Source organism: Prosopis cineraria, unplaced genomic scaffold (genome assembly GCF_029017545.1).
Source record: "Prosopis cineraria cultivar Desert tree isolate PC_DT_omini unplaced genomic scaffold, ASM2901754v1 PC3, whole genome shotgun sequence".
NCBI lineage: Eukaryota > Viridiplantae > Streptophyta > Magnoliopsida > Fabales > Fabaceae > Prosopis > Prosopis cineraria.
In genome coordinates, this window is record NW_026555334.1 from 6,955,437 (window position 1) to 7,027,525 (window position 72,089).

At 31.0% G+C, this 72,089-nt stretch overlaps 5 protein-coding genes and 1 long non-coding RNA gene across 9 annotated transcripts in view; 4 read left to right on the forward strand and 2 right to left on the reverse strand.

Moving 5' to 3' along the window:
- Positions 1-512: 512 nt before the first annotated feature.
- On the forward strand, positions 513-13,927 carry LOC129305837 (potassium channel AKT2/3-like). Its single transcript, XM_054945982.1, is given in 12 exon segments — positions 513-1,055; positions 1,622-1,840; positions 3,917-4,075; positions 4,178-4,235; positions 9,970-10,287; positions 10,405-10,644; positions 10,958-11,275; positions 11,356-11,541; positions 11,927-12,002; positions 12,473-12,883; positions 12,886-13,041; positions 13,670-13,927. Coding segments are annotated over 12 exon segments (2,502 nt in total). The 5' UTR covers positions 513-816; the 3' UTR covers positions 13,792-13,927.
- A 3,233-nt stretch (positions 13,928-17,160) lies between these two features.
- Positions 17,161-18,062, reverse strand: LOC129305037 (uncharacterized). Its single transcript, XR_008591856.1, has 2 exons — positions 17,928-18,062; positions 17,161-17,820 (listed from the first exon to the last, which is right to left on the reverse strand). It is a non-coding gene; the product is annotated as an uncharacterized LOC129305037 (long non-coding RNA).
- Positions 17,741-19,413, forward strand: LOC129305036 (uncharacterized). The gene is made up of 2 exons (XM_054944939.1): positions 17,741-18,100; positions 18,667-19,413. Exons 1-2 carry the CDS (start codon positions 17,741-17,743, stop codon positions 19,258-19,260), a joined length of 954 nt encoding a protein of 317 aa, XP_054800914.1. The 3' UTR covers positions 19,261-19,413.
- Positions 19,414-23,504: 4,091 nt separating this feature from the next.
- Positions 23,505-30,476, reverse strand: LOC129305954 (serine hydroxymethyltransferase 6-like). 3 transcript variants are annotated; one of them, XR_008592077.1, is made up of 5 exons: positions 28,963-30,476; positions 26,839-27,244; positions 25,930-26,031; positions 25,361-25,836; positions 23,505-24,013 (listed from the first exon to the last, which is right to left on the reverse strand). XR_008592077.1 is itself a non-coding variant. In XM_054946193.1 (4 exons), exons 1-4 carry the CDS (start codon positions 29,998-30,000, stop codon positions 25,613-25,615), a joined length of 1,770 nt encoding a protein of 589 aa, XP_054802168.1. In that variant the 5' UTR covers positions 30,001-30,476; the 3' UTR covers positions 23,505-25,612. The 3 variants fall into 3 exon arrangements, 1 of the variants encoding a protein (XP_054802168.1); XR_008592076.1 differs by having other exon boundaries at positions 23,505-24,172; XM_054946193.1 differs by having other exon boundaries at positions 23,505-25,836.
- A 29,424-nt stretch (positions 30,477-59,900) lies between these two features.
- On the forward strand, positions 59,901-66,587 carry LOC129305929 (uncharacterized). Its single transcript, XM_054946148.1, has 11 exons — positions 59,901-60,403; positions 61,158-61,282; positions 61,714-62,158; positions 62,271-62,386; positions 62,675-63,458; positions 63,607-64,041; positions 64,259-64,447; positions 64,552-64,779; positions 65,078-65,420; positions 65,531-65,714; positions 65,821-66,587. Exons 1-11 carry the CDS (start codon positions 60,197-60,199, stop codon positions 66,320-66,322), a joined length of 3,558 nt encoding a protein of 1,185 aa, XP_054802123.1. The 5' UTR covers positions 59,901-60,196; the 3' UTR covers positions 66,323-66,587.
- Positions 66,588-70,004: 3,417 nt separating this feature from the next.
- Positions 70,005-72,089, forward strand: part of LOC129307176 (thiamine biosynthetic bifunctional enzyme TH1, chloroplastic) — a 6,344-nt gene continuing 4,259 nt past the window's right edge. For both annotated transcript variants that reach the window (XM_054948059.1, XM_054948061.1), the window contains exons 1-5: positions 70,005-70,142; positions 70,646-70,960; positions 71,258-71,332; positions 71,695-71,770; positions 71,855-71,930. In XM_054948059.1, the coding sequence (XP_054804034.1) occupies positions 70,101-70,142; positions 70,646-70,960; positions 71,258-71,332; positions 71,695-71,770; positions 71,855-71,930 (584 nt within the window). In that variant the 5' untranslated portion in view covers positions 70,005-70,100. The remainder of the gene's footprint in view (positions 70,143-70,645; positions 70,961-71,257; positions 71,333-71,694; positions 71,771-71,854; positions 71,931-72,089) is intronic.

Sequence of the window (72,089 nt, forward strand, 5' to 3'; positions counted from 1 at the left end):
TCCCCCCCTCCCGGCGGGAACATTGATGCTGTTATACAACAATGAAGATATATATTCTCCCATTATGTAGAAATACTGTGCCAAGTAAAAACCAACAGTATTCGCAGCAACGCAACAATATTCTTTGCATTATATTCATATGGCCATGTATGGGAGCTGATCCATACCTTGTAATGGAAGGTCAACTTAGGAGCTGATTGATCACCTTTTTTACCAGTTCTTTCTATGTTATGTTTATAATAAGGGGTGCCTTTGGCTAAATTTATAAGTCTGACCTACTTCAAACGAGTTGTATTGGGATTGATTTTTGTTGATAAACACAATAATATTCGGAATGACATATTTGCCTTATAAATCTTTTGTTAATTAAGAAATAAATAGTACTAATGAATGAGCAGTGAGAAATGTAACATCACAAAAATTTATTAGAATTATATGAGAGAGAAAGAAAAAAGGAGGGGGAGGAATGGCCATTGAGCACAAGGATGTCTCAACCACACACGAAAGCCAAGTGTTGAATATACCCCACAATTTAAACTTCAAATTGATCTTATCTCGTTCACCTGAATCTTTTGTTGGGCATCCAATGTGCTATATCCTCACCACATTTTTCAGGTTCATACTACTCAATAGTACAAAATCATCAGAGCACCACCCACAGCTTCCATTGCTCTTCTTCCCATTCAACCTTTTTCTCCTTCCACCAAAGCCTGATATTCTGAAACCTTTTCTAGCCCCACAAACTCTCTCTCTGTCTCTCCATCTGTGGCTTTCCTGCCGGTATAGTTGCATATTTTTCTTCAAAATCTATATAGAATGGAGAGGAATTTCAGTTACAATCTTCACTGGACCTCTATCATGAAGAAAAGTGAGGGGAAACATCAGAGTGATCACTCAGGGAAGCCTGATCATCATGAAGAAGATGATGTGTCTCCATCTTTCAATCTACAAAATGTTTCAAAGCTCATCCTTCCACCACTTGGTGTTTCTAGTTATAACCGGAACCCAGTACAAACTAAAGGGTGGATCATATCTCCAATGGATTCCAGATACAGGTAGCACCTATCCATCTATATATATTATGATTTAGGAAGCATAAGTTCTAAGTGTCAGCAATTAGTTTTGGTTATTTATAGTTGGGTTGTTCTTGGACTTCTCTACTGTAAATTCTACAAAAATTAAGCTGCAAGGTAGCAATTTTAGTTTAGACGACCGCCATCCAAATATACATATTTCCAAGAACTGGGGAGGTTCCTGTATATTAAAAGTTGACATAGCTTTTCTATTTTCTGAATATACATGATGAACACAGACGAACAGCTTGGTACCCGATTTTAGTGCCCACCATAAATTTTTTAATAACCAACCGACCTATAACAGTTTGGGATAAAAGTGATTTTGTACTTCTCCAGGAATTTATGCCTTTTGAATTATTGATTCTTTTTTAGCATTAGAGCTATCTTACCATGATGCTTGCAAGCATGATAAAAAGAAAGAATAAAGTATAATTAAAGTGAAATCATCACTCAGATCAATCATTGTATACGTACATACAAACATATACATACGTACATGAGTGCATACATACATACATATTCTTTATTATGGATCATATGTGCAGGTATTGGCAGAGTTTGATGGTGCTTCTGGTGGCGTATTCGGCATGGGTTTACCCTTTTGAAGTTGCTTTCCTGCACAGCTCTCCAAATAGGGAAGTGTTCTTGGTGGACAATGTTGTTGATATTTTCTTCGCTTTAGACATTGTCCTCACATTTTTTGTAGCTTTTATTGATCCAAGAACTCAACTATTAGTAAGGGACTCAAAAAAGATTGCTATGAGGTATGTTAGTTAATCATTATTCACTGGTATCTGTTTTCCTATGAGTTAATTATTGCTTATGAGATGATTGTTCTCTAACATCCATTTTTTATTTTTATGATTTAATTATTGTATGATTTAATTATTGTACCCGTAAACGGTCGGTAGAGAATGTTAGGTTTGCAATAATTTTATGAATAAATAATTACACTTAATTGTCAAGATCATTATTATTCATTTGTTTCTCTTTAAGACCAGAAATCATATTCAAAAAAAGGGATAAAAAATTCAGCAATCTTGAAAGCTCACCCTGTGAAGGAGCTACATTATGAGGTCGTGAATCTCCCATCAAAAAGAAAGAAATGGACTGGAATGAAATCTCTTTTTAAATAAAATATTTGATACATTCTGCATGGTGGTATGCGCTAGGCATTTTCATCTATATGTATAGGATTTCAATTTTATTTTTTTACAGCAAAAAAAGTTAGCTCTGCTTAGTATTAGTAGTTAATTTTTGTAAGATTGATTTCGTTTTCTTTTGCTGCAACCAAATTAAAGATATAGCGAAGCAAAAAACTGTGTTTATGTGGATAATTTATATTTGATCTTTATTCTCATTATTTTTTATTTTTTGGATACATTATATATTTATAAATAATTGTAAATGAGTGGTATTAAAATGGAACCATTTGATATATAGTATTATTACCTATTAATACATATCTGAGCATTGTCAAATTTAAATACAGATGTTCCTCTAAGATAAAATTTACCATTTACAAAGTTCAAACCCTTAACTTTGATTGCATATTGAGTTATTTTCACTTGTTCCACCTGTAAAAGCAGTTGATAGCCTCTCATTTATAATTTGAGATAAAAGACAATAAAAATTGATGCATTTTTCAATTTTTTTTAATAAAAGAAAGGGTTATGCCCAAATTAACTAAGTATTACATTCAAGTGGAGAGATGAATTTATGAGAGAATCGCATCCAAGAACTTGTGAACAATATTATTCACAGATAATGATCAATAACAAGTCTTCATTTAAAAAAAAATTATTTTTATTTTAATAATAATTTATTTTATATTGATTCTTGTTTATGAATAACATTCTTCATATTTTCCCTAAATTTTTCAACTGAAATTGCTGTGGTGTCAATATCTGAAGGTATTGTCTTCTGGGTCCTTTTCTTTGGTAGAATTCTGGGTCCATTTTTTATGACCAAAGATAGGGTCCATACCCAAATGTCAAAAAAGATAAGTGCGCGTGATGAAAAAAAATGGGCCAAGCCCATTTTAAACTATAATTGCTCCATGGGAAATTAAATTTTCATGAGTTCAAACTTCCAAAAAATAAAATATTAAAAAACAATGATAAACATTAAAATCTCATCTATTTTTACATAATATATTTTTCAATTACTATTCGTTCCTTCTTGTTTTATTTCTAGCCCGTTAGTGTCAGATTAATTGATGATCAATTTTTCCCGTAACTTCAGTTGGTTTTAGTCTGCATCTATTATTGTTTTCTGTTCAAATCTTGTTGATAGCTTTTTATTAGTAAGCATCTCTTTATCCTCTTGCCTCTTTGAAGTTAGGAAAAGTTATGCCTCATAATAAAAAAGGCTTTAATGCTTTTCTAATTTTTATAGGAGTTTTATTTTGATATCCCATTTTAAAAATAGATGATATGGTGTTAATTAAAATAATTACATTTTACTGCTCTCTCTCATAATAAAATTTAACAACAAATTTTAATTTTTTGTTGCATACAAAGTATAAATATCGTGTAATTGAATAAGGGCTATATAATTAGATCAGCTCGTGTTTTAATGCCTTTTTGAGTCAATCTACAATATCAAACTTTAGAGTTGGGGGGGGGGGGGCCTGAAATGAATTTTGTTTGAAGTTAAATTAAGAGGCTCAAACTAAAATTATTTATGAAATCAGATAGATCAAAACTGTATTCAAGCGGAAAATATTTTTTAAATATTTTTTAACAAAAAAGTTGGGGGGGGGGGGTTCTGCATGAACTTATAGTGAAATTTACATGACTTTAATGTCATGAGTGACTTCGTTGGTTATGTCGGGGCAGGTACATGTCAACTTGGTTCGTGATGGATGTAGCATCAACTATTCCTTATGAGGCTTTAAGTTATCTAACCACAGGCAAACGCAAGGTAGGCCTTGTTTGCTACCTTCTGGGCATGCTTAGATTTTGGCGACTCAGAAGAATGAAGCAATTTTTTACCAGGTTTTCCATCTTTCTTTGACCTTTGATATATAAACCCAAGATTTGAGATTCTGTTATTACCATGTGCTTAGAACTGAGCAGACACTCCCTTTCTTTTGTCAGGCTTGAGAAAGACATTAGATTCAGCTACTTTTGGGTCAGATGTACAAGACTTCTTTTGGTATGTCATATTTCATTTCAATCCATTTCTGAAATCTTTATACATGCTATGATTACGTTGTTGATGATGGGCAGAGTCACACAGATGAATAAGCTTGAAAATAATGTGATATGGGTATAGGTTACATTCTTCTATTATGTCGTTTGAAGTACAAAAATGTGAAGGCTCAAATGATAATGTAACAATGCATACAAAGCATATGTTTCTGTAACTAAATTAGGTTCCTTCAAAGAGCTGAGTCATCAAGAGAAAAAGCACATGTAAGATGAGTTAATTTTCATTCCAATTAAATTAATAAATCAATTAATAGAGTTAACAAACTATCCTTGGTACTAAAGGTATGGATAAGATTAAATTTTCCAAGACATTCAAACAGTTCTTTTCCTGTCTTTGTTTACATAAAATCCTCGTTATCACACGCGCGCGCGCGCGCACACATATATATTAATTATATAGTGTTATATGTTATAGCTTTACTTAAAGGCCTTATTGTCTTTTTGTGTTCTGTTATTGTTGCCTTTTCTTATGTTGCTGAATTCTAGGAAGATATTGACAATGTGGGACCCTTCCTGACACTTGTCCAGGTTTAGGGTATATGTATTGTGCCCTACCCATTTCGGATGTTTATGAATGGAATAGTCATTTTCTCTCCTCCTCCTTCTTCTTCTTCCCCTCCCCTCATAACATTAAGGTATCAGAGCTAGGCTCTCCGGCCATGGCTCCGCCAGAGACACGATCCTCAACTGAACGACTCACTGATTTAGAACATCGTCTTGAGATGCAATCTACCCTAGTCCATCAAAACACCGACCACATAGTAGAGATTAAACAAACTTTGACCCAGTTCTCAGACCAACTTTTAAACATCTCAGCCAAGTTCTCCATTCTGACCACTCAACCCCCTCGCCTCCCTACCTTTGAAATAAGTGAACCTTCCCATGCACCTCCTCCTCCTCCACCCCCCAGACCTACAGTTTTCCCATCGTCCCAAGCCATATCTGCCCCTCTTCCACCTCTTTTACCACCCCAGTTATCTAGATCAGTGACACCTTCAGCTTCCGCACCCCCACCACCAATTTTCACCCCACCCCCTCAGTTTGGTTCATTTCAAGGCCTTCTTTCCACTCCACCTTCACACTATTCAATCCCAACAAAACACAGCCGCATCTCATTTCCTAAATTTGATGGTACTGATTTTTTAGGATGGGTTTACCGTTATCGTCAATTATTTGCTGTTGATGACACGCCTAATGAGCACCGCCTGCGACTCCTAAGCGTTCACTTGGAGAAACGAGCTTTGCATTGGCATTTGGCTTTTGTGAAATAGAGGCAGCTGTCTAATATTTCTTGGGATGAGTATTTCAGGGAGATGGAGATTAAGTTCGGTGATATTAAAGATGATCACCCCATGATCGCCATTAAGAAGCTTCAAATGGGGGATTCTATTGAGGAGGAATATGAGGAGAAGTTTGATGAGCTTTTGACAGAGGTGGACTTACCTGATGATGCTGCGATGAATTGCTTCATTGGTGGACTAAGGAGTGATGTCCAACAGAGCATTCTAAGCTTCCAACCCAGGTCCCTCGCCAGCACAATGAAGCTCGCACACCGTCAGGTCACCGCCATTAAAGCCATCCACAACCACGCTCCTGTCCCCGCAGCATCCTCGTCGCATCGTTTCACAGCGTCTTTTGCGTTTCAGGCGGCAAACTCTTCTGGTTCTTCTCAGGTTCCTTTATCATTCCACTCGAGTATGAAGTCGGACCCCAATTCTAAAGGCACAACATCCATAGGCCCATTACTTGAGAAGCCCAAAACTAGACCGCCAGCAACTGCCTTGTTGTTGGCCTCTTCTAAGCCTCACAGAGCCCTTTCCAAACGCGACATGGATGAACGCAGACGTCTGGGCCTTTGCTACTGGTGCGGTGATCAATATAGCAATGGTCATAGGTGCAAGGACTCCCAGCTTTATGCCTTGCTAGTCGAAGATGATCTTGAAGCTTTTGAAGATGCTAGAGATGACATTGAGCCGAAAGAAGCCATGGGCACTATTAACGCCATGGAAGGCAGAGACAGTGTTTCCACCTTATGTCTACGGGAGCGATTTAAGCGTCAATAGGTCCTTATTCTCATTGACACAGGAAGCACTCATAATGTTTTCGATTCTAAGATGGCTAAAAGACTTCGACTACCTATTCATGAAAGGCACGGTTTCCACATCACAGTTGCTGACAATCACCAGCTTTTAATCACGTAATGCTGTTCCAATTTAGAGTGGGAAATAGGTGATTCTGTTTTCTCTTCTGACTTCTTAATCATGAACATTGGGGCGTATGACATGATACTGGGAGCCCAATGGCTAAAATCCTTGGGGCAGTTCACTATGGATATGACTGAACAAGTGTTCGAATTTTACAAGGATGGGGTGCTCATTCAATTTCATGGCATAGAGTGCAAAGCACCAAATCCTGTTGGTCGCTCCCCTATTCCATATGGTAATCTACTACCCACAGACACCCTCTATTTGATTCATGCTTTGCACCAACTCCAGGTTAAATCATCCCCGAATTTATCTCTTTCCCCACATTAGCAACTTCAACTGCAATCTGTTTTAGACTCCTTCCCAAATGTTTTTACTGAACCCACTATCCTGCCCCCACCCCGTGCTTTTGATCACACCATTCCACTCACTGTAAATCATCCAATCTCATGTAGGTATGGACCTGTGCAAAAATCTGAGATTGAGAAATAAGTTCAACAGATGCTTGATAGTGGAATCATTCGAGAAAGCCATAGTTCTTTTGCTGCCCTGGTAGTTTTAGTACAGAAAAAAGATGGCACATGGCGTTTTTGTGTTGATTATAGAAGGCTGAACGAGGTTACTGTCAAGAATAAATTTCCAATTCCAATTATAGAGGAACTCCTAGATGAACTAACAGGAGCTCAATTCTTCTCTAAATTGGATTTACGGGCAGCATATCATCAAATCAGAATGAATGAAGGCGACATTACAAAAACTACTTTTCGCACTCATGATGGCTTGTATGAATTTATGGTAATGCCATTCGGCCTCACGAATGCTCCTGCGACCTTTCAAGGTCTCATGAACTCAGTTTTCCGCCCATTTTTATGAAAATTCATTTTAGTCTTCTTTGATGATATTTTAGTCTACAGCAGCAATTGGGAAACTCATTTGGACCATTTGAAGGCCACATTATCACTTTTATGACACCATCAATTGTTTGCCAAAGCTTCAAAGTGCACTTTTGCTACAAGCCAAATTGATTATCTTGGACATGTCATCACTGCAAATGGTGTTCAGGCAGACCCTAAGAAGTTAGAAGCAATAGCTTCATGGCCTACTCCCTCTTCGGTCAAGGAATTAAGGGGTTTCCTTGGTCTTGCTGGGTATTACCGATGCTTTGTCAAGAGCTATGGTTCTATTTGTAGCCCTCTCACAGCATTGTTGCAGAAGCATGAACGCTTTGTTTGGTCCCCTCAAGCTCAAACAGCTTTTGAGTCCCTTAAAAAGGCTATGATGTCTCCTCCAATCCTCGCTCTCCCAAACTTTAATGAAACCTTTGTCATTGAGACTGATGCTTCGGGGCATGGTTTAGGAGCAATTTTATCTCAACAAGGCCATCCATTAGCTTTTGTTAGCAAAGCCCTTTCTAATCGTAAGAGACAATTATTCGCTTATGAGCATGAACTGCTAGCTATCATCTTTGTCGTCAAGCAATGGCGCTCATACCTTTGGGGAAGGAAATTCATCATCAAAACAGACCACTTGCCCTTGAAACATCTGTTGGAGCAGCGTGATTTAAGTCAGGAACAGTGCAAATGGCTTCATAAACTATGGGGTCTCGACTATGATATGGTCTACCGTAAAGGATGTGATAATACAGCCGCTGATGCTCTTTCTAGACGCTCAAGTGGGGGCTGTTTGGCTATTTCTCTGCCTATATCTCCTTTATATGATCGAGTGCACAACTCTTGGCTTCTTGATGATCAATTACAGCACCTAATTAAGGATGTCGAACACGATCCTTTGTCCAACTCTCACTATACTTGGCAGCACCACTTGTTGAAGCGGAAGGGTAAACTCGTGGTAGGGGCTGATCGTAAGCTTAGAGAGGATTTACTTCAATTCTTTCATGATGATGCTACTAGCGGACACTCAAGTATGACCCCAACTTATAAAAGATTAGCTTCTTTCTTTTATTAGAAGGGAATGGAGAGAGATGTTCGCAATTATGTGTGTCAATGCACCATTTATCAACGCTTTAAGCCAGAGTTGGTAGCTTCACCCGAACTTCTCCAACCATTGCCTATACCTGAACATGTTCGGTCTGAACTCTCCATAAACTTTATTAGCGGCCTTCCTAAGTCTTATTCCAAGACCACTATTTTGGTAATTGTTGATCGCCTATCTAAGGTTGCCCACTTTATGGCCTTGAAGCACCCCTTTACTGTTGCTAACACATTCATGGATAATGTTGTTAAGTTACATGGTTTCCTCAAATCCATTGTTTCAAATCGGGATCTTATTTTCTGTGGTAAGTTTTGGAAGGAATTATCTCGATTGTATGATGTTAAGTTGCATTTTTCTTCCACTTATCATCCTCAAACTGATGGCCAAACAAAAGTACTTAATCATTGTTTGGAGTGCTATTTCCGTTGCATGACAGGTGATTTTCCAAAATAATGGGCTAAGTGGCTTTCTTTAGCTAAGTTGTGGTATAACAATACCTATCATTCCTCCATTGGGATGACTCCTTTTGAAGCGGTCTACAAAATGCCTCCTCCCACCCACTTACCTTATATAGCAGGTGCCTCCCCTAATGAGATGGTTGATAGGACTTGCACAGCTCGAGAGCTAACATTACAGCTGCTGAAGCAATATTTGTTGAAAGCACAGTATCGGATGGTGTAGCAAGCCAATAAGCATCGTTCCAAGCGTCAATTCGATGTGGTTTATATGGTTTTTCTCAAATTGCATCCCTTTCGGAAGAACTTATTGAACAATTCTTCACTACATAGATTGGCTGCCCATTACTTTGGGCCTTTCCCAGTAGTGAGATGCATTGAAGTTGTTGCATATGAGTTAGACTTACCTCCCCACACTCGCATTCATCTAGTGTTTCATGTTTCATTATTAAAAAAATTTGTTAGTCCGGATGTTCCCCTTCACTCCACCTTGCCACCAATTGATGATCAAGCCCAATTTTTGTTGGAACCAGAAGAAATCTTAGGCAGGAAGATAGTTAATTGCCATCATTTGCCCGTCACTCAAGTTCTCATTCGTTGGAAGTTTTCCCATCCAGAAGATGCCACTTGGGAAGATCTTTCAACCATCAAGCAACAATTTCCTCACTTCAATGTTGCTGGTCCTTCCACTGCTCCCATCCTTGTGGACAAGGATGTTTTTTGGGGGGGAGTATTGTTATATGTTATAGCTTTACTTAAGGGCTTTATTGTCTTTTTGTGTTCTGTTATTGTTGCCTTTTCTTATGTTGCTGAATTCTAGGAAGATATTGACAGTGTGGGACCCTTCCTGACACTTGTCCAGGTTTAGGGTATATGTGCTGTGCCCTACCCATTTCGGATGTTTTATGAATGGAATAGTCATTTTCTCTCCTTCTTCTTCTTCCCCCTCCCCTCATAACATATAGTTGCTTACTTTTGATTGAAAATGTGAGAATATGAAAACAAAATTGTAAAATTTGTGGTGCAGGTTACACTATTTTCAGTTCATTGTGCTGGTTGCCTCTACTATCTACTAGCCGACCGATACCCTCACCAAGGAAAGACATGGATTGGGGCAGTGATCCCAAATTTTCGACAGACAAGCCTTTGGATTAGATACATCTCAGCCATGTACTGGTCCATCACCACCATGACCACTGTTGGTTATGGTGACCTCCACGCTGTCAACACTGCTGAAATGATATTCATTATTTTCTACATGCTCTTCAACCTTGGCCTCACTGCTTACTTGATTGGTAATATGACAAATCTTGTTGTTGAAGGAACTTGCCATACTATGGAGTTTGTAAGTATTCATACACATTTTTATCTCTCATATGGTTTATTTTTTTCTTAATAAATGAAGAGCATGTATGTCTACATGTGTTGAATATAAAAAAGCTTGATATTCTTGTGGATGCAGAGAAATAGCATTGAAGCTGCATCAAGTTTTGTGGGCCGAAATCGCTTGCCTGCTAGGTTGAAGGAGCAGATTCTGGCCTATATGTGTTTGAGATTTAAGGCAGAAAGCTTAAATCAGTATCAGCTTATTGAACAATTACCAAAGTCCATTTGCACAAGCATCTGCCAGCATTTGTTTTTCCCAACGGTGGAGAAAGTCTATCTTTTCAAAGATGTCTCTAGAGAAATTCTCTTATCCTTGGTATGAAACTATACTTAGTCCTAAAATGGATTGGATGAACTCGTGAGAGGGGATGACATCTCTCCATTTAGATCATAATTTCTTTTTGGCCTTGAAATAGTGTATGACCAAGTATGAAATCAAATTACATTGCGGTATGTGAATGACAGAAATATCTTATTGGTATTACTCAAGTATTGAAAGTGAACTCTCTTTAAAGATCTGAACATTTCCTGGGAAAGGGATTTGTTTCAACCTACAATTTGGTTGTAATAATTCTTTGGGCATAAATCAATGATTTTTCTAGTTGACTAATGTGTCGAATGATGTTCAGGTTGCGAAAATGAAGGCAGAGTATCTACCACCCAGAGAGGATGTCATCATGCAAAATGAAGCGCCAGATGACATTTACATCATAGTGTCAGGAGAAGTAGAGATCATTGATTGTGTAATGGAGAAAGAGAAAATTATAGGGACATTATTTACAGGGGAAATGTTTGGAGAAGTTGGTGCACTTCGTTGCAAACCTCAATACTTCACCTATAGAACCAAAACTCTCGCACAGCTTTTGAGGATCAAAACCAATGCTCTAATAGAAGCAATGCAAAGTAAAAAGGAAGACAATATACAAATACTCAAAAATTTCCTTCAGGTAGAGCTTTGATTTTGGCTTATTGTAGTCATCATGGGGTTTAATTCAAATGTCTCAATGTTCATGTGATGCAAATGCAGCATTTCAAGCAACTGAAAGATCTAAGTATTAGAGATTTGATGGCAGAGAGTGGAGAAGAGGAGGATCCAAACATGGCTCTGAACTTGTTAACTGTGGCCAGTACAGGCAATGCTGCTTTCCTTGAAGAGCTTCTCAAGGCAGGTTTAGATCCTGACGTGGGAGACTCAAAAGGGAAAACCCCATTGGTAAGTTTCTTTCTGATATCCATACCCTCATTTCTTGCTTTTTATGTGTATGGAGAGAGAGGAAGAGGATAAAAAAAATATACCAATCAAAATTGAGAGTCAATCTATGTTTTCCATTATCAATCAAGGCAAAGGTTAACATAGATCAGCAGCTTCTTGCGCCACAATATAGATCTTCCAAAATTAGTCATTTCATTGTGTTCTCCAATCATTTTGCCACAGGTCAAATCATTAACCTAATTACATTAAACTAGTCCAAATAAGATAGTTTAATGATTAGGTTGATTTATTCATTCACAATAACTCTGGCAATCATCACAATTTTAAACTTAGAAAGAAATTGGCAGAAAATACTTGACAAAGCCGACAATTTTCTTTGACACAGCACATAGCTGCATCAAATGGGCATGAAGAATGTGTAAAAGTCTTGCTTAGGCACGCATGCAACATAAATATAAGAGGTATAGTCTTCTTAACCCCTTTCACATAGTTCCTCCGCAATTTTCTTTCGGTTCTATTTGGTAAGTGAAAATTTTAGTTTCTCAAGCTCCTGAAATCATATGTATAATATGTTTGGAATAATAAAAAATATAAAAAAGGAGGTTATAATCCATGTGTTATATATGTTTTAAGCAATATAGCAATATTCATTTTATATACACTTTTACTGAAAAATAATCCCCCCAAAAAAGAGATAGTTACATACTAAAACAACACTATAATGTATTTCACAACAACAAAAGCCTTATCCCACTAAATGGGATTGTGCTCTGCTTATTGTAATGTATTTCATCAAGGGAAAAAATTAGGTGCATTTTTAAGCTGTTTGTTAATAGAATTATGACATGGAAATATAGCAAGACCTAGAAAACATTACCAAGTCTTGTAAATTGCACATTCATTTGTTGATTTAAGTTCTAATTATTGGCAGACTTCAAGGGCAACACTGCCTTATGGGATGCCATAGCATCAAAGCATCACTCCATATTCAGGATCCTCTACCAACTTGCTTGCCTCTCTGATCCACAAACAGGAGGTGATCTCCTGTGTACAGCAGCAAACAGAAATGACCTAACAATAATGAGTGAGCTTTTGAAACAAGGATTGAATGTGGACTCGAAAGATCGCCATGGTATGACGGCAACAGAAGTAGCCATGGCAGAGAATCATGTGGAAATGGTTCAGCTGCTTGTCATGAATGGGGCAGATGTTTCTGGCATACAAACTCATAATTTCTCTGCTTCTGCATTGAATGAAATGTTGCGAAAGTGCGAGACCGGGCATCGGATCACAATACAGGAGGCCGCACCCAATGAGAACTTAATGTGGGGAGATGAAGGTGAGCAGAGGAGCAAAGTTGGGGAAGATGTAGTAAATCAAGCTTCCCAAGAGTGAGTATATATAGAGGCCACCCCATAAACAGAAGAGACAAAAACTGCAAGGAAGCTGGGAGGCTCATAAGGTTTCCTGATTCACTTGAGGAGCTCAAGAGAATTGCAGGTAAATCTTCAAGTTTCTCGCTAGCAGACAATCTCATTTGTTATTTATTTCTTTCTAAAAGCGCATGCTAGAAATCCATTGATATGCTATCTACTTACACTAATATATAAATTTTTTAGGAAGACATGTTATATGACTTAAATTTGAATTATTTGAAATTAAATCTAAATGAAAATATATCAATATATAAGTCATGAACAACATCATTCACCTTAAACTTTGTGCAATGCACAGGTAAATATATCTAGTTATGATGAAGACTAATCAGGAACTCCTTAATAGTATAAGAAGTCGAACTGCTCATTTATATGTATCTTAGCCTGTCTCACCAAGTGTTAGTGACATTATAGGCACCATCTACGAGAATGGTGTCTTAGTTTCTTTGTCATCTTTGGTTTTTTGTGATTTTGTTCTTCTTTGGCCTCTCCCTTAAAAAACCAAATTCAGTGAAAGATAATGATGGACTTGTATTTTGCCCATACTTATCAGAGAGTATATTGGGAATTATATAAGTACTATGCATTGGTTTTATTTCGATGATTTAAACTTGAGAGATGAATTCATCTCTTACTATAAATTGTTCAATTAAGATATTGACTTTTCTTGTGGATCTCATCATCTTCAACAGGTGAGAAGTTTGGGTTTGAAGCAAAAGATGCAATGGTGACAAATGAAGAAGGAGCAGAAATAGACTCCACTGAAGTGATTAGGGACAATGATAAACTTTTCATTGTTGATAGCAAAAAATAAAAAGTAATGTAAAATGTGAACTGCCTCATATTTGTTGAATGGCTCTGGCCAGGGACTTCTCATCCTTCACTTTCAAACCTGAAGGACATGTCTCTCATTTCGAAAAATGAAAATATATATATATTTGTGAATAGTCTCTCATAATAGCATTATATGGGTTTTCTTTGTCCTGTTTCGATCTTTTCTTGCCTTCCACTTGGGGGAAGAAGTTGTTTTCCTTGAAAAGATTTTTCATTATGAATTATTGTTCATAATTTATCACATTTATTTTGATTTAAAAAAATAGGGTCTGTTTGGAAAAATCTTAGGCCTGTTAAAAAAGTTACAGTTGTGCAGTAGGTGCTATAATAGCATTGCTGTTTTGGAAAAGTAAAACCAGTGTTTGGTAAAAATATTATAAAAAACACTTTTGAAAAGAAAATTGGTTGATTAATTTTTTATAATGTTTTTCTGAAGTTGTGTAAAAAACAATAACGCAAATATCCTAGAACCATTTCTATAAAGCACTCTAAGAGTTGGCATAACAATTTACATTAACCTTTTTTTTATTTCATCTTCTAGTATTTTAAAAAGTTTGAAAATATTATCACTTAAGTTAATTCAATTACCTCACTTAGTTAAATCAAACGTCAACAATTAGGACCGCTTTTGATGCAAAATATGCGATTGATAAGAAATAAACAGGTAAGCCCCATGGTTAAAATTTAGCCCACTATTATGTTTATATGCTTAATTATGTGGACAACATGATGAGAAGATTCAGATGAGGGAGAATGACAACTAAGTGCTACAGGATTAATTAATTCAATTTAAATCCCACTAATTTCAAAATACTTAATTTTTTTTTCTTAGTTCATGTGTTGTAGATAAAAATGCATTATATTTAAAAAATGGAGATAGTTATTTCCTTAAAAAAATTCTTTAATACTTCTTTCTTACCATATTATTGGACAAGGGTATAGGGGGAACTTAAAATAAATAATTAAATGCTTTTTAAATAAGATGGAGGAAGTACTATTAAACTATAACTATTTTAATGAAAAAAATGCTTACTCTTTTGATCTTATTTATAAGATAGAAAGAAGATTAATTTTAATTATATTTATAATGTACTTTGCTAGTTTCTATGGTTATATTTATTTTTTTATCCTTATTAAATGTTAAAAAATTATTTAAAAACAATTCTTTTTATCCATTTTAAGAGTAGAGAAAGAAACTTATTTAATTTTAAAATAAAATTAATAAAATTTAAAAATTTTTTTAATTCGAATAAACATATTAAAAATAATTTATAAATATAAAAAAAAGTATGAAAATAAAGTAGGATGAGATGAGACAGTAAAATATTGACAGAGGGACCAAGTTCCCTGAATAATTTAATTGATATGACTTTGGTTGAAGAGTATATTAGGGCTTGAAATGAGCAAATAATTGAACAAGGTTAATAAAAGTGATGTCATATCATGATAGCTTAGTTTGATTTTGGTTGGGTGCATTGTATTCTCGTTTGAAATTGAGCCCTTCCTCTTCGTATTATTTCAATGATTATGACTCTTAAAAGCTTTAATCAATCTGGGGAATGTAACCAATACACTCTATCTAGGAATTGTAACCAGAAAGCCACTCTTGCTTTTGTTTTATTTATTATACTGCTACCAGCAGGGCATATCAGGACAAATTAGTATTCGATTTTTACATATGTTCAGTTAAATTAGAATGTTATATAAAAAAGAAAAATTTTACGTAAAAGTTGGAATTTTAGCTTTTATTAATGAAAAAATAATCTTGAAAAAATTATTCATAAGTAAAGCTAATAATACTCAAATATAATATAATAATATTAAATATTATATCGATAGAAAAGGCTAATCTTTCGTAACATGATGAAATAAGTTTTAAATTTTTACACGAAAAAGTGTTCACATGTTTCAAATAGAATTTTTTTTTTATAAGAGAACACCTAAATGCAATAATAAATACTCCCTTCATTTTTAAATGTAAACAAATTTTAATCAACTCGCACACAGTTTAAAAAAGATAGTTAAATATAATAATTATATCTTAAATTAAAAATTTTGGACTAAATAATTAATGAAATAAGTTTGTCTCATGAAAATAAATTTTAATTTTGTGAGGTGGAATTTGAAAAAATGTAATAAATGTTGCTTAAATTTTATAGTTTTGTTTAATAATAAAAAATAACAAAGCATATAGTAATTTCTCGTGTAATAAAAAGCGCAGGAAGTATCATATAACCTTATTAAAAAGGATCATATTTATATTTTGATATTCATTTTATTACTCACATCTTAAAAATTACAAGACGAGTTCAACTCTTACTATTGACCAAAGAAACTTGTTGATAAATAATTTATGAATATCACTCTATAAACACCCTTTGAATGTGATACTTGTTTAAACCTTGATAAATCTTTACAGTCCAGCTCATTCCTAGAAAAAGAATTACATTTAGAAATTAATCCCAGCACTTCCTAATTTAAAAAATAAAAAAAATATATTTTTAAAAATTAGAACCAGATCATTCACTTGTCCCAAGCACAGAAAGCCATGGCAAATTTAGCAATGATCCGTAAACTATAAAATTATATGTATGTGGTGACATCTCTCCAAATGCGGTAGAGAAAACATTGTAAATATTATCATAAAATTTGATAGTTTTTAAGAGTACAAATTAATCTATAACGTTAAAATATGATTAAATACTGAAAATATAGTAAAAATAATTACAATAGAAAGAAATCAAATCCATAGCACACGCTCAAACCTTCAATCTAATCTGTGAAGGATGGTCCACACAGGAAATTCCATCCTGTTTTGTGTTCCATAGAATCTTTGGAACATGTCTGACATCATATATGTTAAGGATACCATAATAACTAATTTCATATATTTTTGCATAATCTAATTCATGATCTGTGAACAATATATAATTTTCTATTGTAAATATACCAATATTTCATGCAAATGAACCTTCTTTAATTTAATGCACAGAATAGAATGTTGGAACCTAAAGCAGAAAGAATCTGTACAGTAATGTGTAAAATACTGCCTGCCACTTCGCATAACTCATCATTCTCTTCTCCTTTAATAACAATAAAAGAATAAAGCTGCGTACAACTTTTCTTAGATGTTCCTGTACACGAGTGTTGTTGCTAGTGGAAAGGTTATGATTATTTAACCAAGAGATCTTGAATTTGAATTTAAATTTGTGTAAATGCAAGAAATATTTTTAAAAAAATTATCTCTAAATGAACTTAACAATATTCAAATCTTATTCAATCAGATAACAATATTAAAAAAAAAAAACATAAAGGTTGCTGCTTAAAAACATAGGGAAGAGCGAGAAAGAAAGATCAGAGAAACCGAATCAAAATGGAAACATGAGAAGCAGAATCTTTGTTAAAGTAGTCAAACTTTTGCACCCAGGAAACATAATCTAACATATCCTATTTAAAAGAGCTTCATGAATGTTCATTTTCCTTCGTGCCATTTTTACCCAACTGAGTCAGTCCTTGAAGCTGAAGGAATAATTAACTACAAAGGGAGGGGGAAAAAAACATTTTAGTTTTCATTCTGCACATCTTTTTTCCCCATGACTTATCTCTCTAAGACACTTCTTTTTCTTTTGTTTTCTCTTTGCCTCACTTTACCAGGATACAGCCAGCCCGTTTCACAATAAAAACAGCAGATTCTCAATCATCCCCTCCACTGTACAGGAAACACCCATGATTGCACCCAGCAGCATCTTGATTTCCCCATGGAAAACCTCTGCTATTAAGCTACCAAATTCTTTGATTCTTTAACCTTCCAATTATATATATATATATACACCCATCAATCTTCGTCACTTTTCTTCCCCGCTAGACCCTCTCTCTCCTGTTTTTTTTTTTTTTTTAACTTCTATATTGTCCTACCCTCGATAATACTGATGGGTTCTTCATGTAACCCCTCTTCTGTCAATGGTTTCTACAACTTTCTTGCACAAGGACTCGATGAGCTTCACCAATCCTTCATTTCCCATAACTTCATGTCAGTTCAATTCCTCTCAGAGGTGCTCTCATCTCTCCGATCCTTTCATTCACAGTTAACAGTTTTGGTACAAAAGCTTCGCTTACCAGGTGGAGGAAAATGGTTGGATGAATACATGGATGAAAGCTCAAGGCTCTGGGATGCTTGTCATGTCATGAAATCTGCCATTTCTGGAATGGAAAATTGCTGTTCAGCTGCCTCCACTGTTGCTTCCTCACTGGATACCTACCAGCATCTCACTCCAGAGATTTCACGTCAGGTTAGTAATATACAGAGATTCATTTCAGATATCATACCCCGGAGGACGCCATGAATGCTTTGGTTTTGAAAAATGGTCCTGTTTCATTCTCTTGTCCATTTTATCTTAACTTGCATCAAGTCAAAAAAATTTATGAAAAAAACATCACTTTCTTAAAGGTACACCTGCTAATGGTTACACCCTACTAGTGAGTTACAAATGTTAAAGACACAATTCATACAGAGAAATAAGTCAAAGATCACGTATTCTTTTCAAGAACTGAACTACATATTTACTCAAGAAATTTTCTTAACTTGCATCAGGCCAAAGAAATTTATAAAATTTCATCATTTGGTTAAAGATATACCCCTTACAGCCTTGTTGAACATGTTTTCCCTCACATTTTACAGACTCTGAAGGAAAAAGTTAAGAGCATTTGTATAAATTTTATATTATACAGTGATATATTTGATGTTTTTAAAAATAATTCATTGAGAAATAAATCTCGCACCAGGTTTTTTTTTTTTTTTTAAGAACCAAACAGTATATTACTCAAGAATTTTTGTCATGGGTATTTTCACAAACAGGTTATCCGCTCAATAAACATATACCAGAGGGAAATTCTAGTACTGGAAGAGGAAAACAAGAGCTTAATGGAAACAAGAATTCAACCATTGTCTCTGTGCCTGAACCAGAACATCCCAATGGAATCAAAATTAAACGGTTTCAGTGGGTTTCGAGGTGTTCTTCACGCAATGAGGAGTGTAAGTTCATTGCTTCTGCTGATTCTTCTTTCTGGGCTCGCTTACTGCTGGTCTGCCTCCTTCTTTCAACAACGCGACACGGAAGAACACTCAGGATTCGAATGTGGGTTGATGGATTCAATGGCTAGACTGGAGCAAAAAGTGGGAGAAGAGATAGAACAGAACGAAGGACAAAGTGGGATTTTGCTGTTCGAGTTTCAGCAAGCGAGGATTGCCATGGAGGAATTGAAGGAAGCATTGGAGAGAACAAGAGAGGGACGTGAAGGATTTGAGATTGAAGAGAAAGTTGAGAAGTTGAAGAGCTGGATTGGGATGTTGAGATGTGGGGTTGAATCCATTGCAGGACAGACTGATGATTTGGTTGATGAAATAGTGCAAGGAAGGAAGAAGCTTTTGGACATGTCTAGTTATATGTAGACTGAGACGAAGATAACAAGGAGAAAAAAAATTGCTTAACAATCATTTTTATTTTTTTTTATCTCATTTATTTGTTTTAATTTGCTCCATTTTCTGTTCTTTTAGTTACTATTTCAGTTTTTTTTTATAAAATATTCATTTTCCATTTTATTATGTTCTATTACTACAAAGTGCAAGCGGGTTGGTAGTCAATAGATAAATATGTTGCAAATAAAAATATGGAGAAGTGAAGAGATAAGATTAGTGGAGAATCATACTGAAGATATGATATTTAAATACAATAAAAGTTCATGAAATGCATAAATATCTATGAAGTAAAACAAAAACAAAACAATAATTAGCCTAACCATTTATTGCCAATTAGCGAAACTCTGGTCGTTTACGATTACACCAATCATTAAACACTATTGATTGTCACACAAACTTCAAGTTTAAAGTTTTATTAAGCACTAAATATGAATATATTTTTTTAATGAAAATTTAAATTTTAATTTATCAAATTGTGCTAAACCAACCCAGTGGGTCTAATCACTACTTGTAACTCTAGTGAATAGTTGTTTTTTTTTTTTTTTCCTTTGGGTAACACTAATGACTAATTAATTATGGAAAAAAGTGGTCATGATGGCATGATAGAAATAGAATCCAAGACCACTTGTTTTTAAAAAAATTAACCAAAGAGTGGACGATTGATGCATTTTAACAATATATTATAAAATATTATATATGAGTAATAACTAATTTTCAAAATAAAGATAAATATTTTGGACATCTATAAATAACAACTTAATTATATTAGTAAATAAAATATTTGAATTTCAGTAAATAACAACTTGAGTGTATAAAAATAACATATTAATTTTTTTGGTACAAAATAACATACTAATTTTATGTAAATAACAATTAAATATTATGTAGATAGAACTTGGGTTTCGATAAATAACCAATTAATTATAAGGAAATATTGATTTGACTTCTGGTAAATAACAACTTGGATTTCTATATTTAATTTATATAAATAATAAGTTAATCATCAATCTCAATCTTATATCTAAAAGTTGGATAATAATAAACAATATATGAACAGTGTCATTCTCGTTTTGTCCTCCTAAACTTTTACGAGAATGACAGTTGTGTCCTAGACACTTAAACTAATAATAATTCCGTTCCCGACAAATTTTTTTAAAAACTAAGTTTAAAACATCAATCAAAATAATTAAAATTTAAGAGTTTTAATTATAAATAATTATTTAAATATTAAATTTAATTTTTTAGATAGTAACAGAAATTTATATTTGAACTGTTTGAACTAATATTTATAATTTATTTTTAAAAAAATTTATGAAAAACTTAGTTATTATTAATTGAATTTTTTTAGAGTTGACTGTCATTTTTCCTAAACCTTTTCTTCCTCTATAGCTTTGTTATTCTTTGGGGAAAATCATAACCAAGGACCCTAGAAAAAATATTCACTGCTGAGAGCTAATAAATTCTGATTTAATACCCTAGTACTTAGGGTTTTAACTGTAATTAATTATAATTGTGAAAATGTGTTATTGCCCCGAGTGTTTAAAGCCGTTTCTATTGACATAACTAAGTATATTCATGTTACGAAAAGTCACCATTTATAAAATAACAACACTCTGTTTTATTTACTAAGAAATAATTCTCATAGTAACAAGTCCAAAATAAAGTCATTTCTATTGACAAAACCAAGTGTGTATATGTGGTAATCAAGTCACATTTGCAAAATAACAACACTCTAATTCATTTTAATAAGAAATAATTCCTATAATAACAAGTTCAAAATAAAGCCATTTTTATTGATAAAACGAAGTGTATTCATTCATATAGTAAACAAGTCATCATTTGCAAAATAACAACTCCATTTCATTTCAACAAGAAACAATTCTTATAGTGACAAATTCAAAAGAAAGCAATTTTCATTGATAGAATCACGTATATAAATCTAATGAACAAGCCACTATTTACAAAATAACAATACTTCATCACATTTTAATAAAAAAATAATTTCCTTATAATTTATCCAGAATACAGTTAGGGACAATTGCATATTTCGACAATCACAATTAATTACAGTTAGAAACTTGGGATTTCAATGTTAAATCAGAATTTATTGATTCTTAATTGTGAATATGTTTCTCCAAGGGTCTTTGGTTGTGATTTTCCCTTTTCTTTGCTATTAGTGAATCCCACTGTTATCATATTTTTCTTAAAACAAATTGGATGGATGGATATCAATTAATACTTTTTAACACATCCTTGGATCCTCTGGCCATTTTTCAATATTATTCTTTCTAATTTTTCCATCAGCGGTTTTGTTATTTCACTTTTATTTTTGGGAGTTTTTTTTCTAATTTTCTTGAGTCTAATTTCGTTCATATAACTTTTATCATAATATTACTTTTCAAGACGCCACACCTTAAAACGCCATCTTATAATTTGAATTGGATACCAAATAAATAGAAAAGTAGTAAATTATTGTCCTAAATTTCCATGCATTGCACAGGTGTTAAGTCTGATTTACTCCCTCCATTGAATATTATAATTAATTGAATTATACCCACAATGAGTTAGTTAATTATATTTAAAATTACATACTCTTTTCAAGTTTATTTTTATTTAATAAGGTGTCTCAATGAAAAAATTAAGGCTATTTTTATTAATTACATCATCTAATTAAGGCTATTTTTGAAAAAAAAAACCATATTAATGGTACCTTGACTTGCGCTAATCATAATTTATATTTTTTAACATGGTATTTTAAAAAAGTGCCTTATTATATTGAAGGGAAGGAGTGTGTAAATAACAAGTTAATTTTATATAAATAACAACTTAATTTGTACCAATCATATATCAACTTTGAACCTAGGGGCACTAGCTAGGTTCAACTAGTTGAGGAAATTAAATCAACTTATCATAAAATTTTGAGTTTGAATCTTAAAATATGCAATCATATTTAAATAAATATATTAAAAGCATTCTCGAGGTATCCATGAAGCTATCATTGATAATAATAGTCTCATATAGCAAGAGTTTCAATTACTCTGAGCAAGAGATGGTAATACCTCCAAGTTTTCAAAATCAAAAAAAAAAAAAAACAAATTTGTAAGATAGCAAAAAAAAAAAAAAATACATGAGTAGTGGTGAAGAAGATGAAAGCAAGAATGTGAAGTTAAGCAAAAGAAAGTGAGAAAGATGAGTAAGAATCCAATGCAGTACCCTGAAACAAAGACAAATGCTTGAAGACTGTTTGTTGATTACAAAATGGATGATGATAGATATTATTGGATGCATGTGTTGCTTTCAGCGTCCAAAGAATCTAATGCCTCAAATTGGAAATTACTGAATCAACCAAATTCTGTTATAAATAAAGTTGTGGAGGATAAAGATATTCTCCTTGTTCGGATGCAACACTATCCAACTTCAACATGGCGGAGTGTTTCTCAAGATTGGTCTTTGATGCCTGTGAATTTCATACTATATGTTAATATATTATCATTATCGTTATTATTAGTATTATTATTATTAATTTGCAGAATAAGTCTACAACATTGGTGATGCAGTGATATCTAGAAGCCCACTGAACTCTCTTTTTAATGGGAAGAGATCATTGCTTTTTTTGGATTAACATATAATTTTTTTTTTTTATTAATAGATCGTCTCTTTCATCAAGTCTCTAACTGATAATTAGATGTTAACAATGTTAAAAAATCTTGAATTGATCACTAAACTCAGAATATTACATCATTCATCATCAAGATGCTCAAGCTGTGTACGTGGATATTCCTCCTATGGTGTATAAAATAATTATCCTTGAAATAAGGTACTGAAAAATCAGATCGGCCATAAACTGATTGAGACATTGATTCAAAAATTAATAATCAAAATTATAATCAAATCATAATCAGATCCATCATATAAATAAAGCATTTCATTCAACCGATCAATGCCAATGATTTGCTAATTCAATTAGTTAGATTAACCCGATTCAATATCATGCTTTGAATATTTCTATTCTCGCGCACGTGAAATTACCTTTCAATCCCTTGTGTGTTTGCTCGCGCGCCCGCGTGTTTTAGTTGTTACACCATTCATGAGTCTCACTCTCACAACTAACATATCACCAATCTACATTTTAACGACAACCAAATAAAAAAATCCATGGCAAATTGCACTATATGCAAAATGTAAATAGTAGAAGGCATTTTTCAAAGTCTATGCCACAAGAAAACAGGTAATTCAATTGCAACTGAACAACTGTTTGTTAGAGAAATGGAACCACATTTTTGTTGGCTCTTGATCCCTTTTCTCTTATAATACATTTTAGGGTCCGATGAGCTATAGACCAGTTGCACTGGTTAGTCCAACCCAGTCTGCTCAATTAGGATATTTAAGATGAGACTTGCATTAAATTAATTCACAACCTCAGCATCTTCACTGTGTGTGTGTATGAAGGACCAAACAAATTTTAACAAGCTTTGGGATGACATTTCTAAAGAATCGCAATCTGGAATCCACTCCAGCAAACATGTACCAAGCAGCAACCAAGTCTTTTTTCATTTCTCAAAATGTAGAGGCTGGAGGAAGGAACTGCTTGCATCATTGATGACTACAGAGGGAGGAAAATCACTGGCTGCTCCTTCCAAACAAAATTCACCATTGCAACTTGAAACGGTGTGACTCTGGCATCTGAATTAATTGGCTCAAGAAAGCAAAATCACAATGCAAAATCCTAGAATGAAGAGTCACACAAATTAGGAACTTGAATTGAAGTGGGAACATCCCTATACTAACACAGCACCTCATCTCTTATACCCAATCACCTAGTGGGCTAGTGGTATAAGGCTTCTTCTTCTTCTTGTTGTGATTTGAGGAATCCAATCAGAATCCTCTACATTCACAAAAATAAACACATATAGTGCATTTGGAAGGAAAACAGACCAACAAATAGAGAGAGATGATAAACATAAAGAAAGAATTGACTCAATCATATTGTTTTGCGTCACATCTCTACAAATACATAAATGCATGAATATAGAGAATTTTATTTATGATGATGAACCTCCAACTGAAAATTATTGGTGTACTGAACTCTGAAAAGTTCTAGTTCAATATGGGAGGTTTCTCTTGAATCAAAATCTAATAATATGAACTAACAAGTCAGTCTCTCGGTAATGGTCTATTTCACTTCTAAACTCAAATCACCTTGCCTACAATATGATCACAACATTATATAAGCAAACATCAAGTTTCAATATCATCACAGCATTTTACGAATATATACCAATACCAATATACTATAACATCTTGACTACATTTTTTGCGTCGACTGCAGTTTACTACCTCAATTTTTTCCCATCAGTCAGAACATGGTCCCGTCACAGGATGCCACATGAAATTAACACACACACACACACACACACATATACAAATAACCGAAGAAAAAAGTCAAATTGATCAGTTTACACTACCACAAAAGATTTCTTTGGGTCAAAGAGATTTGTTGCCTTTTCCTAAACAAGAATTCCAACTTGTTAAAATAAAAGATTTGGGACATGTATTGCTAAAACTAATCCCAAAACCTGTGGGGGACAAAGGTTACCAGAAAAAAATGGATCAAATAGGCAAATTGCCAAGTTTTTAATACAACAGGGTCATTTCCACTACCCCTAACAGGTGGCAAGTTGAAAAAAAATTACTCTAATTTCCCCTTACTGAATCAGTCCAGCCCACTTCGACAACAAAACTAAAATGATTAAAAAGGCACCTTGAAAAGTGTAATTATTTTATTCCAACTAGCATAAAAAAATTAGAGCTTTATTCATAAGGAGACCAACTGACTTGTGTAAATTGTTGAAAAAGATTAGACTGACTTGTGTAAATTTTACCCAAGAAAATTACTCAAAATCGCTTATTTACATCTTTATCTATGTATTTGACAACTTAAACAAAGTATGAAATGATAAACTGCTAAAACTGACAATAAAGTTATCCATAAAGACAATAATGTTGAGAAGGTATGATAGGATAACATAAATTCCAGGATCAAAGACCGGGTAGAAAATTCAAGGCATCTGACCTTGCAATATCAACTCTTATTATGGACTTCGGTTGGTTGGTCAAGAGGCCCTTTCCCAACATTTGAAATAGTCAATATGCTGTCAGTGCCATCGGCAGACAAGGTTCCTCCATGGTGAAAAGATGCTTGATTATTGAAAACATCCTCAACAGTAGTACACTGCTCTGTGTACTGTCTGTACCACATTATGCATCATAACCTAAGAGCAGCCTAAAATGCCAAGGAGCTCTCCATCCCCATACGTTTCCATGTTCAAATGTCAAAACCTGGCATTGCAAATTGAGCTGCAAAGGCCTCAACCCGTGCTTGGAGCTCAACAACGTCCTTGTTGCTCTCAAGATCTTTTAAGACAGCCTTCTGCAACTTCCCATAATCTCTCTGCACTATATTGGCGATTTTTGCAGCTCTATACAGAAATTCAGCGATCATTTCAAAATCAGTCTCCAGACATCCTCTTGAAGTCATGGCAGGGGTACCTGAGTAAGACACGATAAAGCTGTAAGAATGTATGACTATACACCAAGCATAAGAGAAGACTAAAAAATTTAATGAAATAAATAATCACACACCTATCCTTACACCTCCAGGAGTTATAGCTCCATTATCACCAAAGATAGCAATTTTATTCAAAGTAATATGACACATCTCGCATATCTTCTCATAAAATTTACCTGAAAAGACAAATAAAATATGCTTAGGTCTTGTCCCAATTTATAAACACAAAAAGTTTCCGAATTAACAAATTGTTGATAAAATCATACAGAGAGGAGCAATCAACAAATCAACAAAAGGGACAAAAAAATAGCTCCATGTGAGAAAGTCTAATAACACTTCTAGACAAGTGCAAGCAACAATTTCATAATTAAATAAGCAAATTGATTCATCTAGATCCAAGCATCCTCAACTACATGCCAAAAAAGCAATCACATAACTGTAATGCCAAAGAAATTAGGTGGGTTAGGGCACCAATACAATGCCTCAACGGTGTTCAGATGGTAGCCTGAGGTGTGAGGCACCAGAAGTACCAACATCTGTTTTCCAGTAAATTAGAGTGGGCCCAATGCAAATATTAGCCCCACTGTTCACACAACTCCCAACACTTTTTATATCTGATATTGATGATTTATAAACTATCCTCGTTTAAAATACAAAATAACCATTAACCAATAGGCACATATAATAAATGGGTATTTCAGTCAAAGAGGCAACCGAGAACTAAATGAACAGGAAAGTGGCATCATCCTATTTGTGAAAGCCTTTAATGAAAGATAAACAAAATGAAAGTCACAAACCTTAAATCGCTGCAATATTAAATAACAAGACAGAAATGCAATATTCCATGGTGTGCCGCATCAAAAGTTATAACGCAAGTAAACAAGAAATCAAATCAAGTACTGATAACATGCATGTATCGACTTAACTGACATAACTAACAAAATATTTTCAAAATATATGTAGGAGACAATCATATGACATACCTGTCAATCCTAAAGGCCTTAAATCCCAAAGTACTAGATGGTTGTCTGTACCCCGTGTTACTAGGCGGCATTTTCTTCTCAATAAAGCAGATGATAAAGCTTGGGCATTTCTCTTCACTTGCTGCATGTAGGCCTTGTACTCAGGAGTAGCCACTTGTTTTAAAGCTATGGCAAGAGCAGCAATATGGTTATTGTGTGGGCCCCCTTGCAAGGATGGGAAAACAGAAAAGTTTATCTTTTCTTCAAGGTCATATTGTTCGCTTTCATATCCCTGACTTACAAGTATCCCTCTCTTCCTTGGTTTGGTACCCTTCCTATAAAAAATTATGCCCCCCCTGGGGCCTCGAAGACTTTTGTGAGTTGTTGAAGTAACAATATCACAATAGTCAAAAGGACTCACACATTCCTGAAAAGAACACAAAGCCAAATTGATAAGTATCTCTTCAACGTTGAAAGTGCAACTACTACTAGTTTATAGTGCAAGACAAAAATGGAATTAGGCAAGCCAATATACACTCACAGGAAGTTTACTTTTTACTTTATATAGAAATAGATCTTATATCAGCTTAAACATTAGAATCAATACCAAATTTGGATTCAAAAAACACTTTTCAACGGAATATAGGAATCAGATATTCTGGATTCTAAATTTTACTGTCAAAATTTTGATTATATACTGTACACTTTACATTGGTGCAATTTAATGAAACTGAATCCATAATATTGTTAGCTGATATGTCAAGCGTATGCCTAATTCTGAATCTGCCACAATCTTTTTTATAATTTGGGATGAAGATGGTTCCCAAATTTCAAAGGAGACTCTTCTGTTTTATAAAGCACATTTCTTTCATAAAGATTTGTTTTCCTCATCATTCGTGATGTTGCTTCCCTCTGACAAAGCTCTTTTTTCATATTTAAAAAATAATAATAAAAATTCATATAGAATCTTACGCCAATTTCTGTTGTAGCTTAGTTAATTATGTAGGTCACACACTTAAATTGCCAATGTAGAAACTCAGATAAGAGATAATAAAACAATTATTGTCACTTTCAGCACAAGAAAACAGAATGAATAACAGAAATTGCATGCAGAGACTATTGACATGTAATCATATATTTACATAATCAAATTCATATTATTAATTTGCAAGCTGATTGCCTTTATCTTAATTTTGTACACTTATTTTAATATGGACTTCCTTTCAAACTTGACACTCTTAGAGCAGCTACAAATTTAATGGCATCAGGCAGCAAGTTGCACTCTAAGTAGGCTTTTTTGACATTTTTGGTGAACCTTAGGATACCCTTAAAAACACAGAGCAGTTTGTATTGATTGAGCTCAACAATTTGGCTGGAATAAGGATAAAGTTAATTTATGGATAGTATGCCATCCATAGGTGCCTTTTTTTTTTTTTTTTTTTTTGCTTCTGCACAAATATTCTCCTATTAGAGGCAATCATATTCGAGACACAATCAACAATTAAATGTAGGCACTTCTCCTGGCAAGGTTTTGAACCTTAATTTGCCATGTTGTGAAGGATTACACCCAACCCATATTGTTTGTCCTTAGGTGCCTTTGTTTAGAATGGAATGCCCAAACTTCTAAATAGTGTCCTCTGTAGAATTGAACCATGATTGAAGAGATCCTTTGTCACACTTCCATTCTTTGACAGCTGTTGGTTAGCGGATCTTTATATCCCCTGTTTTCACTAATTAATTTTTTACTTCATTCAACACCAAATTCAGTTATAAATTCTAGCCAATCCAAGAATGGAGGCATAACACTAATAGCTTGGGAGAAGCACTTTCTTTCACTGCCACAAGATTAATAACTGCCAATAGTGCACAAAAGGATAACTTCCTCTGCATTCTCTACTATCTTTACTGTTCACAAAAGAGGGATCAGGTGGAAGGGCAGATGGTTAAAAAGAGTAACTAGGAACTACCACCAGTACCAACAATGCAAGCAGCCACTACCAATCTACCATTATGCTATGATGCAGTCAAAAAGAAGATTTAATTTGCAATGCAAGAAGACAGTGCGAATGAACTTTCCAATGTAATCGTCAACAAAGTACAGCCAATAATTCAATACTAAACTACCGGGAGTAAAGAATTTCATACCTTGGTTGCAATAAGCCCACTAATCTGGGCCATATCGCACATTAACACGGCTCCACATTTATCTGCAATATTCCTAAATCTGGCATAATCCCACTCTCGAGGATATGAGCTCCCACCACAAATAAGTATCTTAGGACGAAAATCAAGCGCCTTTTCCTCTAGTTTATCGTAATCAATATAACCCGTTTGAGGATTCACCTTGTATGGTAAACTCCCAAAGAATATTGACGCCCCTGAAACTTTCTTTCCGTTTGGAGTATAGTAACCATGACTAGTGTTCCCTCCGGATGGCGTATCCAACCCCATGATACGATCACCAGGCGACAACAATCCCGTGTATACAGCAAAATTCGCAGAGGTACATGAATAAGGTTGCACATTCACGCCCCAACTTTTAGGGTCCAGATTGAATGCTGCCAATGCGCGTTCACAAGAGAGCGTTTCAATCGCATCAATATATTGATTCCCTCCATAATATCGCGCACCCGGCATTCCCTCTGAATATTTATTCGTCAAATGGCTTCCAAGTGCTTCCATCACAGATCGACACACAAAATTCTCCGAAGCTATCAATTCAATCCCTTTATACTGCCTTATTTTCTCATTCTCCATTATCTCATAAATGTCAGGGTCCGCAACTTGTAGGGATTGATTACCCCATGATCGAACAGCCGCTCTCCGCGCCTCGAGATTGGGGTCCAACGAAACCCACTTGGAAGAAATGGAAGACGATGAGGATGATTCGCTATCTCTTCGCCTCTTCAAGCACATCGAATGCCCGAGGATACGAAACTCTTCGACCTTCTTATCTTCATCTTCATTGGACTCTACCGCCGAGTTCCCATTCTCCGCTTTGTGATTATCCGTCAGCGGCTCCAACAACTGAAGCGGAACCGGAGGAATCGGGAGCGAGGGATCACAAAAGCTTGAGTCGAGCTGAAGAGAGATGGAATCGCCGGTTATCTGGGTCCGTTGAGGCGGCGAAGCATGAGAAGAAAAGCCAAGAGACAAATTTGATTGCGAATGGAATATGTCCATCAAAAGCCCAAAACAAAACCGATCCTTAATCCCCCAAATTGTCGAATTCTTCTCAGATTGAAGAAACAAAACTTATATGTACAAGTAAATCCGACGACAACCACAATATCTCCTAAGAGCAACAGTAACAGCAACAGATACATCGACAAGGGGAGTTGAAGAAAGTGCAGTGACAGTACCGGTAAATGGAATCGATGTAGCAACGAAAACGCATTATCGACGATATAACACAACGAGAGGGGACAAGAGAACCCAAACCCCAATCGTTGATGGTCAATGGAAGAACATGGCAATGGACGAGATCATGAACATGCTAGGCAAGGCTTGTGCTTGGCGTGGGATTGACGAGGAATGCACTCGGACGTTGCTATTTGCTGGTTTGCAATGTTGTGGCGCGTTGCGACTGGTTGGCGGGCTTGACGCTGTGAGCTGGCGATATTTTTTTATTTCCCCCTCTTTTTACCGGCGAATAAATTGGCGGTTGATGAATTTTTAATTTTTTTATTATTAATATTTTATTTGAGGTCCAAAAAAATTGATATTGAGATAATTTGATTTAATATAGTAATCCATATTAACGCCATTCATGTTAAATTTTTTAAAAACATAATCTTTTAATCCTTCAACTTTTAACTCACTTGTAACTCAATTCCTCAATTATGACTCGTTGTGACTCAATCTCTCAACTATAACTCGCTACAACTCAATCTCTCAACTTTTGATTCACCTATAACTCGATCCTTATTTTTTAATTTTTTAAAAAAAATTTCTTATCAAATATGAGGGATAAAAAAAGCTCATATATTATTTTAAAATATCTTCCACTTGCTCATTGATATGAGATATAAGCTAATATGAAAAAAATTAACAAAAGTTTAAGGATTAATTTATAAGTAATTCAAAAGTTGAGAAACTGAGTCATAGGTGAGTTATAGTTGAAAAATTAAGTCACAATGAGTCATAATTAAGGAACTAAGTTATAAGTGAATTAAAAATTAAAGGATTAAAAAATTAATTTTTTTAATTTTTTTTATACAAATATAAAGAATAAGCTTCCTCACAACTAAAAAAACAAACAAACAAACAAACTCTTTCTTGCATTACCAAGGGTAATGGGTAAATATGATGTTGGTGCCTTTTTGCGATACTTACTGATAAAACGAAATCTATCTTTGCCTCCTCGATCGAAGCTTTGGCACTTAAAAGTCTTAAACGGCTGTGCTTTTGGTTATTGATCTAAGTTGCAACAAAGTGATTTTTGAAAGTGACTTTCTTTTACTAGTCTCTTGCATTCAAAAAGGTCAACCTGATCTTGGAGACTAGAGGTGTAGAAACATCATCGAAGATATCATTAGTTTTGTGGCTTCTAAAGCTGAGTTTTCAATAGCCTTTGTTCCAAACAAAGGTAATTATGCCGCCAACTTCATTGCAACTATTGCTCTAAAGGTTGTGAGTCTAATAGAAGGATGTCATCACCATCACTTTCTTTGTCCCGTCTACTAACTAAGGATGCCATGACTGTTAAATCACCTTCAATTGTTTGCGAGCCCTCAACATCAGAGATTGAAGCTGACTGATGTTGTTGTTTTCCTTCTTGTTATGTTGTTTTTGTTTTTTGCTATTTGCTGTCTTTTCTGCACTATGAATCTTGTTCTCTAGACTTTTATTCTGATTTTGAAATGGCATGCTAGCTTTTTGCAACCAAAAAAAAAATTGCTAGATATGATTATTTGATTGAATTAAATTTAAGCATTATCAAGCCCAATTATCAATATAAAATAACTATAATCAAAAGTGCTTATATAAATTGAGCTTTTTGAACTTCCCATTAAGATCCTATATTTTTTAGAACTAGGCCTAGAAAAATAGAAATATTTGCCAAAAAAATTAGGCTTGGCCCTTAAAGATATGTTAGTACTCGGACTACTCCAGTTAAGCAATTGTTTTAAGAACCAAACTAGTTGGACTATCGACTAAAACTATTAATGACTTGATTTGGATAAAAAAATCATTTTCATGGTTGATTTGAATTGAACTACAATTAAACTATTGTTGAATTGAAAATCAGAGTTAAGGAAGAAATTAGATTGATTTTTAAAAAATTGGATAAGTTTAAACTTAATATAAGAAAAGGCTTAAAAATAAAAAATAAAAATTAGACCCTACCAAAAACAAACTTCATTATTATAAAAAAAAAATCATTTTTTCACCCTCACCTATATATGGCATGAGACCATTTTTTTTTTTTACAAAAAGATGAGCCCATTTTTCATGAAAGATATTGACACTTATATGTGCAATTATAAATATGTTTGAGTGCCTGATTTAACCAAAGTCTACATATATTTTGACACATAAAATTATAATTTATAATGTTGTAGGATTATCACAATGTTGTGTTGTTTTATTAACAATTAAACATCTTGTGAATTTATTCCTTATATATATATATATATATATATATTAAATAAACATTTAATATTATGTTTTATTAAATTTTTATGTAATTATTACGGTATTAGTTTGATTGTGGATCTAACCTGTTGGAGCATAAAATCAAGAGTCATTGACCTTTTCAGTTTAACATGTTATCCAGATTTTAAAACATTGGTTTAGGCTTTGTATTTTTTTTTTCTTTTTTAAGTATGTGTGTCGCTGAAATTATTCAAAATTATTTTATTCAAATTGTTAATATCGTAAAATAGGATGGTTGAAATTTTTTGATTTATTTCAATTTTTTTTAGCTTAATATATGAAAACAAAACAATTTGTTTAATTGTATGTTGTCAATAACAACCAAGCTTAAAAAAACGCAATTAATTTAAGATACGAGTTCTTATAAGATTTGGGCTTTTATGACTAGCCCAGCCCATGTTACATACAACAACGAAAAAAAACAAAGGAATTCCATTTGAAAGGGTACCATCTTGGCTTGATGTGAAACTAGATTTATGCCTCGTGTTGATGATAAAAATAAATATAAATATTAAAAAAATATTTTAATATTTTAAAAGTAAGATATATTATCTTTTATTTTATTTTATGTTAATTATAAATATTTTTTATTTTTAAAATTTATATGAATCCCTTTTAAAATCATAGTTAAGAATTACAAAAATATAAATATATCTTCTATTTTTAAGTTTTTATTTTTACTCATTTAATCATTAACTGATAGTTACTATTATTGATATATTCTATTAAATTTTTATTTATATTTTAAATTTATTAATCATACAAACTAATTTATTTAGTGTTTTTCAAAAAATTAAATGCATATTCCATCATTTAAAAAATATAAAATATTTTTAATTAAATTTTAATTTAAATAAAGTGATTACTTGTCTTCAAAATTAAGTGTTTCAGTTTCACTCTAAAATAAATATAAAATAATTTATTTATTATTGGCATTTTTTAAAAAAAAAAAGTTATTGGTTACATCTTTAAACACTAAAAATACTTTATATTTTTAACATCCAACTCCTAAAAAATAACCTCTTAAAAAATGCCTCATTTTTTAATGAAGAAAGTAATAATAATATTTTAAACACGTATCTACCAAAAAAATTAATGAAATAAGTGATAAATTAATCAATATAATTCATGTTTATGTTTATTTAAATTTTATAATCTTGATTAATGAGACTAAAGTGTAAGTTTTAAAAATAAAAAAAGTCTTTATAATTCTAAGAAAATAAAAGGAATGATAATGTATTTTACTCAATAATTTATTAATTTGTGTAAATTAAAATCTAAAGAGTATTTTATTTTAAAATATTTTATGTTCATACATATTAAAAATATAAATAATAACTTATTTTATTTTAGAGTGTATTATCTCATGTAGGTTAAAATTTAAAGTTTTCTTAAGATATCCCCATAATTGACAAGTATGAGACTAAACTTTTAATAGGATAATACTTACAAGAAATGGCTTCTATTTATGTGCTACTCTTATACATATTAAAAAGTATCATTATTTTTTAAAATTTCTCACATTTTGCAATTTAAAATATAATCTAGCTTATTCATTTTCAAAATATGTTGCCCATACATTGCCTTAAAGAAAATAAAAAATATGCTATAACAAAGTGTACTACAATTTATGTGATAACATTATTTGTAAATCATAATTATAATGGTTATAAATCAAGCAAATAATATAATCCATATTTTATCATCATTTGTCAATCATACATATTAACACTGCAAGTAATATAATGATTATAAAGAAAAGATTAGGTGTATAGTGGAAGATAAATTTATTAACATTATATAATTAATTTGTAGCTCATAATTTTTGTTGCTTAAACTTGAGGCACATAACTACATTAATATTTTTCATGAGTGTTCAAATCATAATTAACTTTTACATATAAATAATAGAATAATAGATTTTTATTCCTCATGCATTTGAAGAATATAAACAAAAACTTGTTTTATATATACTCACACAAACTATTTTAATTTGTGACCTTGTGTTAATAATAAATACTCTCTTCGATTAAAAATATAAGATATTTTTAATTAAATTTTAACTTTAATAAAGTGGTTACTTGTCTTCAAACTAATCTCATTTTTTTTCATATTTATCTTTATTTAATAGGGTGTTTCACCCTAAAATAAATATAAAATGCTTTATTCAATAGAGGCACTTTTAAAAAAAGGTAATAATTACACTTTAAAAAATTAAAAATTAATTATATTTTTTAACATTCAATCTCTCGAAAAATACCTCATACTTTTTAATGGAATGAGTATATAAAAAATTCTTTGTATATCCATCACATATTATTTTACTAAAAATCTTATATTCATTGTTAATTGTTAGTATAAAATTCTATATGATCTCTCAAAATATAAAAATCTTATTATTTTACACCTTATTTAAATTTTTAAAATTTATAAATGTAAACCCTACTCATATTTTTTAATGGTAGGTCCTACACACCACTTTTTAAACCATACTACTTCAATTTTAAAAAAATTAACTTTATTAAAATATCATATTCCCTCCATTACCTTTAGAGCTGTAACATCCTTAATTTTAAACTGAAATATTTAAGCCTGATTAGACTAATTAAGTTTATTAGAAAAACATGTGGCTAGAAAGACTTAGTGGAAATGTTTGGTTACCTCTCTATCCCTAAACACAAATTCGAAGGAAGTAGAATCACCCGGAAATGAAAAGAGCAAGAGAAATTAAAGGGTAAGGTTCTGTGCCACGCATCGCAGCTTGTAGATCAGGCCACCATGGCGCCTGTGTGTTAACACGCCTGAGGAGGCCCTTTTTAAGCTATGTGCCACAACGCATTATGGCTCCGTCACAACGCATGGTCACTTTTTACTAAAATACGATCGCAACATAAAGCAGAAGAAGAGAGAAAAAGAGTGTGAAGGAGCAACTGAAGAGCTATGCTAAGGCTTGAGAGATTCGAAGTTTTAAAGTGATTTGAAGTCTTCAAACACTAAAAGTAAGATCTTTAAGTTTAAATCTACTTACTTCTTCTATTTTTCTTGATGATGGAAGTTAAGATTTGGTTGATAATTATGATTTTCAATTCATTAAGCTATAGATCCAAATTCATTGACTTAAATATAGTTAATGAGAATAGATTGAGCTAATAAAACTTGATATTTATGAATTTATGATAATTGATGAGTAGAGAACATTTAATATGTGAAATTTTCCATAAATATGTCAGTTGACGACAATGTAGTTTTATTAATAGTCATTGAAGAGCTTAAAGGTGTTAAGAAGAGTTAGAAGAAACTAAGAAACCTTATGAGTAATTTCATCAGAGTAAAGAAATGTTGAGTTAATAGTAAAAATTAGCCCAAATATAGAGATTAATGAATTGTATTGTAAATGTTTGTAGAGTAATTACTTTAGCACCATTTAAGCTTCTTGGAAGCTTTGGAAGTGAGTATTTGATGTGTAAAACCTCTGACTTCTTAAATATTTGAGGTAAGTAGGAGAATTTTACCTTATACTTTTGTGTGTTAATTAATTCATTGATTTATGATTAATAATTGAAATGCGTAAAATTAAATGAATTGCAAGTTGGCATGAAACATTTAAGAAAATCCGCTATGTAGATGTTTGCAAAAGCTCAATGATATGTTATATGCAAAACTTCCTTGAGACATGTGTGAGGATTTCTTGTGACATGATTGTGTGATGAGTCCTATGATTGCTTATTATGAGAAGTTGATGAATGTGCATAATATTCAGAAGTTCAATGATCCTTGAATTTGTGAAGTGCAACGAGTACATGTTTAGAGAGTTTAATGACTATTTGATGTTGGATATTATAAATATTTTTGAGTATTTCAAAAAAAATTATTATAAATTAATTATTATTTAAGTCTATTCATTATTTTATAAGATAAAATTTAAATAACATTATTATTTAAAATCATTTTTTAATTGTGATTAAGGTGGTTTTATTGCCCAGCATTATGAGATCTATCTATAAAAGGCAATACTTGTCACAAGTTCAAATAGAGACTTGATACTCTCGACCTTTCTCTCCTCTTCTATCATTCTAGTTCATTTTGTAGTTACTTGAGTATATTATGTGAATTTCTGTTGTTCCATGTCCCTACTTTTAGTAGGAAGAGTCTGTTTAATCCTGGGGAGCTACCGCGCAATCAACCTGATGTGGCGGAATAACTCTTAAGGACAGTGTCCTTGGGCACGACTCAAACTAGATTTTATCAGCTATCGCCAACATTTGAAAATGTGAAGTTCAATGAGTTTGGTAGTGGAGTTCAACAATTTGATTGTGGATAATATATGATTTTCATATATGTGATCAAATACAGTGATGAAGTGATACATGCTTGATTTTTGAGTAAATGCATGCTTGAATTGTGTATATTTGTGCATTACATGATTTTGAAAAGCGAGAGTTCGCTTAGGTAGAGAAGTAGAGATTTAAATTCATGTGGTAGGGCTCCCATCCAAGTTGATGGCTTGTTTGGATTTTTTATATACACAATGTCTCACTTGTTTAACAAGAAATTATCTCACTGATTCAATAAGGGACTTAAACTTAATTAATTTTGAAAGAAGACAAGTTTATTAAATAATTACCTCAAAGTTCAAGATCAAATACTCAAAATAAGAAACAATCATCGCAGGACAAATTATTAAACCTTTTTTTTCAAAAATTATTGAACCTTGAGAGCGTTGAAACTTTGTTGGCAAGGAGCATTTTTTTAAAATCTATTATATCATTGCAAGCGATATCTTCCCTTTCCAGTTATTATTAATATTTTTTTTTCTTTCACATTAGAATTTTATATATCCATAATACATGCATACACATAACATTGCTTCTTTTTTATTTAAATTCTAGACAAAAAAATCATTTTTTTATTTTTTATGTCTTAATTTTTAAAACTCTCATTCCGTTTATATATTATCCAAATTTTTCCTAAGTTACATTTTTTTATTATAAAGTTATTTTCTTGAAACATTTCTTGCTGGTCTTATTTTTTTCTTGAAAAGCGATTTTCAATCATGTTAGATTTGAAGAAAGAGAAGAATGGATAGATTTCATAGTCAAATCTAGAAAATCCACACGACCAGTCCTATGTCAATTTTCGTGATAAAACATGAAAGTATACATTAATCCAATGCTTTAATTCGATATTTGAATTCATGGACGAGCGTTTTTTTGGATTGTTGCCAAACAAAATTTCTGAATGTTTTCAAGAAGAGGAATAGAGAACATTTCAATTGATCCGCGATCCAGTAAACACGACTCTTATTCATAAATTTAAAATTGTGATATTTACAATTTGGCTTTTCAATAAATTATAAATGTCACTCTAATTTCTACACTTTAATTACATAATAATTACACCCCTGAGCGTTATAAAACTTTAATTTAAACACATCACTTTATCCAGGCTTAATGAAATAATAGCCACACATTATAAATATTTACATGTGTGGCCCTCATATGAAGTTCACTGAGTTTGGTAGTGGAGTTTAACGATTTGATTGTCTATAATATATGATTATCATGTATGTAATTGGATACAATGATGAGGTGATACATGCTTGATTTTTGAGTAAATGCATGCTTGAATTGTGTATATTTGTGCATTATATGATCTTAAGAGGTAAGAGTTCGTCTAAGTAAAAAAGTAGATATTTAAATTCACATGGTAGGACTCTCATTCGAGTTGATGGCTTGCTTAAATTTTTTATATACGTGATGTCTCACTTCTTTAATGAGAAATTATCTCACTGATTCAATGAGAGACTCAAACTTAATTAATTTTAAAAGAAGACAAGTTTATTAAATAATTATCTCAAAGTTCAAGATTAAATACTCAAAATAAGAAACAAGCATCGTAGGACAAATTATTAAACCTCTTTTTTTTGCCAAAAAATATTGAACCTTGAGAGCGTTGAAACTTTGTTGGCAAGGAGCATTTTTTTAACTCTATTATATCATTGCAAGCTATATCTTCCCTTTCCAGTTATTATTAATATTTTTTTCTTTCACATTAGAATTTTATATATCCATAATACATGCATACACATAACATTGCTTCTTTTTTTATTTAAATTCTAGACAAAAAATCATTTTTTTATTTTTTATGTTTTAATTTTTAAAACTCTCATTCCGTTTATATATTATCCAAATTTTTCCTAAGTTACATTTTTTTATTATAAAGTTATTTTCTTGAAACATTTCTTGCTGGTCTTATTTTTTTTCTTGAAAAGCGATTTTCAATCATGTCAGATTTGAAGAAAGAGAAGAATGGATAGATTTCATAGTCAAATCTAGAAAATCCACACGACCAGTCCTATGTCAATTTTCGTGATAAAACATGAAAATATACATTAATCCAATGCTTTAATTCGATATTTGAATTCATGGACGAGCGTTTTTTTGGACAAACAAAATTTCTGAATGTTTTCAAGAACAGGAATAGAGAACATTCCAATTGATCCGCGATCCAGAAACCACGACTCTTATTCATAAATTTAAATTTGTGATATTTACAATTTGGCTCTTTAATAAATTATAAATGTCACTCTAATTTCTACACTTTAATTACACAACAAGTACACCCCTGAGCGTTATAAAACTTCAATTTAAACACATCACTTTATCCAGGCTTAATGAAATAATAGCCACACATTATAAATATTTACATGTGTGGCCCTCATATGTTAAAATTTTATTTCCAACAATTTCCCACTGAATTGCAAATGTAAATCTTAATAAAAAATATATATGTTTACCGCATGAACTCAAAAGCATATGCCATTCTATTTACATATACAGGGTATAAATAATTTGGTGCATTAATTAAATTAAGATAGGATCGTTTCTTATTTTTGAAAAAAAGGAAGTTAAAGCATATTATGTCTTCACACCCCTTTTTTTTTTTAAAAAAAAAATATCATTATATTTTACCACTACAAACTACCTACAATCCCATTAACACCATCGGCCACCAGCCCACCACCACCATCAGCACTGACTTACATATGAAGGTGGAAATTATGAGGCTATTTATTTTAAGAATCTTTTGGTCTCGTGTGTTTTCTTTAAGAAGCTCTTTATTTTTATATTAATTTGTCATTCATTGAACCAAAATAATCAATATTCAATTTATTTATTTATTTATTTTAGTGGACCTCTCCGATCTTTATCAATTCCAAATTTGCGTTCAGTCTCTTCTTTGTTTTTTTAATTTGCTTTGTTGTTCAAGACATGTAGAGAATTTAAATATTTGATTGCTTCTTACTTCAACAAATCAGAGTGGCGCAGCGGAAGCGTGGTGGGCCCATAACCCACAGGTCCCAGGATCGAAACCTGGCTCTGATACAGAGTGGCTTCCAATGTATTGCGTTTTTTTTTTTCATTTTCTGGCTGGCGTCCAAAAACTTAGGACTGTTTTTTTGTTTTTAATACAAAATAGAGGGCTTTATGACTAACAAGCCTTTGGACTATGACTTCCCATAGGCCTATCTTCTAGAACATGTGTCAGTCCAATTCAAGATGGACTTGGCCCAAAAATATTTTTGATTGTTCATTTAACTTGAAACATGCAAAGGGATATCAGAACGTTTTGGTTTAACTGGTAGAAAGAATTGAATCATACACATAACATTGTCTCTTTTGTTTTATAAATTTAGAGATAAAAATAATTTTTTTCAGTTTTTATGTTTTGATTTTTAAACTTCTCATTTCGTTTAGATAATATCCACACTCTAATGTTTCTTTAAAAGTTATTTTCCAGGTTTCTCTTTAAGTTCCCTATACCACTTTATTTATCCTCCTTTCATTGAATTTAACTATTTGAAAACTTTGAATTAGACTGAATTTTTTCAAAATAATTTGAAAAGATATTAATATTTTTTCTCATTATTCAACACTCGTGCAGTGCACAGGTAAAAAATAAAAACTAGTTTTTTTATTAAGTCACATTATTTTATTACAAGATTATTTCCTTGAAACATTCCTTGCAGGTCTTATTTTCCCTGGAAAAATTAAAACTAGTCTTTCAATCAATGATAAAAAGTATCCTTTAAATGATTAGCATGTGCAGATTGGTTTATCTCTTGCTTTACTTTTCTTTTGAACGCATCATGTTGTCTCCTTACAACTTTTCTAAAATTTTCCAGAAACATTTAGTTGATTGATTAGCCCTTATTATTTATTAAATTACAGTCTTAATTCAAAGGTTTTTCGCGAATTTACATAATTTAAATTTTATTTTGATGCTTACATCTCAAAATATTGCATCTAACTTGCGTACACGTTTCTAGGCTCTAGCTATGGCCTTCTCTTTTATTGCTGGATTATTCTGGCTATGGCGTAAATGGGTCTCTAGTTTCCATGCTTATTTAAGGGTTTGCTCATCCTTAAGATTAGATCTAAATTATTCAAATTTTAAGTCAGATAGTTCAAATTTAATGTATTATTATATATTATATTTATTAAAATAAAAATATATAAAATAATTTTAATATATTTTTTATCTTTAATCTTATCTAGATTTAATTTAGTAGGTTTAATTTAATATTAAATTAAAATTTTTATAATTGATGTATATTAATTATCCAAATGATTGTGCAGAATAAATCTAAATAATCAATATATATGAATTGTAAAAAATTTAATATTAAATTGAACTTTCTAAATTAAATCTAGACCAAATTAAAAATAAAAAATTTATTAAAATTATTTTATAATTTTATTTTAATAAATATAATATTTAATAATAATATTTTAAATCTCGATTATCTAAATTAAAAATTTAAATGACTTAGATTTTATCTCAAGAATGAGCAAGGAAATCAATTTTCGTAAATGGCTATCGCAATAACAAGCTTTTAGGGCAAAAGTCCGAAGTCATGCAACCACGAAAAACAATAAATAAATAAATAAATAAAACCCTCAAGTCATTGACTAATCAACAACAGTTTTCTCCTCTTTTTAATTTTAAAAAATTTCCGAATTGTTTAAAAATTAGAAAATACATAAATTTCTACAAATTAATCAAATGAGTGAAATAGTACACACATCTCTCTCAATTAAGTTACAATTACAAATATTTTACATTACACTTTTGAATAATGATTGTATATAATTTAAAAATAAAAATCAGAATTATTTAATTTAAAAAAACTCAATTTTTTAAGGAAATTTTCATATTTTCTGAAATGAAAATGGGATTTATTTAATATTTGTATATATATTTAAAAAAACATTTTTTCATATTTTAGTGAAATTCAAGGAAAAATATATTTGTTTTAAAAATTGAATAGATGTATATTGTTTGAATAGAACTAAGAATATATGTGTGTGCCTTGATTTTGAAATTATTCTAAAACTCAAAAGACTGAAGTTAAATGTATTGAAAAATTATTATTCAAGACAAGAAATGAAAACTTTGCAATCCCAAAGGTCATTTTGGTTAAATAGTTTAATTTAGAAAATTCCTCAAGTGGAATTTCCTTAATTATTTAATATTCCATCTCTCTGTTTTTTTTTTTTTTGGGGGATAAAACGGCATGAACAATTTTAGCAGTGACTTCCAGTGTTGGAATAACTTAGCATTCAAGATTGTATCAGATCCCAATACCATGCTTGTGAATGAAATATTGTTTTTTTTTTTTAAAGATTCATTTTTTTTAAATGGCGGAAAAAGGAGATAAAGATTCTTCCCAGAAAATAAACTCAGGGAAGGCTGGAATAAACTTAAAGTGCTTTAATAATTCCCTTCGGACAAAGTCCAACATTAAGATGCCAAGTGTAAAGTTTAAACTTTTTGAGAACTACTCCCTCCCGTCCATTTATAAGTCCAATTTTAAAAGGTGTATTTGGTTTCATTTATAAGTCACGGTGCGTCTTTTTAAGTAATATTTGAGAGTTATTTTCAAAATTACCCTTCATGAGAGAGAAAAAGTAACAAGACATTACTTTTTAGATTTGTTATATAAGAGCATGTTTGAAATTTTACTTACTTTTATTCCTTGTACTTTTATTGTATTGATATTGATGAGATTGGTAGAAATGACTTATAAATAGGATCGGAGGGAGTATACAATAAAAAATTAACACTTTTTTTTTTTGAAAAACCTGAATTGACAAATATATCTGACCGCTTGTGAAAAGACCCTTTTGGTAGCAAGAACCATTGATCGATTCAGGCCATAAACAAGTAATAAAATACTATTTGATATGACTAAAGAGTATGAATGATAATTAAAAGACTTTTCAAGGCATGCATTGATCAAACTATTGATTCTTAAAACTAGACATGAAGCATGCGATGCGAAGCCATGGGTTCCGTGTAACAAAATCTACTGTTATTTTATTTATAAATTTTTTAATATTTTTTTAAATCGAGATAAAATTTAAAACTTATTAACTCTATTTAAAAATTTAATAATTTTTTAATATTATCCTCATTAAATATATATATTTTAATCACATATTTTTTTCTTGCATCCAATGGAGGTCAAATGGGAAAAATATTTAGGTAAGCCAAATACACCACGTCATTTGTAATTTATTCGATAAAAATATGATATTAAATATAAATTAATTCTGATATTAATTATAGTAGAGAGAAAGAAGGTAAAAAAAATTGAATATGCATTTTGTTATAAAAATAAAATTAATTAAAAAAATATTATATAAGATTTTATTTAAATTATTTAGAACATTTTAATTGGACAGATTATAAATAACGTGATGCACTTAGTTTACCTAAATATTATTTAGTTAAACAAAAAAATTTGCACTAAAAATTTAACAAGAAGATTGATAAATATGATTAAAAAATTATTTTCTCTTTAAATAGGACAAGTGGAAATACTTTTTCAGGACATGCATTGTAACACCCTCAAATTTACAGACCGATTTTTCGCAAATTATTAATTCAACAAATCATTTTTTTTTCATTGAACCCTTATCATACTCTTATCATGGTAGAAAAATTTCTACCATGATACATCCAAGACAATATACCACAGGTCTTAAAATATCTCAAAAAAACAATTAGAACCATGAGGGACAAACATGATCCTCATGGCATGATATTTAAATCAGGTCATGAATCAAGAGGGACAAACATAATCCTCTTGGTCATATAATTGTATTTAATAAAAAGAATTAGAGTTTACATGTTGTCAAAATAAGAAATGTCTTAGGTTGGCACAAGATACATTGCATAATACAAAATGAGAGGCAACATAAAAGATGGTGTTTCATACACCATAGTTACACCTCTGGTGCTTTCTCGGTCGGACTCGCTCCTGTAAAAATATTAACCACGGGGAATGAGACTTAAAAGTCCCAGTAACCAAAAATTAATATGTAATGATGCATGCGATTGTAACTAATCATGCGATTACTAAGTGGGCACACAAAATATTTAACCGAATAATATTTTCAAACAAACCGAACAAGTATTTAATTTGCATGACTGTACCTTATATCCTCCTTTCGCCATGCTCGGACGCCAAATCACCCGGCCAAAGGTGAGTTAGACCAAGCGACACGCCACTCATTGGGTCCAATGAGGGCTTACCACATGGTAATAATTAAGCGAACAGAAATTCCCATTAACACCATACATTAAATACCCTGACAAGTCATGCATAATTCAAATATCCAAACAAAAATATATCCGAACAATAATATCTCATCATGATAAACAAAAATAAATTTTTTAACCCACTTGGCAATAATTTCAAACAAGTATATAACAGTATTTATTTTCAATAATTCATAGTTTTTCCAAACAACAAGTCAACACATAACCATTCACAAACACACTCATCACAACACATTAATAATGGTTACCTTGTGTCTTGAATAACAAGTTCCCCTTCACAACTCCTTTTTCACCACTATCTTTGTCAATATAATCTACATAATTATTTCACAATACTATATATTAATTTTACATTAAAATAAATAACTCTAATTTAAAGAATTAGAAAGTCTTAGATCTATAATCCATATTAATACTAATTTAAGATTTATGCCTCATTTAACTTCCCAAATTCTTTTTCTAAAATTCTCGTACCCTAATAAACTATTTTTTTTATCCTCAAATCACTTCTAGTATCACAATTTCATCCTTCTATATTCTAAAAATTCGTCCAAAAATAAATTAAAAATTTTAAAATTATCCTGAAACTTCAAATCACCTTTCTATAACCTTAAAAATACCTATTCATACTTAAATAAATATTTAATAATCAGAGGTTTATCCCTACATCTCAAATTCCACATAAATTCAACCATATAGATCTAGATTTTAACTCAAAAATTCTTAAACATGAGTTTTAACCTCAAGAAAATATTCTATAATATTTATTATATCCCTAAGAGTTTTAACCTATATTTTTAATCCATCATATCATCAGATTAACTATCCTATAAAAAAAATCCTAATCAGAATATTTACTCTATCCTACAAAATAATCATATCACTAAAAAGCTAATATTATTTAGAAAATAACTATAAAATTAATTTTGTAATTAAATAAATTTTTTTAAATGCTAATCTAAACAGGAAAGTTAGAACATACCTGAAGAAAAAGAAAATAATCCCCCCTTGCAAGAAGACGCTGAACAACGTGAGAGGAAGAGAGAAAAATAATATAAAAATGGGATTGTGGGTCTCAAAATTATATTAAAAAAAACTATAGGTTTGAATTTAATTATTCAAACCTTTGGGCCAAAAGTTACAATTTCCTCTAAATTGCATCTTAGCCTCTCATGCTTCCTAATGCACACACCCCCCTCCTTTTTATACATGAAGGCACCTCTTCTCTTCCCTCATCTAACCAATGTGGGACTTAGAAACAACAACCTTCCACCCCTTTTTTTTTTATTCCTTCTACCTTCTCTCTTTTTTTTAACACACAATAAAAAATTATTTATGTATTATATCTTAACTAAATATTGCTTATGAAATTTTAAATTTAAATTTTTAAATTTATAATTAAATACCTAACCATAATATCATTTCTAAATAACCTCAAATAATATAAATTCCTATTATTATCATTTTTTTCCTCAAAACCTAAATTCCACAATTTCTTTATTATATAAAAATCAGGATGTTACATGCATTGATCAAGGTTGGTGAGAAGTTTAACTTGTTTTATACTTCATTCATCCTATCTTATTTTTAAATTATTTTTAACGTGCCTTGTTGAAATTAATAACAATTTTAAAATTTGTTAACTATGTCTAAAAATTTAAGGTTAAAATATAAAAAAAATTTCATAAATTTTAAAGTAATTCCATGGAATTCACTTACCTTTAAAAGTTTAAAATTAATCTTATTAACATTTAATTTTATTTTTTTTGCCACAAACTCCCCCATTACTAACAAAAATTGTCATATCATATTGAGAAAAAAATACATGACAGTTCGTGTGGCAACTGATATAAGCTAATAATAAAAACAAAAGCATGGATAAAATTTTTATGAAGTTACTATTAGCTTATATTGGATGTCACATATGCTATTACATGCATTTTCTTAATATGACATGGCAATTTCTATTAGTAAGATAATTAAAAAATAATATAAAAGAATCTGTGGTAAAAAAAATTAAATGTTTTGGAGGTTAATTTCAAATTTTTAATAGTGAAAGGGTGATGTACAACCACTTTAAAGTTCAATAAAATTTTATATATTTAATAAGAGATAAAAGAAAAGAATCATAATAAAAAATTAATAACATCGCTTATAATTAATATTATGATACCATTGATTAATCTTAAATTTAAGCTGAGTCAAGTCTCAACTTAAAAAATTCTCTTTTAATATAACTTAAAAAATTATATATTTTTCTATATTAATATAATATAGCAAAATATATCATCAATATATATAGTATAGAAATATAAATATGCGAAGTTGCTATTCTTATGTTAAATAGAAATATAAATATATATGTATATATGTATATTAAAGAGATGATAATATTCTTAAATTCAAGCTCTAAGTGTATAATATTAATTAAATTCTCGATGAGAAACATATATTTTAAAGAAGTGCCCACGGATCGATTAAAAAAAAAAGTGCCCATAAGTTATCAATCAAATTAGTCAAAATAAAGACCTAGAATACTATAACTTACAGAGAAATATTGGAGGATAATGTTGACATAGTAAAGCTAACAAATCATGAACAACAAGTACATAATTTAAATAGTAAGAGGTTACGGTAACTTGACTAATAGTCTCAAGTTCAAATTCTGAATATGCAACTATATTAAATACATGTTGGGAGAGCTTTGCTGCCAATATAATCTCACTCAACTGTTCATGAATATTGAGTAATTGTATTTAAAAAAAAAAAAGAAGCCAACAAATCATAGGCTGAGCTTGAAGTCCACTAAACTAAGAAATGAGAAGGTAATATTTAACCAATCGAAATCCATATTCCATGAGATCCAAGTCCACATCCCACCTTAGCCGAATCTCATTGTTATTTATTATTATTATTATTATTGTTATTATTATTATTGTGTCTGATCCTAATCCTATGCTTGTGAATGAAATATTGTTTTTTTTTTTTTCATAAGATTCATTTTTGTTAAAAGGCGGAAAAAGGAGATAAAGATTCTTCCTTCAAAATAAACTCTGGGAAGGTTGGAATAAACTCAAAGTGCTTTAAGATGCAAAGTGCAAAGTGATATTAAGATGCAAAGTGTTTTAATTTCCTTCTCACAAGTCCAGCATTAAGATGCAAAGTGCAAAGTTTAAACTTTTTTGAGAACTAAACAATAAAAATTAACATAAAGTTGTAAATTGTGGGTTGTAATTGACAATTTTTTTTAGATGAAATTACAAAAATAGCTGAGCTCTTGTGAAAAGTTTCTTTTGATAAAAGAGTTGTTGATTCAGGCCATAAACAAATAATAAAATACTAATTAATATGACATAAGTGTGTGAATAATTACTTAAATGACTTTTCAAGGCATGCATTGGTCAAAACTATTACTCTTATATATATATATATATATATATATATATATATATATATATATATATATATATCACTCTTAAAACTAGGCATGGCATGTGATACCGAGTCATGGGCTCCGTGTAACAAAATCTATTGTTATACCTTTCAAGACATGCATTGGTCAATATTGTTGGTGACAAGTTTAGCTTATTATACACTTCACTCATCCGATTTTATTTTTTATATATTTTACTGGAGTTAGAAAAATTTAAACTTTATTAACCGTGTTTAAAAATTTATTGATGTTTTAACTTTATCTCTATTACACATATATATATATATATATTAACTGATGCCAACATTTAATCAAAAATATAAGTAGAAATTTGTGATAAAAAATTAATGATGTATCTTATTATTAAAATGAGAAAAATAAATCTATCTACCTCTACCTTATAAATATAATTGGATGGAGTTCATAAATCATATGTTATTATTGGTTAAATTTAAATTTAAGTTGAGTCAAGCATTAATTTAAAAGATTATCTTTCAATATAACATGCTTATTCTTAAAACTTGAATTTGGAGCCTTATTTAAAAGATTTTGAGTCTCGTATCACTTAACATAACTATTGTTAAATTTTAAAAAAAAATAGTCGATAAAGTTGAATCAGCTTATCCTGAGATCTTAAGTTTAAAGCTTAAGATTTGTAATCATGTTAAATAAATATGTCAAAAATATTTTTGAGTTACATATTAACTATGAGACTATCATTAAAAATAACAGGGTGATACAATAAAGGTTCAAATTAGTATAGACAAGAAGTGATAATATTCCTAAATTTTCTTGAACACTTGCAAATACTATTGAGAATAATGCCTGTATTCACATAGTAAACCTAACAAATCATTAAGGTTGAAGTCCACTAAATTGGGGAATGGGAAAGGGAATATTTAATCAATCCACATCCATATTGCATGAGATCCAAGTCCACACCCCACCTTACCCGAATCTCATTGTTCTTTATTCTCTTTTTAATAATAATAAAAAAATCATGGAGCATGAGTCGAAGGATGGCCACAAAACAACTTAAGGGGCATGAAAAAGAGTTAATAAAAAAATAGGAGAACAGGTGGGGATAGGATAGGTATACACAAATAAAGGAGAAATGGAAATGGATGGGGACAAGCACGTGCGTTGGCACATAATGAAAAACAATAATAAATGTGTGGTGTCCGCGTAAGAGAAGTCACACGCCACTTAAATTCTGGCAACCCCACTCCCCCATGGGCCCCACTGTCTTACGGTTTAAAAACTCACCATCGTGCTTTTCATGCTCGTCCTCCATTTCAGTTGCTTCTCCTTCAAAAAATATGAACTCCTTTTAAAGTCAAGAATTCAAATGGGCCAAGTTTATCTAAATTAAAAGTTTATATAATTAAGTTTAATTTTAATTTTTTTTATTAAATTTAAACTGACCCATTAAGTTTGATCAAAATTATTAACTCTATAAAAATATAATGTTAGAAATTTCAATAGTTGAGCTTATTTGGATGAAGCTCAAAGTGTCCTACGATCGAGCCTATTCAAATGAGGTTTAAAGTATTATATTCTCTTAAAAAATTTATAGTCAAGATCAGGCTTGGCCTGAATTACTGGTTTGAATTCCTTTTGTTTTAAAATATAAAATATTTTTAATTAAATCTAACATCAATAAGATAATTACTTATTTTTAAATTAATCTTATATTTTTATATTTAATTTTATTTAATAAAATGTTTCACCTTAAAATAAATATAAAATTATGTATTCAATATAGACACTTTTAAAAAATAAATGATAATTATATTTTTAAAGATTAAAAATATTTTATATTTTTAAATAGAGGGAGCATAGATAAGGCAAAACGTAACTATTATTTCCCCTGTAATTATATTCTGATTTGATATTAATACTTTTACTTTATTTTTATTACTTTAGATCTCTATAATTTTTCTCGTTTACGGTGTTAACTTCTTTACTCTTAAATAGGTTCAGAGGGATGACTCTGCAGTACTGAATGTAATTAACCGTGTTAAATTGAATGTTAAAATAAAGAAGAAAAATACAGACCAGTCACAGAATAAAGAGTAACAAGATCAATTGGTGTGGTGACTGGACATAGAGCAGAGGCAAAGAGACCAGTTTGAATTATGTGAAAACAGATGAAATAAAACCTAACCTTTGTGTGACGCGCGATGAAATGATACTAATTACATTTTTGATAATTAATATTGTTAGTGCTACATTAATATCATCTCTCAGGACAAATCTAAAAATAGAGAGACTAAAATTGTAGACAAAAAAAATTATAGAAGCTTGAAATAATGAAAAAATACAAGAATCAATAACAAAATATGATAAAACTACAAGACTTACTAATTGTGTTTTCCTCGCAACATAAAGAAAGAAGAAAAAATATGAGTTACGTGATTATGTCATACCCCCTCAATTCTATATATTACATAAGTTACTCCTCATAGTCTCACTTATAAGTTATTTTTAATATATGTTATGAAAACTTAAAAAAAAATTCAAACCTCATTAATTATGATTAAAAATTTAATAAATTTTGAAATTTATCCTTACTAAATGTATGTATTTTAAAAATGAAATACTCTAGTATTTATAAGGGGTAGGAGAGTAAAGGTAAAAATATAATCATTGAAGTGTTTTATAAATAACATTAAAATAAATATTGTCTTTACAATCTGCCTTACAAATAAAACTAGAAGAGTGTCTTTTAGAAGGAGTTAATGATCCTTTTCCTAAGTCGCTTTGCATAAAAGATGAATCGTTACTCACTCTATTTCAATTTCACCCTTTGACAATTTTCAATAAATAAAGAGTAAAAACTTACATGAGAGCTAGTGTTTTTAAATATTACTCTTTTCATTTAAAAATATAAGATATTTTTAAAAGAGTTGGATATTAAAAAATATAAAATATTTTTAAAAGAGTTAGATATTAAAAAAATATAAGATATTTTTAATTTTTTGAGGCGTAATCATTGTCTTTTTTTTTAAAGTGCCCTATTGATAGTGAATTTATATTTATTATAGGATATTTAATAGGTATAAATATAAAAAGATAGGATTAGTTTGAAAGTAGGTAATTACTTTATTAGGGGTGAGATTTGGTTAGAAATGCTTTATATTTTTAAACGGAAGGAGTATTATGTATATATTTCCTCACCCCAAATTATAAAATAATGTTTGAGGAATGTTTTTATCCCAAAACACAATATAATTTAACAAAAAGAAAAATTCATTAATAATATTTTTCTAATATCATCATTAGATCGAGAAAAAATTGAAATTATTATAAATTTAAAATTATGTTAAATGAAATATATTTTTAAAAGTTTATAATTCTTCCGTTAAAAATATAAGACATTTTTAATTGAATATTATTTCTTAAGAAAGTAATTACTTGTTTTTTAATTAATCATATCTTTTTATATTTATTCTTATTTGATAAGATGTTTCACCTTGAAAAAATATAAAGTCATTTATTCAATAGGAACACTTTTAAAAAAAATATAATGATTACACTTTAAGATACCAAAAATGTTTTATATTTTTTAACGTTTAACTCCTTAAAATTAATTGAGTGAGTAATTTTTATTTTAAAAAGTAAGTTTATAAAGTATTATTATTGAGTTTTATTGGTATGCTAAACTTATATCAAATTATCTTATAATTTGAGATGAATACAAAATTTAATAAAAGTAAATTAAAAAATTTCGTTGTTTAAGCAAGATCAATAATTTAACTATATGTCCTTAATTTTGGTAAGTAGTTAAGAATAATTTATAAATGGGACAGGAATGAATACCTCTTAAAATGCTTACAAGAGCTTATAATCTTACTCCTATTTATAAGGCACATAATTAATTTTTTTATCTTTTATTTTTTATTTTTATTAAATTTTTAAAAAATAATTTATAAATAAGATTAAATATTTTTAATATATTTATTTAATACAATTGCATACCAGAACTCAAACTTGATAATTTTAGATAAGTTGTTTTAATTTCTCTAATTAGTTGAATCATTTTTCATCTTATCACTCAAAGTAATTTATATAAAAAGTTTGTTTGAAAAGCTACACAGTACTTATTTCATTTTTATTAATATTAATGATCATGATTATGGATAAAAGACTTTAAATTTTTTGTTTTAGTCTAAATTTAAAATATACAAATATTTTTATAAGTTTTCTTCGAGCTCGTTTAGATTTACTATTTTTCACTTTTCAAAAATTCTTTTCAATTTTTTAAATCTTAAATATTATATAAAAATTATAATAGGTATGAACTGACAATGTAAAAAGCTTTAAAAATTAAAATAAAAGTGAATTTCGAAATAAGCAATTTAAAAACTTTTTAAAAGTCCTTTTCAATTTTTCAATCCCAAATAAAATTTTTTGATTTTAATTATAAAACACTTTAATAATTATTATTTTTATCTTTATAATTTTACCCTCATTGATAAGAATAAAATTAAAAACTTGTTAAATATATTTTATTTTATCAAATTTTATAATCATTTATAATATATTACATCTGAATAGTAAAAATTATAAGTCATCATCAATTAATTTTTTTATAATTATATATTTAAAAATATATTTTTATATATAATTTAAATAACTTTTAGTTCATCAGATTAATTTTATTAAAAATATTTAAATATAAACTTTTTTATAATAATTAACTTTTTTAAATAGATATTTATTAAATAAATTTTTAATAAACTTATTTTTGCACGAAAATCACATGTACACTTAATATAGAGTAAAGAAAAAGATAGATAATCCGACTTGCAAGTATGATTGACACGTAAGGCTGCTTTTTGAGTAGGTTGTAGGTGTAGCCTCGGAAGGCTAGAACATTTCTGTAGGCGTGGAAGATTGGATATAAAGGCACGTAATTGCCGCAGAAGGCGAGTACACTATTGTTTCCGTACGCGCGCTTGTGATACTTTTTATGACGTGGCAAACTTACCCTCGAAGAGCGTCTCCTCCTCTCGCGGTTTCGCGGTGACATGACATCCACATGAAGTCATATAAATGTTATAATAGAATAAGTTATTATATATTGAAAATGATGAATTTACGAAATTTAATTTTATATTATAAATTATGATCAACCAGCATTCACTACAGAACACAATAACAATGGCTTCTCTTTTTCAGTTTTCTTTTTTAACTATGAGTGTGAATGACTTTTGAATTTTTTTTATGTTATTTTTAACATCTTTTAATTTCGTTCAGAAAATTTTTCAAACAGCCGTGACTTGCTGTCTGCGATTTCTTCCTTAGTTTTTTTTATTTAACTTTATTAGTCATTAAATTTTTTACAACAGCGTTTCAAATGATTGCTAGAAAAATGGTCGGCTTTGCATGCGAATAAAAAGTCTTGCACCCAAATCAATCTAAAACAATTAAAATTTAAAATTAATAGTATCAAATATATCATTTTAAATACTCCTTTCATTTAAAAATATTTTATATTTTTAATCAAATATTATCTTCAATAAAATAGTTATCTATTTTTAAATTAATCATATTTTTTTATATTTATTTTAAATTAAAAATCTTACAATAAATATAAAATTATTATTAATATGAGCACTTTTGAAAAAAAAATAATGATTACATTTTAAAAAATAAAAAATACTTTAGATTTTTAAACATACAACTCCTTAAAAAATATTTTATATTTTTAAACAGAAGGAGTATAAAAACAATAGGAAGCAATACTCATTAATCATCAATATTCATTATTGATTGATCATCATCAAGATATACTATGTGATAAATAATAGACTTTTCCTCATTAGTAATTTTTTTCTCTAAAAATACTCTTAATTAAAACGTGTAATTAGTAAACTTTTTTACTTAATTGAAACATGGATAAATATAAAAAGGATGTATAATTTTAAAAATAATTAATTAATTTATTAAAAATATAATTAAATTAAAAGTGTTTTGTAATACCAAATGGAGAAAGTAGTGGATATTATAACTAGCTAGCTTACAAGTACATATTTAAAAGTAAAAGAGAATTATTACCACTTATACAAAACTAAGAAATTGATAATAAAGTTTAAAAGTTTAAGTAGAGGAAAACATATTTCCGTTTGTGTTAAGTTTTTCTAAAGATAAACAATGTCACATCACTTTTTTTATTTTGGTGGGCCACACATTTAATTATTACAGACTATAGAGACTACAAATTGAGGAGCAAAGTCAAATAAAACAATGAGAAAGTCATAAACCTAACCAAGTTAGGGAGCATTGCTTGGGAAGTCTAATCACACAAAGCCATTAATCAAGTTTGAAACTTTGGGTGAATTATTTTTGATTTTGATAGGGTTAGGTCATTGACTCATTTTTAAATCTACACACATGGATCTCATTTACATTTTCTGATTGCTGTGTTGAGAAAACATAATAAATTAAAACACCGATGAACACATTTTTTTATTTTCTTTTTACATTTAAGAAAAAAATTCAAACCACTCATATTTAATCTCAATATCTCAAGTAAGATATTTTTATGAGTGAATTACTAAAAAATTGGTACATTCTCATGATTGATAGATACTTAGGGGAACGAGTCTATCGATAATATCATCAACAAAAATATTTTTATTATATCATACTCTTTATATATTCATACAGATTTCTCTCCTAATAGCTATGATTAATCTAATAGTAATGATAATGTTAATAGGATATTTGTTTTACAAAATTATGTAATGCATGATTAGCCTTTTTATTACTGTACGTAAGTATGTTAGAAGGAAGGTATATGTTATAAGTTAAGTTTAGTAAAAAAGATTAGTTCCTTATAATATCCAGACCTTGCTTCAAGTGGGATTGCTTGTAGCAAGAGAACATCTATATACAATTTAAAAAAAGGAAAATATCTTTTTTATACTATTAATTATATTGGAAGAGTAAACATAATAATCAGTGGATCAAAATTAATTCGAAAAACTTTAGCTCCTCGTCTTGAGCATAGGGAGAAGCTAAATTTTACATATAACATTTTTCTGGAAGTATTAGAGGGATCAAACATTATGATACTCCCTCATTCAAAAGTATAAGATATTTTTTCTGAAGTTAAAGTTAAGAAACTAAGGTATTTTTAGTTTTCAAAATGTAATTGATGAATTTTTTTTCAAAAATACTCTTAATAAATAAAAAATTTAACCATTCACTTTTAAGTGAAATAACCTATTAAGCATGAGCAAACATAAAAATATAATTTTAATTTAAATATAATTAATTAATTTATTAAAAATATAATTCAGCTAAAAATATTTTATATTTTCTAATGGAAGAATATATAATAAGATAAAAACTGAAGTGATTATTTTGTTATTTTAATTTAGTTTTTAATCTCATCATTAATTTTCACTCAATCAGCTGATTATTAATTCCCAGAACGCTAATTTTCTAAACTTATTTCAATAGTCTTGATGACTTATTAAACAAAATGAGACCACGTTAAAATTAAAAATGCAATATTAAATTTAATTAAACGGTCTTAAGCTGCCATTAGACACATGATGGAAACGCGTTCACGCGAAGGAAAATTGTATTTGACCCTTTCCCTAGGCCAACCGTATAAGATTGAAACCAATTTAAGTATTACTCTCTCACCTCAAATAATAAGATAATTTAAAATATGATTACACTTATCAATAAAACACAATAACAATACTTAACAAATCTACCTTTTTAAAACAAAACTATAAAATTTTAAAAATATCCCTCCACACTTAATTAATATATTATAATATTATTTTAATTTTCTTTTTCGAAAGATAACATAAAAAAACATCATTAATAAAAATTTTATTTTTATCAAATTATTTTATATTTTATGACAACAAAATATTTTTAACATTATATTATAATTTGAAATGAAAGAAATATTATATCGCTATATTGTTAATCCTTTGCACTCATAACCATATCATGTAGCTTTAATTTTTTTTTTCTATAAGAAAAATAATCTAATTTGAAATTAAACGTATAAATATAAAGTATCATGTCTTTTAATTACACAACAATTAATTCAAACACATGATCGATTATTGACTCTACAATAATTTTTTTGTAAAAACTATATAATAAATTCTATTTATTTTAATTGTCTTTAACCAAAGTTATGCTACTTATTTCACAATAAATTTAAATTATTCTGTAAATATTTATTAATTACAAACAGGTTAATATTTTGAACCATTATTTAATAACTTATTTTTTTCTAATTACTAATAATTAAGCCATAATTGAATATTCACATTCTTATATTCATAGTACCATCATTTCATTACTCAAGACAATCAAATTACTTATTTGTTCAAAAATATAAAATATTTTTAATTAAATTTTACCCTTCAATAAATTAGTTACTTATTTTTAAACTAATTTTATTTTTTTATATTTACTTCTATTAAACACCCTACAATAAATATAAAGTCATTCATCAATAGGGATATTTTTTTTAAAAAGGCAATGATTATACTTCAAAAGACTAAAAATACCTTATATTTTTTAACATTCAACTCCTCAAAAAATACCTTATATTTTTGAACGGAGGGAGTAAAAATTATACAACCCTTAGATCTCTTTAAGTTAAAAATCATGTTTAAAATTTTCCCCAAAATATATATGCAAAAAGAGTATAAATTTATTAAATTTATCCTCCACATCATTGTATTGAAAAAGAGAAATCAATTACCGCCACTAATATTATTTAAAAAAATTAATCATTTAATCCTTATAGTTTTGATCCAATTATAACTTAATCCTTAAAATTTAAACTCAGTTTTTAAAATTTTGATTTGATTATAAATCAGTTCATAAACTTTGTCTCATGCAATTTATATTTTAAAATTTCAACTTCTTAAATATTAATTCTTATATTTAAAAAAATATAAAGATTAAAAATATTTTAAAATTTTAATGTTTATAAACATTAAAATGGTCTAATAATTTAAAATATTAGTAATAAATTTAAAATTATAAGAATTAAATAATTAATTATTTCTATTATTTAAAGAAAGTTGTCTTGATTATTAAATAATTTCGTTACTTCTCTCTTTCTCTGTCGATGAGGTCAAATCTGGAATTGAATTGAATTTCATATTAAGTATGGCAATGAATGTTAAGATAACGTGCAAGTATAATCAATGATATCATGAAAGGTGAAGCTTTATGGTCAAAAGCCATGGATTATGATTGGCCACATGGGTTCATATATTGGCAACACATGCGTTTTGTGACAACGAAATTTTAATATCTACACATCTCGGATCATTATAAGTGGGGCAATCTCGTAATTTTCTAGTACTTACATTTATGGTATATAAAATATTTTATGCAATGATAGTGCAACACAAAAATGGTATGCCCAACCAATACAGATATATCCATTTGGTAAGAATTTTGCTAGTAACTTTGAAAGTTGTAAGTTCAAATCTCTGTGTTATAATATGAGTATTTTTTTATGAAAAAAAATTTAGATAGGTTGAGTTTCGAGACAAAAGTATGCTTCTAAACTCAAAAATTAAAATGCTCATAGAGATATTTATATATTATTTACTAATAAAATTTTACATTGACTAAAGATTTGACCTCATGATTTTGTGAATGATGGGTTAAATATTTATCAATTGAATCAATGTTTATTGGTTGATATGAAAATTCTATTAGTAAATAATCTATAATATTTTTACAAATGTTTTTTAAAAGTTAAGGTATGCCTTACTCTTGATGAAACCTTGCAACTACTCACCCAAACTTTCATGCATAAAAAAAAAAAAAAATCTTTGCTCAAAATGTCATTTTATGATATTAACCACCTTATAATTATTCATGTCATATAATAAATCAAGAAATAGAGGAGCATTCCACAATTAAAATATGTTGATATGTAAATGTATATTGACCAGTTCAATCTTTTTATTCTTTGTGTTATATTTAAGATTTAAGATGCTGAATTATTATTCCGGCAAAAAAAAAAAAAAGATGTTGCATTCTCGTATTATCATGTTTTATGAGCAAGCTAAAATACTAAAAGTGGATTGGGGCTTGAGTAGTATATGGATCTAAGTGTATTTCCTATATATGACCAAAATTTAAGTATAAAAATATTAAATTCTTTACTTGAATTTTTAAGAAAAAATTTAATATTTTTTAAAATTAACTTGTCATTTTTTTTTCTCAATACTGAATTCAATGAAATGATAATGTCATAAGGTCATGTTTGGTAGCATTGAATTGGCAAGGTGTAAATGAAATCAAAGATGGAATTCTAATTTAAGCATGATTGGTATACAAGAATTGCAATTCTTAAGAATCTCAATTCCATCAAAAATGTTAGAATCCAATTCCATCACATTGACCATGGAATTACTTCAATTCCCTTAAATTCAATTTGTGAACCTCACTATCCTCCTCTTTTTTGTCCATTTATAATAAGATAGGTCTTTTTAATTTTAAAAAAAGGGCAATTTAGTCTTTTCCTGCTTTAAGTATCTATATAAATTAATAATATATTAGAATTTCATCTTCATACCAAACACACTTTTAAAACTCAATTCTATTCCGATTCCGATTTCAATTCCGATTCCGATTCTAATTTTGATTTTATTAAAAATTCTTTCATCATATTAAATGAGGCTTTAGAGAATAACTAAGTGATGAAGGTACAATGAGATGTGCGCCCAAAAAAAAGGTAAAATGCGATGTAGGGTATAACACTATACCCATCTATAAAAAAAATCAAAGAAATAATATAATTACATCAATATCAATAACACTATCGTCTCGCCAACAAAAAAAAATCAATAATAACAATATATATTATTATTGTTATTATAAAAATTACAATATCCACACAATATTAAATAATATGAACAATTTTTAAAATATATAGGAAAGGAGTATCGTAATAACACCAACCATATATGTTGATGTGTTACGAGTATGTAAATTTCAAAATTTTTTAAATATAATTGTTCATCATGAACAATAAAAATATTATGCGTGTCAAAAATGTTGAGTCTCAAATTATAATAAAGAATCACTGACTTACTTACTACAGGTTACTTGAATGTTAAAATACAAAGGAATTGGAATAACAAGTATAATAGATTTTAGTGCTTTTTGTTGTTTGATGTTCCTTTCTCTATGACCTTCTCTTCTTTTTATAATGGTTTGATTAAGACAGTTGTTCCCATGAAATTTGAAATTTGTTTACAAAATATAGGGATTCAATATACACTATTCATGAGATTTGTGACATGATCTTTCTATTTACAACGTGTTGTGTTGTTAATTGTCAACCTTGTATCCTCAAAATATTCATGAATAATGGTCTTAACCTTGTGAGATTCGGGGCTTGTTGAGAATATGATATCTTAAAGCAATTGTTTAGTTACGGATTTCAAGTCTTAAGGGATTCATACACCTGCATTAACTTAATTAGGTTATTCATCATAATCTAGGCATGTTCTGCTGTTGGATCGCTTACTGGACCTAACTCTTTAGTTTCTCGGCCCATTTTCTACTACAATCATGATAAATCATGTTTCAATTTTAGTCCAACACAATGATAAAAGTTTGAAAAATTAAATCAACCAACAAAAAAAAAAATCAATAATAACAAACACAATATTGAAACCGGACTCGATCTTTTTTTGTTTTAAACAAAAACCAAATAAAAAAACCTTCTAATGTAATGATAGTAAAATGTCTTGTATATGTACATGGATTTGGTATGGTGAATGCCATTTACCCACGCGTTCAATAAATGTTGTAATTATAATTATTGAATTTCATTTATATTTAAAAATTATTAAGATATATTTTCATCTAAAAATTTAAAATAACATTCACGTTTAGAACATCACTCATGTGCATCGTATCCTCTAAAAATTCAGAGCAGACACTAATCTGACTTAATTTGAGAGGTGTGATTAAATTGACGGTTGATATTATGTCACACAATACGTTGAGTAAATAAATTTGTATTACTTACTGATCCATATCCATTTACACGAGCATCCTTCTCACAAGCACTCATCATATTAATACAAAAAATTAATGATTTAAATTTTGTGTATTTTTTATTTTAAAATAAAACATATATATAGATTTTCTTTTCCTTTTCTGCAAAAGAAACAAATTTTGAGGGAAGAAGGTAGGACTTTCGCTTCTTAGAAAAACCTCAGAGTGAATGTGATCAAGGGGAAAACAACTTAAAAAAAAGAAAGACAGGACGAAAGACGATTTGTACTGTATAAGTATAAAGCCATCAAAACCAAACCCATATCCTTTTCCCATTTCCCTTTCTTCTTTCTCACAGAAGCAATTTAACTCATTCTCTATCTCTCCCTCCTCTTCTTCTCTCTCACTCAAGCTCGAAAAGCTGTGTCCACTCGTCCGCTCGTCGCAACATTTTCGTTTTTATTTTTTTTAATAATAATAATAATTTCGAAACCTTTCTTCTGTATATATATTTGTGTCTGTCGTCCATTTTTCATCGTTTTCATCTTCCACATATTCGGCTTCGTTGCTGATCACTGTTCATACATTGATTTGTACGTACTACGTACTCACGCGCGCCCTACGACGTCGTTTTAACGGATGGCTGCCGGAGTGGAGTTATCGGCGGGCAGAGTTGCTGGTGGCGGGATTGCTATGGAATTCCCGGCCGCTGATGAGTACTCTTCTCTGTCGCCGCCGAGGCTTCCGAGGAGGCTCCGGCGACGGTTTCTTGATGTGGAGTGCAAGTCTTCGAGAACTGTTGAGGAGATTGAAGCGAAGCTTCGGGATGCTGATCTTCGAAGACAGGTAATTTCTTGTTTCTGGCCAGTTTCGTTTGGTTGGTGAGATTGTTTACTGTTTTTGGGGACTGACACCGGGGGGGGGGGCTTCAAAATTTTGCTTTTTCTTCCGGTTTTTTCGCTTCATGATGTGGAACTATGAATTCTCTTTTGGAAAAATTGATTATGGAAGGACCGCGATCATAATAATTAATATATTGGATTCATCGGCTTCCAGGTAGAGTGGAAAATATGAATTGGTTCCGAAAAGTAATTATTTCTTTTCTTTCATTCCGCTTGAGTTCTTTTCATTGTCCCCCTTGCTTTGTTTACATGGTTATTTCTATGTTAGGTAGGAGAGGATGCTTTTCTGTTCGAAATTTGTTTCACACTTCACGGTGGTGCTGTTCCCATGGTTTTTCCTGCTGAGTTTTCGTTTCAGTTTTGTTTTTCCGTCAATTCTTTAAATTTGTATTGCAGCGTTCATTTTTGTTGGGATTAAATAGACTTTTCTACTGATGGTATGTAATGGTTTCTTCACCCTATATGGATGCCCCATTGGCGCTCGTCTTCTTTTTCCTTTCCTCGTTTTTCCTTTGTAGTTTTTTTCTTTGTTATGTTTACTTCTTCCCCTTTAATTATTTTTCATTTTTTAACCTAGTGGGATAAGGCTTGTTGTTGTTGTTGTATAGGTATGTTTGAGGATTTTGAAAGGTCGTTCGGTTGAGCTTTCCCCTTCGGATGGATGCTCATGATCTCCCTCTTTCTTTTACTTATTGCAGAAGCACTATGAGAAGCTCTCAAGTAAGGCACGTTCAAAACCAAGAAGCCCCTCCAGGTCCTCATCTCAGGAGGAGGATCTTGGCCAGCGACTAGAAGCAAAGCTGCAAGCTGCTGAACAGAAGAGGTTGGTTGTCAATATTGAATAGTAGTTGCAGTTTTCGGTACTAAATATTTGTGTAAAGCATGTATCTTTAAAGTCATGGCCGCCAAGCACTGGCAACGTGTTTATTTTCTCATTCCTACTTTCTAAGTTTCTCCACGCTTCAATTTATCTGTCTTGGTCAGACTTTATGTGGTTTATAGTTTGAAGTTTGTTTTGCTGCTTGTTCAGTTCTCTATTTTTCATGTTACTGAGAAATATAATAGGGTTTTAAGTTTGAGATTCTTTATTTTCATAATAAAAACAGTTGGAATAATACAATTGATCGATAATTTTCTTCTGTTCAGGAATAACTGAGTAGTTAAGAAAATTTCTTTTCATATGCTAAATAATTTTCTGGAATTTGGATTTTGATTTATTTGTACTATTGAACTAATTTTGTGGCTAATCTACAGACTGAGCATTTTAGCAAAGGCTCAGATGCGCCTGGCAAGGTTGGATGAATTGCGGCAAGCAGCTAAAACAGGTGTGAAAATGCGTTATGAGAATGAACGTGTGATGCTTGGAACAAAGGTGGAATCTCGTGTTCAACAGGCAGAGGCTAATAGGATGCTTATACTGAAGGCTCGAAGACAAAGAAGGGCTACCTTGAGAGACAGATCATCTCAATCATTATTACGAAGGATGGCTCGGGAGAGCAAATATAAGGAGCGTGTACGTGCTGCAATTCACCAAAAACGTGTGGCTGCAGAAACAAAGCGACTTGGATTGCTGGAAGCAGAAAAGAAGAGGGCACATGCTCGAGTGTCACAAGTGAGACATGTGGCTAAGTCTGTATCTAACCAGCGAGAGATTGAGAGAAGAAAAATGATGGACCAGTTGGAAGATCGTTTACAAAGGGTATAATAGTTGCTCAAAGTTGTTTGCATAGCAGATTTTTTACTATGTTAAAATTTTCTAATGCCACTCACTGTCTTTAATCGTCTTTGACTTTGAATTACTGATTAATTAGGCTAAAAGGCAAAGAGCAGAATATCTCAGGCAGAGGGGAAGGTTGCATGGTTATGTGCAAGAGAATCGAAATAGAATGCCTAAGCAAGCAGAGGTTCTTTCCAGAAAATTAGCAAGGTTATTCGCATTTAAGTTAGAATCTTTTGGTTGCTACTGTTGGGATCTAAGATGACCCGTTCTGCTATGTTGAGTAATTTTCTTGGGTGCCTTAGCTAAGCCATTCTTCTAAGATTCTTTACATCATAATTCCTGTTCTTTGACACTGAAATACAGTTTTCACATTGAGTTGCTTTCTGGTTTGCAACATATGCTAATTCCATGGAACTATTATATTCTTTAATCATTCCCCCCAAATTTTCTTGAAATTACTCACAATCATTAGTCGTGACATTTTTCTTATTTCAGGTGCTGGAGGCAATTCCTAAGTGTGAAGAAAACAACTTTTGCCTTGGCAAAGGCTTATGATGCTCTGGGAATTAATCAGAAATCTGTCAAGTCAATGCCTTTTGAGCAGCTTGCCCTTCTGATTGAATCAATTTCTACAATTCAGACGGCAAAAGCTTTACTTGACCGGATTGAGAGCCGCCTTCAAGTGTCCAGGGCAGTTGTCCCTGCTAATCTTTCATCTAGTCTGGATAATATTGATCACCTGCTTAAACGGGTTGCTACCCCGAGAAAGAAGGTGACTCCTAGGAGTTCCACAAGAAGCAGGGAGACAAGGAGAGTAAGCTCAGTTAAGGAATCAAACAGGAACCCAGCTAGGTTATCAAGGTATCCAGTGAGGGTCGTTCTTTGTGCCTATATGATATTGGGCCATCCTGATGCTGTTTTCAGTGGAATGGGGGAGCGTGAGATTTCTTTAGCCAAGTCTGCTGAAGAGTTTGTCCGAATGTTTGAGTTGCTGCTAAAAATTATACTAGAGGGGCCTGTACTGAGTTCTGATGAAGAGTCTGATTCAGCAGCTTTAATACGTTTCACCTTCAAATCTCAGCTTGTTGCTTTTGATAAAGCATGGTGCTCATACTTGAATTGTTTTGTGATCTGGAAGGTCAAAGATGCTCAATTATTAGAGAAGGATTTGGTTAGGGCAGCATGCCAACTTGAAGCTTCTATGATTCAGACTTGCAAGTTGACTCCAGAAGGAGATAATGATAAGCTTACTCATGATATGAAAGCTATCCAGCGTCAGGTAATTATCCATGTCAATTCTGAATTTTCTTATGGAATGTCAGTGAACACATTTTTATTTGGCAATATATATAGTGTAGTCATTCCGTATTCTGTTAAATATCCAAAATCACTGGTATAAGTTTATTTACATGTATTTGTTACTGCAGGTCTCTGAAGATCAGAGACTTTTAAGAGAAAAGGTGCAGCACCTGAGTGGAGATGCTGGGATTGAGCGTATGGAGAGTGCTTTATCAGAAACACGATCTAAATTCTTTAAAGCAAATGAAAGCACAAGCACAAGCCCTATTAACTTCTCTCCTGCTCTTTCAACTATTGCTAGCTCAACAGAAATAAACTTGCCAGTTGAGAGTAACCAAAAGAGTAATCGTGTGGTGCGCTCCCTATTTAATGAGTCTGAACCTTCTTTACCTAGAGGTTCTGGCTTCTCTGCAGATAGAATAAATTTGGATGGTCATCTGGGCTCTTCTGATGAGAAGTTGGTAACTGAGAATGAACTCTTTGTGAATGAGTTTCTCCATGAACGTCACCGTAGTTTCTCTGATGGCTTTGGTATTGCTGATCACTACCAGAGTAGCATTGAGGTTAGCAGATCATTGTACTTTTATTATGACAATACTGTCTGACAGTTATTTTTGATGAATTAATATTCTGGCCTTTGACGATGTTTATGGCTAGAAGTCATCTTTTTTGAGTCGCTTTGAGAATAAATTTTCTCATGCAGAAACTTGTATAATAATTTCACCTACTGATGGCAATCTATAGGATTTTGAGTTCTCATTTGCTTCTTTGTGTTATTAGGGGAAAATAAAACGGACAATGGAAAAGGTTTTCTGGGATAGCATCATGGAATCCATAAATCAGGAACAACCAGACTATGATCGAGTTGTTCAGCTCATGAGAGAGGTCAGGGATGAAATTTGTGAGATGGCTCCTCAAAGCTGGAAGGAGGATATTCTGTCAGTAATTGATCTAGACATTTTCTCTCAGGTAGCAGCTTGTTTATAATCTTGGTGTGGGATGACAATTAGTTTTTAAATTGGAATATTGACTTTAACTCATCCACTTTTGGCATGTCTTCTTTGTTCCCAAAGGTTCTGCAATCTGGTAACCTGGATGTTGATTACCTTGGAAAGATTCTGGACTTTTCACTGGTCACGTTGCAAAAGCTTTCAGCTCCAGCCAATGAGGAGACAATGAAGACCAAGCACCAAAATTTATTTTTGGAGTTGAATGAAATATGTCAAATAAGGGATGAGTCAAAAAATTCGTGTGTCATGGCTCTAATCAAGGGCTTACAATTTGTCCTAGAACAGACTCAGGTATGTTGTAGAGTTTGGACACCTTTTCTTCCTCTCAAATTTCCTATCTCGCTTTTATCTTGAATTAACTTTTGCTTACTCTTACTGGGTTGTGCTTTTGTAAGACGTGTTGTCTATTTTGCTCCCTAATTATTTGTGAAGATTGATTCTAAGTTAGGGACTTAACTTCTCGTCAACAATGCCATTGTCAGTCTTGTGTTCTTTATCATATCTCAGGGAATCTGCACTTGCATGAATGCTTCCTATTTGTTTGTTTCTTCTTGGTTGGCTTTTATTTCTAACGAAATTCTTATGGTAGATTCTTAAGAAAGAGATAAGCAAAGCCCGCATAAAATTAATGGAGCCTTTGTTAAAGGGACCTGCTGGTCTTGACTACCTGAAGAATGCCTTTGCTAACCGTTATGGATCTCCGTCTGATGCCAACATATCTTTGCCTTCAACACTGAGATGGCTCTCTTCAGTTCGGGCATCAAAAGATCAGGACTGGGAAGAACACTTGAATTCCTCCTCAGCTTTGACAACTGGTAATAGTTCGACCCAGGGATGTCTTCCTTCCACCACTCTCAGAACTGGGGGAAGTATTCTGGCCAAAGCAACTGGCAGTCAAATATCCTCCGCTGGTGATGATGCAAATTCTACAGGTTCAAAATTAACAGAACTTCAATTAAAAAAATTGCTTCTACAGCTATAATTCCCTCAATTATAGCTTTAAACATATGATTTTCTGAGACATGCTTGTGTATCTGAACAGCTGATCAGCTGCCAGAATGCAGAGGAGAACTGATTGATCTAGTTGTGAGGCTTGGTTTGCTAAAATTAGCAAGTGGTATATCTGGACTAACCCAAGAAGATCTACCAGAAACTTTATCACTTAACTTATTCAGGCTGAGGTCTGTTCAGTCTCAAATTCAGAGGATCATTGTTATTTCCACTAGGTAAGCTGCACAAAAAATTGTAGATCCGAGAAAATTTATGATTTATGAATATTTCAGAGTGGGTTATTGAACAATTCTTTTTTTTTTTTTTAATTTGGAATTGCAGCATCCTTATTTGCCGCCAGATTCTATTGGGTGAAAAGGTAGTGGGTAGCCCCACAGAAATGGAAAGCATAGTATCAAAGTGTGCTGAAAAACTTGCGGATCTCTTAGACCGTGATCAAGACGTCGATGTTAACGATATTGTTGAAGTAATCTGTGATTTCAACGTGGGTGGTGATTTAGACATAGATGCAGGGAAACTAGAGAAAATGAAGGTAGTTACTGCCAGGATGCTGCCAAAGAGCTTACAAGCTGGAGATGCAGTGTTTGAAAGGGTGTCAAATGCAGTCTTTTCAGCTGTCCGAGGTGTCGTGCTCGGCGGAAATGGGGCTCAAGGTAGAAAGTTAGCAGAAATGGCCCTCCGGAAGGTTGGGGCCGGCTTACTGACTGAAAGGGTAGTGAAAGCTGCAGAAGTTTTGATTGTGGCTGCCACTATATCAGTAAGTGTTCATGGTCTGTGGTATAAATATTTGACTCTTAACATGAACAATAATCAGGAAGCGTAAGTACAGGAATAATAAAATCCCCGTTTGTACATAGCAGTGTGAAGTTATTGTCACCATGTATCTTAGGGCTGTAAAGTGAGTAGACGAAATTGATTGTCGTTTGAAAGCATGTTGAATTCTTTTGATGTATAGAGGGAGTACTGAAATGTATATATTAATCCAAGAATGTTATTTATCTGAATTGTTTGAGCCAGCCCTCAACCTCCCATGTATGACGCTAGGTCTTAAATGCCCACATGATGAATCTTGAAGTATTTATATTTAAGTAGATCTGAAAATTTATTGAATTTTTAGATAGAGGGAATGGTTTTTTAAGATTTGTCGGCATAACATGTCGAGGGAGTATATGAATAGTGCAACTTTTTACATATTCAATGAATCGGTTCTTGATTTGATATTATTACATTGAAAGTTTTTATGCGGAGTCTCTAAATAGTATAGCAATTTGTTTACCTTGTAAAAAGCTCTAGTACTTTAACCTGATTTTTGCATTTTTGATCATTCCCAGTCCTGTTGGCTGGAGGTGAATGATGAGAGATGGGGCGTTTTTTTTTTTTAGAAAAATTTTATATACTTTACTTTATATATTTAAGATGCTTGTTTTTAATTAAATTAAAAAATGTGTATTTTTATAGATTATTTATTTTATAATAAATTTTTATTATTGATATTATTAATATATTAAAATTTATATGTTTTGATTTGTTTGAATGAAAATATATTAAGTATATAAGGGAATGTATATGAGTTTTTTTTTTGGTCCCTGTTTTTTTTTTTTCACTCTGTTTTGTTGCACTGCACCTAAAACATTAAAAAAAAAGGCTTTTATAATCAAGAGTTCTATTTCGTTTTTCATTCATGGCCAATGTGTTAAATACAAAAACAACACGATAGCTTGTAATATGAATAAAATGCATATTCTAATCGTAAACCAAGTCAAATAAAGTGGCTTCTGTAGTCTCTCCCTCCCTCTCTCTAATCAGGCTTCTTGTAAGTTGTAACTTTTAAAAATACATTGATCTTGAAATTAATAAGAATATTGATACCGATTGAAAGATCATTCCACTTTAATATCAGTCATTATTATTTCTTTATTTCTATTAATTCCTTTTTTCAAGGCAAGTGCTTTTAACATTGTATGTAAAATCAGACCGGCTGAGTCAACATGTGAACCAGTGACTTGGTCTTTCCACCTGTCTGATTTTCATCTTGACTTAGTCAGCGAGTAACTTGGTAGGACTTGGGGCCAACTTGATATAAATTGAATAACCCGATAGGTTAGCTGGATCAACTGGGTCACATATTTTGCCATTCAAAATTCCCGAAATATGATGTTTTGGGGTTTTTTTTAAAAAAAAAGAAAAAATTGAAAAAGCAAAAGGGCAAAGAGGCTTTGCTGGTTTTGCTTTTGAATTCTGAAATCAATTAATTGAATCTTACCCCACTAGCTTTGAACACTCATCCCTAGCCCTAGTTCAAATTAAACCCTACCCGTCAGTCATCGACCATCATCGCTGCCCGTTCTATTGTTGTCACTCTCCTGGACTCTTGGCTTTTCTAGTTCAAATTCTATCTCTCTCGTCGTGTAGCAAAAGTATAGAACTCACCATGGTCATGATGCATAACTTGTGTTGCTCTTGGCTGTCCTCTCTCTAGTTGTGAAGCAAAACTTGCTGTGAAGCAAAACTCGTCGTAACGTTGCTATCCTCTATTTCTCTCAATGAATCTCCTCGTTGTCTAGTTATTAGTTTTCTAATTGCCACGCCTCTTTCTTTTTTGCCCTTTTAATTTAGAATAAGTGGTTTCTACATTATTTGTTGTTGTTAATTTGTCTATTGTTGTTTAGTATTTTTTATTGTTTTTGTTTATTGTTATTTTTTATTATTATTAGACTTTTGAGTGGTTATATTTTTATAATTATTATTATATTAGTATCTTGTATTAGAAATTAATCTTGGATTTGATTGAATATTTTTATTATTAATGTCTTTTTATTTAAATTGTATTATTTTAATCATAACAGATTTGCCATCGGTTTAACCCCTGAATCAACCACTAAGCTGTGACTTAGTACTTTGACCGATTTAATGATTGATCTAATTTTAAATACCTTGGATTTTAATATACTCTTAGAGACATTTTGGATAAAAAATATGTTAATTGTTCATAAATTATTGTAAAATACCTTGCACAATTTTTATTGGAGAGAGCAAAATTCATTCCGTAAACACTATTGCCTTTTGATTTTTTTTTTGGGGGCCATTTTTAACTTTTGAATGAAAGACATTTTTATTCAACACAAACACTGTTTTATGTTATGGAAATGGAAAAATATCAATAAAGACTTTTTGATCAAGCTTATTTTGAATCAAAACTCCTAAATTTTTAAAATATCACTGCAATTTAAAAGTTCTAATTTAATATTAAATTTTTGAGGAAAGTAACAAAATTGCCGTTGTTTCATTAATATTAAAATTGTCTTACTTTATTTGTTCATTTATTTTCGGAATATTATTCATTATTCTACTTATTCATTTCTCTAAAATGAAATCAAGTAAAAGTCTTGTAATGAATAAGTGAAATAGGGTAATGAACATTCTATAAGTAAATAAATAATATACAATATATGAATAAAAAAGTCATCTTAAGATGATTTAAATATTTGAAATGAAATCAAGTAAAAGTAATGCAATGAATAACAATTGATGAGTAAATGAACAACATATAGTATAGAAACCAACAAGTTGTCTTAAAATAATTTAAACATTTGGAAAAACATCAAGTGAAATTGGGCAATAAACAACATTTCACAAGTAAATAAACAAGCGAAGTATGATAGTTTTGATATCAATTTAAATGAGAAGTAATTTTGCCATTTCTTTCAAAAAATTAATATCAAATTACGGTTCCTAGACTGTAGTGATATTTTAAAAATTTAGAGCGTTTGATTCAAAATAAGTCTAGTCAAAAAATTTTTATTAATATTTTTCTTATAAAAAATTAGAACAAACCCCACTATTTTTCCAAAAAAATAACAATATATTCTATTTAATAAATTTTTATTAAATTAATATTATATTATTAAGATATGATATCAATAATATTATCATAGAATTACTCTCACTCCTCTCACCTCCTTTCATTTTTTCATGAGTTGAGTTAGTTTTGAGATTACAAGTTTGAGTTGAGTTAGTTTTGAGATTACAAGTTTGAATAATAAAATATACAATCAAGTTAAATAACTATGTTAAAAGTTATTCACATGATACTTGTAAAGCGATTATTGATAATAATTTTACATGGCAAGGGTTTAGATTAATTTGGATAGGAGCTAATAATTTGTTTAGGTTTTCCATGGTACAGGAGATGAAATAAAAAAAGTTTAAATATATTAATTTTATAATAATTCTTAAATAATATCTAATTATTAATTAATATCATTCATTCATTTAATTAAACTCACAAACAATAAACTATGCCGTTCTATAAAAATAAAATATTTTATTCTATTTTACTCAGCCCCACTTCATTCCATTCTATTAATCATCTTTATGTTCCATTCCATCTTATGGTCTTAAATATACCCTAAATGCCAAATGTTGAGGCGTGAGTGATTAATTAATGATTAATTAAGGATTAACATGAAAAGCTTCTTTAACTTCATAAAAATATTATTCATGATCAGATGGTCACATAGTGCGGCGAGATCGGCGGTCAAACTTCATCTTGGTCAGAAACTGAATAGCCTCACCGCCTCAGCCGTTTCCGTCGGAAATTTATGGCCTATGCTCAGCCCCTTCCCTCCCACTTCCATTCCCAGGTACGCCTCCTCTCTTCATTTTCAGTTGTTTGGTTCCTCAGAAAATCACGCAACGTTATCCCACATAGGAACCCAGAAAACTGTATCAACCTCCGGTTTAGTTGCCCGTATTCTGATGCTGAACTCGTGTGTGTGTGTGTGTAGTTTGATATCAGTCAAGGAGGACGAACTGTCAATTTGTTTGTTTTTCTTTTGCCTTTAATGTAAATGGAAAGACATTTAAGATTCATAGCTGGTTGATGAGAGGAAAACGTCGATTGTGACATAAGCCAGTTGTAAAAAAAGTCACTATGATTTTCATGAATTAATATTAGCACCATGTGAGCATTTCCTTTTTCTGGACTAGACGGTGCATAGTTTCAATGCTGAAGACTGAAGCATCTAGTTCTATTTTGTATGTCACGATTTTTCTGTTGAGCATGCTTGCTTTTTCTCTCTTTCTGTTCTTTATCCCGTTATCCTTGTGTGCTGAGACTTATCTTTCCCTTTTTCTCCTTCCCTAGAGCTGTCGCAAGCCAAATCCGATTAAGCTTGCTCCCCAAGTGTTTAAACAAATTAGGAGCTCAAGCTTCCTGTTTCAGAATTTAAAAACTAATCAGAAGAATTCAAGGAAGATGGTTTTGAACGTGCAAACACGTAGATCTTCAATAACAGTGCAGAAACCAGAAATGAAAGTTCCTCATGTACTGACCGTTGCTGGCTCTGATTCTGGGGGCGGTGCTGGTATTCAAGCAGATCTAAAGGCTTGCGCTGCTAGGCGGGTGTACTGTTCTACTGTGATCACTGCTGTCACTGCACAGAATACTGTTGGAGTCCAGGTTGAAATTTCATATTAATTTCATCAATTTTTCTAAGTTCATTTCCGAGAAAGTTAAAGAAGAAAAGGCAAGAATTTAATTCACAATTCACACATTGTATGATAAAGTTAATTGGAACGTAATTATTGAGCTAAATATTTTTATTGGGCTACATAAGCAGTAAGTTGTCTTGGTTTAAGATTCTTCTCAAGATGAACAGCAGCTAACTTTTAGTTTTATATTAGTCAAATCTCACAGTGAAGCTGACACTTAATTTCTTTTTTGATAATGTCATCCTAAATATATGAAAATTGTTAGGGGGTGGACATCGTGCCTGAGGATTTTGTGGCTGAGCAGCTGAAGTCTGTGCTCTCTGATATGGATGTCGATGTGGTAAGTCAAAATAGTGACTGCTGCTGCTGCTTCTTTCAAGTATTTGGGTGGTTGTGATCTCATAGGATGTAGTTGACTGCACAAGGAACTAAAAAACAAAAGTGTTTTTTTTTTTTTTGTGTGTGGGGGGGGGGGTAGATGTCCATACCTGCATGTAAACGGTGGTATTCCAAGAATGAAGTAGAATAAAAGGTTGTCTTCAAATATAACTTGCGTGGGTTGATTATATTCTGGTAATTGTGTGAAATTGAAATAAATAAGTTTATTCTGTGTTGTGGTTTCTCCTTGACATGCCTTGAAGTACTGGCTACTGCAATTGCTACTTTATTTTTCCTCCTAAACTAAACATGTGATGTGCCTAGGTCAAAACAGGCATGCTGCCATCTCCTGGCATAGTGAAGGTTCTTTGTCGCAGTCTTGGGGAATTTCCTGTTAAAGGTATTCACTTTTACAGAAATTGCTATCATGTTATTATTGTACTGTAGTTGCTTCTGATTGATTTAGTTCTATTGCTGAAGGCAGCTCTGGTTGTTGATCCTGTCATGGTATCAACTAGTGGAGATGTACTTGCTGGTCCATCTGTTCTAGCTGGATTTAGGTTAGTTTTGCTGATCCTGAACTTTTAATAAGCATCCATATGGCTTGAAGTATGCATAATCTTTCAATGATATCTGAAAAATGGATAAAAACTCTTGTTTCTATATTTGTTGCGAGTTTAATTAAAATGGTTGGAAATTAATTGAGCTTGTTATTGGTT

Coding starts and splice junctions, on each gene's coding strand:
- LOC129305929 (XM_054946148.1), top strand. CDS start 60,197: ATGGCTGCCGGAGTGGAGTTATCGGCGGGCAGAGTTGCTGGTGGCGGG. Junction 60,404..61,157: donor ATGCTGATCTTCGAAGACAG/GTAATTTCTTGT, acceptor TACTTATTGCAG/AAGCACTATGAGAAGCTCTC. Junction 63,459..63,606: donor TGAAAGCTATCCAGCGTCAG/GTAATTATCCAT, acceptor TTGTTACTGCAG/GTCTCTGAAGATCAGAGACT.
- LOC129305954 (XM_054946193.1), bottom strand. CDS start 30,000: ATGGACATATTCCATTCGCAATCAAATTTGTCTCTTGGCTTTTCTTCT. Junction 27,245..28,962: donor GTGGGCTTATTGCAACCAAG/GTATGAAATTCT, acceptor TGTTCTTTTCAG/GAATGTGTGAGTCCTTTTGA. Junction 26,032..26,838: donor AAGGCCTTTAGGATTGACAG/GTATGTCATATG, acceptor TTGTCTTTTCAG/GTAAATTTTATGAGAAGATA.
- LOC129305036 (XM_054944939.1), top strand. CDS start 17,741: ATGGGTTCTTCATGTAACCCCTCTTCTGTCAATGGTTTCTACAACTTT. Junction 18,101..18,666: donor CTCCAGAGATTTCACGTCAG/GTTAGTAATATA, acceptor TTTCACAAACAG/GTTATCCGCTCAATAAACAT.